Source organism: Podarcis raffonei, chromosome 6 (assembly GCF_027172205.1).
Source record: "Podarcis raffonei isolate rPodRaf1 chromosome 6, rPodRaf1.pri, whole genome shotgun sequence".
Classification (NCBI taxonomy): domain Eukaryota; kingdom Metazoa; phylum Chordata; class Lepidosauria; order Squamata; family Lacertidae; genus Podarcis; species Podarcis raffonei.
The window spans coordinates 59,804,854-59,876,718 of NC_070607.1; the positions used below are offsets into that span (position 1 = coordinate 59,804,854).

At 42.3% G+C, this 71,865-nt stretch overlaps 3 protein-coding genes across 3 annotated transcripts; all 3 read right to left on the reverse strand.

Moving 5' to 3' along the window:
- Positions 1–606: 606 nt before the first annotated feature.
- On the reverse strand, positions 607–16,913 carry RAB7B (RAB7B, member RAS oncogene family). Its single transcript, XM_053393352.1, has 6 exons — positions 16,643–16,913; positions 7,057–7,118; positions 5,481–5,607; positions 4,050–4,265; positions 2,205–2,330; positions 607–1,386 (listed from the first exon to the last, which is right to left on the reverse strand). The coding sequence occupies exons 2-6, from the start codon at positions 7,107–7,109 to the stop codon at positions 1,306–1,308; spliced, it is 603 nt and encodes a 200-aa protein (XP_053249327.1). The 5' UTR covers positions 7,110–7,118; positions 16,643–16,913; the 3' UTR covers positions 607–1,305.
- Positions 16,914–22,367: 5,454 nt separating this feature from the next.
- CTSE (cathepsin E) lies at positions 22,368–34,889 on the reverse strand. The gene is made up of 9 exons (XM_053393351.1): positions 34,808–34,889; positions 34,113–34,269; positions 32,958–33,075; positions 30,061–30,179; positions 29,069–29,268; positions 28,719–28,841; positions 26,933–27,074; positions 24,574–24,672; positions 22,368–23,502 (listed from the first exon to the last, which is right to left on the reverse strand). The coding sequence occupies exons 1-9, from the start codon at positions 34,861–34,863 to the stop codon at positions 23,338–23,340; spliced, it is 1,179 nt and encodes a 392-aa protein (XP_053249326.1). The 5' UTR covers positions 34,864–34,889; the 3' UTR covers positions 22,368–23,337.
- Positions 34,890–49,775: 14,886 nt separating this feature from the next.
- Positions 49,776–53,606, reverse strand: AVPR1B (arginine vasopressin receptor 1B). Its single transcript, XM_053393350.1, has 2 exons — positions 51,954–53,606; positions 49,776–50,509 (listed from the first exon to the last, which is right to left on the reverse strand). Exons 1-2 carry the CDS (start codon positions 52,921–52,923, stop codon positions 50,187–50,189), a joined length of 1,293 nt encoding a protein of 430 aa, XP_053249325.1. The 5' UTR covers positions 52,924–53,606; the 3' UTR covers positions 49,776–50,186.
- Between the last annotated feature and the right edge of the window lie 18,259 nt (positions 53,607–71,865).

Sequence of the window (71,865 nt, forward strand, 5' to 3'; positions counted from 1 at the left end):
TGGGGCTTCTGTGGCTTCCAATTGGCTGCAGGTGCTTCCTGCAGCCAATCAGAAGTGGTGCTTTGGTTTCCGAATGTTTGAAAGTCGAATGGACTTCTGAAAAGGATTCTGTTTGACTTCCAAGGTACGACTATATATCCTTGCGTGCCAACCATGACTGTATTATCTTCCAATTCTCTGCTACATTTCCATGTCCAAACCAATTCTCTCTTATTCTTTCATTAAAAACAACAAAACAAAAACAAACCCACCAGTAATATTCCCTGTTGTCTTACTTTGCAGACTTCTCCTCCAAGGCACGCGTTGTCCCCATTTCACAGGGGAAATGTAAATCCCTGTAACATGGGGAGTCAGTTGTTCAGCTATATTTTTTCTCTTACCATGTATAAAACATCCCATTCCAAATGTGTGTATATCAGGAAAATCTCTACTATTTCTGCTAGCACTTGAAGAAATGTATTGGAAAACCCCAGTGGGGATGCTTCAGCAGCATGGCGAGACTAATTTCCCTAGGGAAAACTGAGGACACTGATAGGTTAAAGTGAATTTGCAAATCCAACCTGACTTTCTGAGGAAGTAAATGGAAAAATGCAAAAAAAAGGGGGGGAACCCAAAGGCTTTTATTATTTGGGAGTATTCTGGCAAATACAAAAAGTCTATGTTCTGAAAATTACATTTTAAAAAAGCTCTGTACCTATAGTAACACCTTCACACAGCTGTTGCTATTGCACATTGGGTGAACAAACATGAATGTTTTGCGTTTCAGGTGTAAATTCAATCTATACATACTAAGAGGGCACTGAGATCTGTGCTTTGGCTCATATTGTGCTATGTTGAGCTCTCGTTCAGGAATGTGCTGTATTTGCAGGTAAGATACCAAAGGCTGAAGATCGAGAGACTGACTGCTGCCTACCTGCCTTAACTAACAGACCACGATAAAACATGGGAGACAGCATTAAATTGAGAACAGACAAATCAAGTTATTTTCTGGAGGTACTTTGAAGAACAAGTCCAAGCACCACAGTGGCATCTTAGAAATTTGTGAATAATGGGATCCAGAACCACAGTTCAATTTTGCTGGGCTAATGTAACCCTCCCTGATGCTTCAGGCTGATTTCCATCTGCATGCTCAGTAATGGTCAGTAATGCCCATCTTTGCTGGAAAATGGGGGGGGGGGGGAGAATCCCTTCAGTTCTTCCTCCAACCCTGATGGGCAAGACTCAAGAGAGACTTCAGCGGTTCTTCCACACATCAAACCTTGGACTTGGACGAAGTAGAAAAGTCATCACTTTCTAAATGACATTTTAGCAACATTTTGTCCTGGGCTGGTCTTCAGGAGTGAGCTTTATAGAATCGGTTAGGTAGTTCTCAATGATCCCGTTGTACTAAAGGAAAAACATAACCCAGTATGAGTTTATGAAAACAAGGCAAAACAAAAGACAACAAAATAGCTGAGCTGCTATATGGTAAGGGTCATCCCTAGTCAGAATGGTACAGTACTTGGGAACCAAAATCTTGGCATAAAAAAAATCCTTTTGTTCTCCTTTCTCTGTGTCTTAACCTGAACAAGTGGCAACACCTTGTGGTCAGAGGCAGCAATCTCATCCCACATGCTTCAAGATTAACGACGCCCAGAGAATTCTTTGATGCACAACTGTCTTATGGGCAGAAATTGGTTTTGATGTAAGGTTTTCAGTTTGTCATAGTTCTGTGGTTGGGAATCTCTACATTTATTGTCATAAAAATCTCATCCCTTTTGCAACATCATATTATATATATGATGAGAGTACTGTACCTATAATCCACAATCACATGCAAGTCCTATTCTCCCCAAAAATCAGATTTTTAAGAGGTATCGTGGCTTCTCTTTTGCAAACTGTAGCATTCTAAAAAGTAAATAAAATGATAAACACATGCCTTTACTTTTATACTATATTGCTCTCACTGCACCTGTTTTGGTTTCAGTGCAGAATCAGACACTCTGGAAAGGGGAAGCTGAACTGAACTGCACTTGGGAAAAAACCTGCAAGCGAAAATATGCGAGCCCAAAACTTTAAAAATCACACATTAGCCAGACCCAAAACTTTGCTCCTCCTTTGATTTTATGGAAATGATCACAAGAGGGTGCTGTTTGCTTCACATGCAACATGTTTGATGTCGATGAAAAACTCAGCTATTTCTTATGGACAAGGCTGCTACTCACCCTCGATAGTGCTTGTCTTGCCAGGGTCTCAAAAGCCTGAACTACATTGATATCATTCTTGGCGCTTACTTCAAAATACGCAATGTCCTTTTCTTTGCACCAGGATAAAGCTGCCTCCTTGGACACCTGCAAGACAAAATTGGAAGGGATTCGATTAGGTGATCTTAGGTTGCTTCCAAACAACCAGTGTCTTGAACATTCATCCTGATTTGTTTACAGGGAGGTTAGATCGTGTTGTGTGTCATGCAATCATTATGCAAGCAATGTGCAGGACATTTCTCAATCACTCCATCTTTCTTATGAAAATTCAACTTTTGCAACTTTTCCACAAGACTGGCACTTGGCTCAGAAGTGTTAGCTTTTCTGTTGCCTTCTCACATTATGATGTGGAACAAGGTGTGGAAACTCCTCTGCCCTCATGTGCTACCCATGTGCTCTGCTACCCATGTGCAACTCGCTGAGCTCTTGATAAGTCTCAATCTCCAAAGGGTTCTTAACTTCTACTAACAAGAATTAGGCTTTAGTGGTGACTCATATTTAGCTGCCCCAATTCATAGCCCTAATCATGTCATCAACATGAATCCTTGTTCCTGGACAGCTGGCAAATGAGTACATAAATACCAGCAGCTTTATAAAAAATAAAAAACACCACTAATATGTATGCTGACACATATTGACAGTGATGATCTGTAAATATATTGAAAATGCATTGATAACGGGGGCTAAAAGAAAATGCTCTGCAGTTTCTAAAGGCTTCTAAAGGCTTGGATGCGCATATATATATATATATATATATATATATATATATATCCATTTAGTTCTGGCAAAAGGTTTGAGTAGTAAGCGCACATACCCCTACTACTTGTTAATTTCTCTCTCCTCCCCATATAATAAAAATATTTATGTAGCTTGCTTTCCTTTTTCTCTGAATTCGAGGAAATGTTACGTTTCTCTATACTTTCATGTAATTGATCACGTCTATATATTTTATATTTAAGGGACGTGGGTGGCGCTGTGGGTAAAAGCCTCAGCGCCTAGGGCTTGCCGATCGAAAGGTCGGCGGTTCGAATCCCCGCGGCGGGGTGCGCTCCCGTTGCTCGATCCCAGCGCCTGCCAACCTAGCAGTTTGAAAGCACCCCCGGGTGCAAGTAGATAAACAGGGACCGCTTACTAGCGGGAAGGTAAACGGCGTTTCCGTGTGCGGCTCTGGCTTGCCAGAGCAGCAATGTCACGCTTGCCACGTGACCCGGAAGTGTCTCCGGACAGCGCTGGCCCCTGGCCTCTTGAGTGAGATGGGCGCACAACCCTAGAGTCTGTCAAGACTGGCCTGTACAGGCAGGGGTACCTTTACCTTTACCTTTATATATTTTAAAAAATATATATTTACATGGCTTTAAAAAAAAATATTTTCAATTTTTAAAAATAAAAAACATGGGAACTTCCCTCATGGCTAGTGTAGCACTGCAGTGCTGTGCAAGAAATATGTTGAGTTTCAGGTGTGCATGTGGAGTACCATTAGGGAAGAAATTCTGTAAGGGTCACTCCCAAGAGATTATGTTCCATGCTATTAGATCCTGCTGTTTCCTAGTCTGCCAACAGGAGTCGCACAGAACAACATGGGGATCACTGAATCATAGAATGAACTTTACAATTAAATTCCACTGGAATCAATGGGACAAGTTACAGAAATCTAAAGCACTGCAAATGCTGGATCAACCTCTCACTGACTGGGCATTCTTTTCACGCCATTCTCTAGCATTCTCCTCTCCAATCTTGATACAAAGAGTTTTAAAATACATTGAGAGCTCTAGCTTAGCCCCGCTCCCTCACAATTCCTTCTCCTACCTGTCGGTCCTTCAGATCAATTTTATTCCCCAGCACAACCATAGGGAAGCCTTGCTCCATTGGAATGACCCTCTGTAGGAAGTCTTCTCTCCAGTCATCCAAGGAATGGAAGGAATCCATGTCCGTGACGTCAAAGGCCAGCATGCAGCCATCGGAGCCTTTGTAGAATGTGGATACCATGGACCGGAATCGTTCCTGCCCTCCAGTATCCCAAATCTGAAAGGAGGATGAACATACAAGCATTAGTGTTAGCAACCTCTGAACCACTACAGATACTTTCATGCACAGTGACAGGTTCCTTCAGCTCAGTGTTTCCCAAGCTTTCCCCCGCTGTGGACCACTGCAATTTTAAAAGACATAAAACTGTTACAAAATGGAACACAGCAATACTAGCATTATCAAGCCCTAAATGGCTTGGGCCCCAAATATCTGACAGAGAGCTCCCTCCTGCATAGATCTGACACTTCCACCACTCTGTAAAGTTCATGGGCTGTCTGTGACAGAGCCATTTCTGTGGTGGCCCCCAGATTATGGAATACTCTGTCCTCCAAAGGGCACCTGGCCTTGTCACTGTATACATTTTGGCATCACACTCTATACATTTTTTCTTTTTTCTTTTTTTGCACAGGCCATTGGGTGTGTAAGATGATATCCCTCCCATTTAAATCCAATGCATTATATGGCTTAATTCTATTACACTGCATAAAATGTCACTCCCACCCCCAGGACACCCGTGACGGATGAATTGTTAAGTATCTACAAAATCAATCCTTGTGAAGTACTCAGAGGTGGTGACCCGAGAGTGCGCTGGTGCCCTGTTTGTGGAATTCCTCCAGCAGAAAGGCCTGCCTTGCACCAGGTGAAGACATTTTTAATTCCCTGGGTTTTTTATGTATTCCTGGATATTTTAATTTGTTCTTTGTATTTTATTTGTGTATAATCTTCTTTGTAAACTACCCTGGAAGCTCTGCTGAAATGCGGTATAGGAATCTTTTAAATCAATCAATCAAAAGGAGCACACAGCACCTGCCATTTCTGAGCACTACTAAAGTAAAGGGTAAAGGGACCCCTGACCATTAGGTCCAGTCATGACCGACTCTGGCCGAGGGAGCTGGCGTACAGCTTCCGGGTCATGTGGCCAGCATGACTAAGCTGCTTCTGGCAAACCAAAGCAGCGCACGGAAACGCCGTTTACCTTCCCGCCGGAGCGGTATCTATTTATCTACTTGCACTTTGACGTGCTTTCGAACTGCTAGGTTGGCAGGAGCAGGGACCGAGCAATGGGAGCTCACCCTGTCAAGGGGATTCGAACTGCCGACCTTCTGATCGGCAAGTCCTAGGCTCTGTGGTTTAACCCACAGTGCCACCCGCGTCCCTAGCACTACTAGATGTGTGTAAAACCAAGCACTTCTACTTCAAGGTATCTCTCACCTGCAATTTCAGCGGGCTGCTGTCCACAACTACCATTTTAGTCAGGATACTAGCTCCCAGAGTTGTTCGATAGTCTTCGTAAAACTTCTTGTGAACATACCGGTGGAGGAGAGAGGTCTTCCCTACACTAGGGTGAAGTAAGAAACACATGCAATGAATTAATTCTGATGACTACTTTCTAATAGTTTCCTGTTTTTTATCCTAAAAGTTTGATTTAACATTTGGTTGAATTGTAGATTGTTCTATGTTTACTACTTGTGTGCTTGAATGCTGGCTGCCTTGAATCTCTCCTGTAAAATACTTGGGATAAAAGTCTTTTTAAAAAACAAAGGATGCAAAGTATTATTTTTTTGGAGTGTGGGCTGCAGGCCAGAACTAGGTGAAGATGGCCATTGATGGTCTGCTTCACCTGAATAGATGAAACTGGAGGGAGTTGCTAATATATCCCCTGTTCAAACCAAAGACTTATGACTACTAGATATAATAAAACACTGTTCAATTAGTCTTTGTGCTCAATGCTGGCATTGTGTCATTGTCTCAGTGCTGCATCTATTGATTTTTGTAGTCTGTTCTGCAGGCTGATCTTAACTCTACAGAGTATAATTTTCTTTAGCCTGCATTTCCCCCCATTCTCTTCTTTTTCTGGACTTAACTATCTAAAAATATGACTGTCTAGGGGAAGACTGTTGGAACCTGTGAGCCTCCAGATGTTGCTGGACTGTAACTCTCATCATCCCTATCACTGGCCTATGGGAGCCCTGATGTTTGATATGGTAAACAGTTAAAAAATTTCATCTGTAAAATTAATAAAATTAGCTTGTCTTGATCTTTGTCCTGTTGACACTCCCTCATACCATATCATCATCAGTACATTTCTAGTGCAATTAGACCAGAACAATAGCAAAGATGGACACTTGTGGTGCTATTTCTCTTAAAACCAGCAAGTAGAAATTCAATTTTCTGCTCTGTGAGGGGCTTTGATCTGATATTTTCTCCAATAGGACAACTACAGTGCATATACCTTTTTCCTAAACTTGATATCCATTGTAATGACTCTTCTGATAAGATTTCTGAGAGGTATTTCTCACAACAATATAACACAGCATGATTGCTGTTATGATATGGTTATGATAGTTATCTCCCAGAACTTAGTGAGCTCCACTGTTGAAAGCCAGCAGATCACTGTCATTGTCAAATTGGTAGAGGTCTCTAATGATAGGGAGTAAAAATGCCATGAAGTGTTGTAACATTTCTAGCTGGGAAAGCCAACATAGGAGTTCCGAATTCAAATCCACGCTTAGTAATGGGTGGCCTGGACCAATTGCCAACTCTCAGCCTAGCCCACCTCCCCGAGTCATTGGGAGGATAAAATGGGAGTGAGAGAACCAAATGCTCTCCTTGGCTTCTTGGAGGGTGTGTGGAAAAATAGAACTAAAATCAACATAACAAAATGAACAGTATTATCATCCACCCAAGGTGTTAAAAAACAACAACACTATTACAGTGCTTATGTGGAGAAGTAGGGCATCTCTTCAAACTGCCTTTTCAAATTCCAAAAGCAAAGAATGATGCTTACCCTAAAGTGCCAATAATTATTAGTTTCAAATCCACTCTCTTAGTTGAATTCATAAATGGAGCCTAAAGGGAAGGAAGAAAAAAAGACATTCGTCAACATCTTGTATCTTGAATCAGCACAATGCTCTATATGCGCCATACTCAGGATAGCAGAAGCCAGCAAAGAACTCCAGGCATCCGACTGGTCAACTGCCTTTTGTGTCACTGTAAATGAAGCATCCTTGCTTCTCCTTGGATGGGAATCTTTGATTAAGACTGTCCCTTGAGACTTGGGTCCACTTTTAAAATGAAATAAAAATATGCCTAACAGGTTTTCTAGATTCACAAACCCCAGTAAATTATCCTAGTGTCCCCACCAAGTGAGGTGTGGAGCTTTTTCCAAGGTGGCATCCCAGCTGTAGAATGCTCTCCCTTGGGAGACTCACCTGGCTCCTACTTGATGCCTATTCTAGTCCCTTCTCATTTTCCCAGGCCTTCTGGCATCTATCATAAAATCTGAATAAAATTTGTGTTAAAAAAAAGTTTTGTTGACTTGCCACTGTTTTAGCTTTTTAGTTTTATGGAGCTTTATATTTTGCAGTTTTAAAAATCTGTATTTTAATTTTTTATATTTGTGTTGTAAGCCACCCATGAGGGGAGCATAAGTACTGTGCATTTGTGTCTTTGTTCCCATCTGCCCTCCTCCTCCCTCCAATAATTCCCACATTTATGCAGTACTTTCTGCAGCAGTGAAAGGAGAAGGGACCGGGAGCATCCTTCACATACAGTTGACAAGGAGACTATTGACACGAAAATGGCTCTGAACAAGCCTATTAGTGTTGGTGCTGCAGGCAAGAGACACCCCACTCAGCATCACTGAGCAAAGCCTTTCTCTCTGGGTGCATCACTGCTGCTGTCAAAAACTGCACAGTCTTCTATCCATGGCATGAACTTCTATTTGTCTGCCTGATGCCCAAGGCTCTATTTTGTGTTTTCTCTGAAACAAGGGAGGAAATTTAAAGCCCTAATAAAGAGGCATTAGAGATAACAAGTGAGTGCAGTATTTTCACTTTGTGGAAGGGTTTGGGAACAACGGCTTGTATATAATGTACAGCTAAGTAACCACCTGATTGCACAGTACTACAGTGGTACCTCGGTTTTTGAACAGATTAGTTCACGAACAACTTGGAACCCGAACGCTGCAAAATCAGAAGTAGGTGTTCCAGTTTTCGAACTTTTTTCCGGAAGCCAAACATGCTCTGTTTTGAGTCCCCCTGTGTTTCCTGTTGCACTGCTAATTTTTGTCCCCCACTATAATTCAAGCCTTCTAGTTCTGATTGCAGTGTTCTGAGGTGATATTTGGAGTTTATATTTGGTGCTTTTGTTTTTGTTATTTATTTTGTGTTTTTTGTTTTGAGGCTTTTTCAGTTAATTTGTTTTTGTGACTGTCTGGATCCCAGTTAAGCTATTGATTGATTGTGTGCCTGAGGAAATGGATAAAAGCCCCCATCCAAACAATGACTATCATCTCTGCAGATAAGAATTTTTTAAAATTTTACTTTTTATCATCTACAATACTGTTTTATTTATTTTATAGTACAGTACATTGTTTATTGCTTTCATTTTATGGATAAATAATATTATCTCACAAGATAGTAAAATTCATATTAAATTGCTGTTTTGGGGTTTGTTTTTAAAAGTCTGGAATGGATTAATCCATTTTGCATTACTTTCTATGGGAAAGTGCACCTTGGTTTTGGAACGCTTTGGTTTCGGAACTGACTTCCGGAACAGATTAAGTTTGAGAACCAAGGTACCACTGTACTACTGCTACTACTACTAATTTATTTATATCTCACCCATCTGGCTGGGTTTCCCCAGCCACTCTGGGCAGCTCCCAACGGAATATTAAAAACACAATAAAACATCAAACTTTAAAAACTTCCCTAAACAGGGCTGCCTTCAGGTGTCTTCTAAAAGTCATATAGTTGTTTATTTCCTTGACATCTGATGGGAGGGCGTCCCACAGGGCGGGTGACCAAGAAGGCCCTCTGCCTGGTTCTTGCCCTCTTCTCCCCCTTCCCCACATGCCCCAGGCCTATACCCTTCCCAAATCTGCTCCAGAGGTTTGGGGAGAAACTCAGAACAAATAGTGTTGATGGAAGAGATTCATAAAGACCAAGCAGGCTTTCTTCCGAGTAGACATTTGTCTGATAATTTGAGGAATATAATTAACATTCTGGAAAAGTTAGAAGTGAATATTAACACTAAAGCAGTTCTAATATTTGTAGACGCGGAGAAAGCCTTTGACAATATTTCTTGGAGTTTTATGAAGAAAAATCTACAGGGGATGGGGTGGGAGAAGGATTTGGAAACGGTATAAGTGCAATTTACTCTGAACAAAAGGCCAAGTTAATTGTTAATAATGAGGTGACGGAGGAATTTAAGATAGAGAAAGGGACACGACAAGGTTGCCCAATTTCCCCATTGCTTTTTATATCAGTCCTGGAGGTTTTGCTGAATATGATTAGAAGAGACCAGTTGGTTAAAGGTATACAAGTCGGAGCTAAACAGTATAAATTGAGAGCATTTGCAGATGATTTAGTACTGACATTACAGGAGCCAGAATCTAGTACTAAAAGAGTTTTGGAACTGATTCAAGATTTTGGTCAGGTTGCTGGATTCAAACTGAACAAACTAAAAACAAAGGTTTGGGGGGGGAAATTTAACAGACAATGAAAGAGAGAGGTTTCAGAATGAGACAGGTTTAACAGTGGTTAAAAAAGTGAAATATTTGGGTATTAACATGACAGCCAAAAATGTGAATTTATAAGATAATTATGAAAAATGTTGGGCGGAAGTGAAAAAAGATTTAGAAATTTGGTCAAACTTGAAGCTTTCACTGCTAGGCCGTATAGCTGCGATAAAGATGAATGTATTGCCAAGAATGTTATTTTTGTTTCAAGTATTGCAAATTGTAGACAAGATGGACTGTTTCAAGAAGTGGCAGAGAGATATTTCTAGATTTGTCTGGCAGGGCAAGAAGCCCAGAATAAAATTTAAAATACTAACTGACGCAAAGGAAAGAGGTGGATTTGCCCTGCCAGACCTTAAACTGTATTATGAATCAGCAGCTTTCTGCTGGTTGAAAGAATGGCTACTCCTTGAGAATACAGACATTTTGGATTTGGAAGGTTTTAACAATGTATTTGGTTGGCATGCATATCTGTGGTATGATAAGGTCAAAGCACATAAAGCATTTAAGAATCATATTGTCAGGAAAGCACTATTTAATGTCTGGATAAGATATAAAGATTTATTTGAAAATAAAACCCCAAGGTGGTTATCACCAATGGAAGCAAAGGCCTTGAAAAAACTCAATATGGAGGCCAAATGGCCAAAATATTGGGAAATTTTGGAACAAGCAGGAGACAAATTGAAATTGCAGAGTTATGAAAAACTAAAGAATAAAGTGCGAGATTGGCTTCATTATTATCAAATAATGGAGGCATATAATCAGGACAAAAAAATTGGATTCCAGGTGGAAAAATCAAAATTGGAAACAGAACTGTTAGAGCCCAAAACTAAGATTTTGTCAAGGATGTATAACTTGCTGTTGAAATGGAATACTCAGGATGAAACGGTGAAATCTGCTATGATTAAGTGGGCACAAGATATTGGACATAATATTATGTTCGCTGACTGGGAACAGTTATGGACCACAGGTATGAAGTTTACGGCATGCAATGCCTTAAGAGAGAATATTATGAAAATGATATACAAGTGGTACATGACCCCAGTCAAGCTGGCAAAAATTTATCACATGCCCGATAATAAATGTTGGAAATGTAAAGAAACAGAAGGTACATTCTTTCACCTTTGGTGGACGTGCCCAAGGATTAAGGTTTTCTGGGAGATGATATATAATGAATTGAAAAAGGTATTTAAATATACCTTCTTGAAGAAACCAGAGGCCTTTCTTCTGGGCATTGTCGGCCAACAGGTGCTAAAGAAGGACAGAACTTTTTTTATGTATGCCACAACAGCAGCAAGAATACTTATCGCAAAGTATTGGAAGACACAAGACCTACCCACCCTGGAAGAATGGCAGATGAAGGTGATGGACTATATGGAATTGGCAGAAATGACCAGCAGAATCCGAGACCAGGGAGAAGAGTCGGTGGAAGAAGATTGGAAGAAATTTAAAGACTATTTACAGAAATATTGCAAAATTAATGATGTTGGATTGAAAGTTATGTGGTTTTTAGCTATAATGCTATAAGGAGTATGAAAAAATGGACTATTAATAAGCAAAAATCTAATGTTACATTATTTTAAGATTAAAGATTAGGATAAGCAAAGAGGGGAAGGATTTGCTGAACTGACAAATTAAACTGGAATACAAAAAGGGAGGTTAGAGGAGGTCCGGAAATTAAGTAAATGAAAGAATGTAATGGAAAGATGGAACTGTTTTGTTTGTTTTTTGTATTTTTCTTTTTCTTTTTTCAGTTTGTAAAACTTTAATAAATATTTTATATAAAAAAAAAAGAAACTCAGAACAAATTTGGAGGCACACAGGGGGAGGAGAGGGAGGAAAAGTCCTGTTGTACAAGTATAAATCCTTGCACAAGCATGACATTGGATACAGGCCCTTTCAAGCATGTAGGAATGGGAGAAATGACCTAAAAGTTTCTGACTTGCCTGCACTAATTCTGAGGTTTTCTTTTTCACAAAAAGACCTTCAGGGCATCCAGCTGCTCTCTCAATGCAGCAACCGCACCCCTCTCTCAGGCACCTTCTCCACCACTAAATCTGTGCAGTAAAAGCCTGCAAAGACAACTGTGGCTGGCGGTGACTCACATCTCCCTTGGAACGTCTGTGTTTTCTTTAAAAACAACAAAAAACAACCAACAACCACCATGTCATATCATGCTCTCCCTGCCCTTCCCACTAATTCATTGGGTTCTGCTTGTAAAGAGTTGGGTGTGATGTCATGTCACTCGTTTCCCTTCCAATTTTACACCGTAGATTGTAGGGGAAATCAAATGCAGGCTGGTAGCAGCATGATTGGAAGGACAGATCGTGAAGCTGAGACTCCAATACTTTGGCCACCTCATAAGAAGAGAAAACTCCCTGGAAAAGACCCTGATGTTGGGAAAGATGGAGGGCACAAGGAGAAGGGGAAAAACAGAGGACGAGATGGTTGGACAGTGTTCTCGAAGCTACAAACATGAGTTTGACCAAACTGTGGGAGGCAGTGGAAGACAGGAGTGCCTGGCGTGCTCTGGTCCATGGGGTCACGAAGAGTCGGACACGACTAAACAACAACAGCAACAGCAGCATGATGGCTCTAGGTTGACATTTAGCTAGGCCCTGAGAGCGCCAGCTAGCAGCAACAATATCACAGTGCTAATGATTTAGTGGGCTGCAAGAAGGAAGCGCTGGAGCAAGCAAGGGCATAGGTAACCCCACGCATCCAGGATTTGCAGTGAATGTCACATGGACTTAAAGTGAAACTTTGTTAGCCATTTACCCTAGTTCAGGAGGGGGAAACCTGTGACCTCCACATATTGCTGCACTACAACTTCCATTCTAGCTGACCGTCGGCCACTTCTGGGGCAGATGGAAGCCCAGTAACGACTGGAGGGACACAGGTTCTCCAGCCCTGCCTTAGACCATAATAAGCACAACACAGGCTTAGGAGTCCACAGACTGAAGAACCAAATTGCCAATCTTATGATGAGTGAGATCTTCCAAGCACAAGCAGCTGACTCACTTTGGATTTCAAAAGGAGGAAGACCCATAATGACAGCAGGGAACTTTGCTGTTATTTCATTATGAAGAAATCTCCATCCTCGTCACCACCTGGCAGGGCTATTTTTCCAAATATAACTGCTACAGCAACCCATGACATTGCTCAAATTTCACCCACACTTCTGCTCCAGACAATGTTTGGCAATGACAACCCAGCCATTTGTTACATGGGTGGATTCAGCCTTCCCACAAGGTCACAATTGTTACCAATGGGTTTTATATAGAACTGGATACAAACTCCTTTTGTCTCTGGCATGCTTCTCCCTTTCATTTAGGCCAGTTCCATGTAGGGATGCTATCTCTCTCCCCCAGCTTTAATAGTAATAATAATAGTTATACAGTTACAATTTGTTGGCAGATCTATTTATAAAACAGACAACCTTGTTTACTAAAAAAAATAAATAAAATGGAAATGAAAAGAAAGAAACTGGCATTTGGTGGGGGGAGTATAATATAACATATATTCATGGCAATATAGTCTCATGGATAGATTAAAAGGAAATATATCATCATTTATTCCAGATATGTTAAACCAAAACCCATTTCTCAATAAGTTTGTTTTCTTGATTATTATGAATTGCATTTTTCATCATTACTATAGTTTGTCAGGTTTTCATTAGCCGGTTATGGTAGAGGGATCTTTATTTTTCCATTTTTGTGCAACACAGTTTTGCTGTCGTTAGCAGTGTAAGTATTAATGCCCTCAGAGCACACTATCAGAAGAAGAGTTGTTTTAGAGTTACTTGGGAGAGCACAACCTGTACTTATTCGTATAATGTTCTGTACTTCCATCCCAAAAGATTTTTTTTTTTGCAAGTTCTGACAATATATATTACACCTGCCATAATTCCATTGCACCTGCAGCTGTGCACGTTTTGACTGAAAAAAGTTACAAATTCTGTGTTTAGTGCAATGATGAGTACCTGTGGCTCTCCAGATGTTGTTAGACTTCAGCCCAGTTACAGAACTTTGCATTCAGTGTGTAATTAGATCCTAGCAACGTCAAAATGAAGTTCTGAAGAGCCCGTGTGGTATAGTGGTTACAGTGTTGGACTAAGACCTGGAGACCAGGTTTTGAATCCCAAGGTCAATCACTGCTTCTCAGCCTAACTTACCTCACAGGGCTGTTGTGGGGATTAAAGGAGGGGGGAAGAGAACCATGTACATCACCTTGAGCTCCTTGGAGAAGAAACAGGATATAAATGCAATTTAAAAACGTGCAGAACTACAATAGGTGAAGGTTTCACCAGTGCTGCATTGCCATGCTAGGAAAAGCTGCACCTGTTATTATCTGTTTCCAGAAGGGAAACAGATGGGGTGGGGGATGAAATACAAAGAATGAAAGAAACGAAAGCCATCTCTGTCTGTTTATGTTGTGCAGGTGTCAGCTGAGAAGGGCCCTATCTGTTAAGATCTTCATACCTACATGAGAGATACCAAAGCTACAGATTTTATCTATAGTCTTTTTTCCTTTGTGTGCTTATACACACATGAATGTGTTTATATGGCCAGCTTTTTGTGTATGCCCAAACACCTGCACAACAGGCAGAAATGAGATGGCTTTTGCTGATATGGCTACACAGTGATCTGATCATGTATCACTATGTGTTGTGTCAGAGGAAGGCTGTAGCTTAGTGGTAGAGCCCTGGCTCTGCATTCAGAAGGTCCCAGGTTGAATCACCGGCGTTTCGAGGTAGGCTTGGGAATGTCCCCTTGGCTGAAATCATGGAGTACTGCTCTCAGGAATACTGCTGAGCAAGATGGACCAATGGTCCGACTCTTTATAAGGCAGCTTCCCGTGTTTCTATTACAGTGGTACCTTGGGTTACATACGCTTCAGGTTACAGACTCCGCTAACCCAGAAATAGTGCTTCAGGTTAAGAACTTTGCTTCAGGATGAGAACAGAAATTGTGCTCCGCCGGCGCGGCAGCAGCAGGAGGCCCCATTAGGTAAAGTGGTGCTTCAGGTTAAGAACAGTTTCAGGTTAAGTATGGACCTCCGGAACGAATTAAGTACTTAACCTGAGGTACCACTGTACAGGCCAACCTTCCCCCTTGGGCTGAGTGACGTATAGAAGTTATTAGTGGGGTGGGAGGCTCTGTAGCAGCAGACAGAATAGGCTTCCACTTTCCAGCAGTGCATTTGTACCTGTGCTTCTCCATTAGGCTTCTCATCCCAAGAAATATCTTGCCATTAGGATGGAAAAGAGGACGGGGCTCTTGCACCTTTAATAACTATAGAGAAGATGGATTTATCAAAGGTGCAGGTGCTCCATGCTCTTTTGCAATCTGGAACCCTGTCTTTCCTTCTTATCTCTCCTGCACTATTTCTGGGTTAGCGGAGTCTTTAACCTGAAGCGTATGTAACCTGAGGTACCACTGTATATGCAGCCAGCACAGCATAATCTCTCCCTAATTTCATAGCTATGGCTTCCCGGACAACAAATTTCCACTAACTTTTTAAAGTTTCCGCATCTGTAAAATGGGGATAAATGCCACTGTTCACGCACAGTGTTTGTTTCAAAGAAAGCAATGAACAATGCTAGTTTCTCTTTCTTTCTTTTTTCCCTTTTGCACTGACTGCCTTTAACATAGCCACATGACACACAGGTATGAATCAGGCAATTGGTTTCCCTGGCACAGAGGTGTGGTTGGAAAAGCTTAACTTGCCTATGGCGCAATCCAAGACATGCCTTGTCAGAAGCACCATGAAATTTAATTAGTCTTGACACCTTAGTTTAATTAGTCTTTTAGCCTCAGTTGTTATGCAGCTTCGGTGAAAGTCGCAGAAACAGCAAAACGAAACCTGGCAACCCAAAATCACTTCTTTTTCTGAAAGCAAATGCCTTAACTATGCCACTGATAAGAATCTTATTTTTCCTTTTTTTAATCATTTCAGTGTGTGTGTGGGGGGGGGTGACAATAATTTTTCCGCACCAGGCACCACCTGACCTTGCTACGCCACTGCCCATGTCCCTTATTACGTAAATGGAACAATGATCACTTGCTCTTGCAGCCCGCACTTTCTCACCATAAGTCCCGGGGCAGATTATGCATGCCACCCTCCTGTAGCTTTATTTGTGACTCCATATGCACCCAGACAGTGCCTGGAAATAGCCTTGGGCCTATTCAGCCCATTGTGCTGCACCCGCTGAGAAGCAGCTCAGCTCCTGCCCAGAACGCCAGATGCGAACGTTGATCGCTAGGCTCAGATCCCTACATTTTTTCCTAGTGTTGTCCCCCCTCCCCGCCTTAAAACTATCCTTTGTTGTTAAGATGCAGCTCGCATGAGCAGCAGGCCCAGCCCTGTTCAATTCCCCTTTATTCGGTGAGTCACAAAGAACGAGATCTTCCAAAAGCAATTGTCCCAGGCACGAAGGAGTGCTTCAGTGGAACCTAATACTTCCCCCTCTGCTCCACGTCTAAATATTTTTCTGCTATGAGCGGTGGAGAAACGGGAGAAGAGGCAGCCGCTCTTTCTTCCACCGATCACCTATTCCACATGCTGGGGTAGATCTCCCCATGCAACCTCCCTAGATCTCCGCCGTCAGCTTCTTAGAGAAGTTCACCCAGCTCTGAGCCGGTTCTCTCTCTGCCTACTCAGGCACGAATCTCGCTCGTTCTTTGTGCTTCAAGTTCGGCGTTGCAAATGCATCGCCTGCGCAGCAACTAGGCACTTAACTTGTGGATCCCAGTGGATCTCCTGCCATCTGCCACACGCTTGCTCCGTTTGCAGGCGAACCGTTTCGAAAGGAGGCTTACATAACTAGAGGACAACAAGAAAGGGGACTTACTGGTCTTCCTCCTCTGGCGTGACCCGGCTTTTTTGCAGAGCTGCGAGGTCTGCTGCCCGTGCAAACTCCTCGCGGCTCCTCCCGAGAGCGCGCAGAAGAAACGCCTTGGGGAGGGGGGGTTGAAGAAAGGACGGAAGGAGTGCCGAGCAGGATCCCTTCCCACCGCAGATCCCTCGAGCGTGGGTCTTCTTTTTCTCTCGTTTCTCTTTCCTCCCACCCCCCACCCCAGTGGGAGGGTTGAGGCAGAGAGAGGCCGTCCAAACATGACAAGAGTTTGCAAGACGGTTGAGAGTTTTAGACGCGCACAAAACAAGTTTGCTCGGAAGTTTTTCCCACTCTCTGGAGCTTTCTTGGTATTAAGTATGGTTAAGGATCCAACTTGGAAATTGCCCAGCGGTGACTGCATAAGCTAGAATGCAGTAAGAAAAGTTAGGTGGGGGGAGATGCCCCAAAAGAACAGTATGCGTTACTTTCTGGTGTAAATGGATTTGAGCGTGGAGTGGTTCAGTCCACACACAGGCTAGGTTCGCTTCTCCTGGGTGTTAGTCCTTTTAATACTTCATATTTTTTTTACAAACAGTAGACCTTGAAGTGAACGATCCTTTATCATTCTTGGGGTGCTTCCAGATTTATTGTAGAATAGCCATCGTTCATTCATTCACATTTATTGGAGCTGAGACAGGGGTGTCCAGATGCCATCACCTTCCTTTTGTAATCCTCCCATGTTTCTTCTGGGTTTTCCCCACTGTATTGTGGAAAAGCTGTCTTTTAAAAATAAAAATGTGATACAAACGCCACAGCTCTTTTGAGCGGTGTGTGTCTGACTCCTGCCCTGACACTCTAGCGTTGCATTTCCTAATTTTCAGAAGAGATCCCGTTTACATTTTCCACCATTGCCAGACCTGCTTTTTTTGTTTTGCTTTAATAAGTAGCTGATAACCCCAATGGCCACAGGACCATAGGATGCTAACTGTTCTGCTTAGTTCATCCTCGCCCACACTGACTGGCAGCCTGGATCTATCCTGTCTGTATGTGACAGGAACTCAACTGGGACTTTATGAATGCAAAGCATGAGCTCTGCCACTGAGCTATGGCTCTTCCCCCCGAAGGTGGCACCAGGAGGCACTGGATCGGCTTGACATTTGGGAAGAGGAGAAATCCCTTTCACTCTGTTTTTGCTGCTGTTACTCCCTTTCTCCCAAAATACTGCTCTCTTGCAGTGTACATTTTGTTCCAGTCCTGTTAATTCTGCATAACTTAAGAAGAACAGGAGCATTCTCAGAGGTCTGATACTGAGGTATTAGCCCATATGAGAACCAATGTGGTTCTTCAGTGATGTAGGAAACTGACTAAGCAACAAGATGGTCACGTTTAGCTCCGTGCCACAAAAAGCTCCATCTGCTGATTTCTGCACATTTTTTGGTTGGTTGGCAGCCATAAACACAGATTCTAACAACAGTAGATAACAAACAAGTTCTGCAGGTATCTACTTCAGTGCTTACTGAAAAAGGGACTGGCTTCATGCCAGAGGCACTTGATTACTAACAGATTCCTTTACACCTGAGAAGTTCCTACCATGTTCCAAAACCCCTCTCCCATAGTTGTGAACCTTTGGGAAACTGTCTTTTATTTACATAAGTATTTTGCCAACTTCCTTTACCTGGAAATTGATTCGAGGACAGAAACATTGAACACATGACCTCTGAGGATTGGGTGATGAATACCTGAAGTGTTGCTATAAAATTGTAGGAAGAAAGATTCTTCCCATTCTTCAATAAGCAATGCAGATAATCTTTTCTACAGATCTTCTACAGATCTTCCAGTTAGCAGGCTGGGGGAATATCTCTGTCACACACAGCTGTAAAAATCAATAAATTTGCTTCTTGTTGAATCGTTCAACTTCCTGATAACATTTGCTTTTATAGCTGTCTTGCTCAATCAGCATGGGCCTGCAGAAGTTTTCCTGATTATGAATGACAATGACACAATCTTTGGGAGACACAGCAAAGTAGATTTGCTTTTTATTGGCTTTCAGCTTGTGGGGAAATAAAGAGTAAAGTAAGCATAGTGCTGGCATGTGACTCTCATACCAAGAAACCCCGGCAGTAAAAATGAGCAAAGCAATTTATGAGTCAGAACTGCAAAATCATAAGATTGGCCTAAAATTCACAAGACTTCTAAAACAAATATTTCTATCTATAAGCTCATCTGGCTTTTTAATGATACTGCTTCTGGGAACCTAATTTGGATTGTATTTGTCCTTAAAATACCTGAGACAAGGCTGAGGTTTGGTTTCCATTTTATTGATGATGAACTCAATATAGGTTGTTAAAAGAGTAGTATACTGAATGTTGATCAGGAACTGATTTCCTATGGCTCTCCAGGTGTTGTGGACTAAAGCTCCCATTCTCCCTGACCATTCACCCTGTTGGCTAGGGCTGATGGGAGTGATGGGATCTTATGATTTTGCAGTTCTGACTCATAAATTGCTTTGCTTTTACTGCCGGGGTTTCTTGCAGGAATTACAACTAAATTTAATTTGTTATTTGAACACGTGGGAACAGGAAGCTCCCTTATATTGAATCAGATAACTGGCATGGCCGGATCATTATTGTCTGCATCAGCTTTCCCTACCCTGGACTCCAACTCCCCTCAGACCATGTCAGCATGGCTAATGAATGGCCAGGGATGATGGGAGTTGTAGTGTGACAACATCTGGAGCAGGTTAGGAAAGACTGGTTTACACTGATTGGCAGCCGCTCTCCAAGATTTCAGAGAGACATGGTGAACAAATCAGTCACTTTCGTTTTCCCCTCAGTTTTCCAGCCTTACGTTCAGCTCACCCCATTTCTATATCTGTTGCATTTTAGTTATATTTTTAAAAGGGAGAGCAGTATAAAAATAATTATATATATACTGCATCTGCATTGATAACTTGCAGGCAGGTAAACATGTAGATTTCTTCCTTTGAAAAGTATTATGCTGAAGGAGATATCAGTGGTATTATGTATATGGGTTATGAGCTGATACAAACATGCAGAAGAAACATGTTACAGACCTTCCTTGACTGTACCACTTCAGAATGTAGGTGGGGGACATTGCTTGTTAAACTTCCTAGTGTATCAGACAGCTGGAATCTGGCCTAGCACCCAAGTTCCCTGTAGAGAGCTTTTGAAATAAAGTGTTGAAACAAAGAAAAAACTGAAACAAAACCCATCACCTCTTTACCATTGTTATCTTGGTGTGTGTTCTTTTAAAAACTTCTGAATTGGCTCTTTGACTATGAAATCACATGTTCTGCTATAGGTTGCTGAAGAGGCAGATTGCAGCTGTGAATCACAGTAGTTATATGTTTTGATGTGAGGATTACTGAAGAGTCATGAAAGCCTTTAATCTCACTTCCTCTTTGAGCTTCTGATTCTCTTAAGGACAGAACCAGAAGTGATTTGCAATAAACTCACTTCTGTTTCCCAGTAACATGCAGCTTCATTTCCCAGTGAAGGCAGTGAATGTCCTGTGTGTCTAGAGGCAGTGGAAGGATGGATGGCGGCTAATGGATTGAGGTCGAATCCTGACAAGATAGAAGTTATTGTTTCTGGGGGACAGAGGACAGGCAGCTGTGGGGGACTCCCTGTTCCCAAATGGTGTAACTGTGCCACTAAAGGACCAGGTGCGCAGCCTGGGAGTCATTTTGGACTCATAGCTGTCCATGGAGGTACAGGTTAATTCTGTGTCCAGGGCGGTTGTCTACCAGCTCCATCTGGTACGCAGGGGGAGACCCTACGGGGCTGCAGACTGTCTCACTAGAGTGGTACATGCCCTGGTTATCTCCTGCTTGGACTACTGCAATGTACTCTGTGTGGGGCTATCTCTGTAATAACTGTTCTTCCTCCCATATGTTGTTAGGGACAGATGACCTGCTCCCACTCCCAGGAGCATGGCTGAGCCAAAGACGCTTTGCTCTCTCAAGTGCTGGCACTGCCTTTACTGGAGAGGTGCACTCCAAAATTCTATGTAGCATAGAAGGGCCCCAGCTGCTCCTCTCTTGTGTATTTAACTGCTCATGTGAGCACACAGTGTACCTGTGCATTGGAGCAGAACTCACAGAAGGTTGCAGTTCAGTTTGCTTAAGGATGATTTTTCAAGTACACCCAGAAACTGAACTGCAGTTTTTAAAGGGGTAGACCATGTGTGAGCAGGTATCTGCACAAAACATTTGGTGAAGATAACAAAGAGAAGATGAGTACAGTGCCTGGCAGAACACTGATGGGGGTGGAAGTGCTATACTGATAGTATTTCAGTTGAAGCCTGGACATGTGGTCCTTGAAAGCATTGAGATCTGAGCCTTATGTTGATCCATTTCTGGAAAGGGAATCCTTTGGGGAAATTAAATATAGCCTCATAATGATGTGCAACAATAAAAGGGTAGCAGTCAGTTAAGTTTTACTCATAGCAGACCTTGAAACTAATGGGCCTAACTTAATCATGTTAATTTCAATAGGTCTGCTCTGAATAAAATTTAGTCAAATGCCACCCAAAATCTCTTTAAATAAGGATTGGTGTTCCAAGCCTGTCATGTCATGAACAGAAGCTTTCTGTATACCTCATTGTCATGGGAGTCGGTGAGGTGGATTTTCAACCTGATAGGGTTATCAGGGGAACAATAAGCCTGCCTTTCCTCTGGTCCCAATTTCAAAGGAAAGGAAATGCCTGTAGTTAAATAGAATCAAAGGCAAAAGTGCAGGCTACACATTCAGCTTCATATCTATCGGGCCTTAGTTCCTTATCTGCTGCCTTCTGTGATATTCCCAAGATGTGTCCTGCTTTTGTGTCATGTACACTTTCTTAACACAAGAGTAATCCTTGACTTTAGCATCAGACCAAACTCTTAGGAGTTGTTGTATAAATCAGGGATGCGCACACTAGTAAATATATTAACTCCCTCAAAGTCCACCTGCTAGAGTCAGATGCAAAATAGTAGATCAGCATTTAGAACTGAGCTAGAAGTCCTCATTCACAAGCTTTCTTCATTTTAAGTGCCTAATATTTTTTTTAAAGCCCATTTGTTGTTCCTATTGTTAAGCAATTAGGTGTCAAAACTCTTACATCTTACATCTTTCCTGCATATCACCCTGCAATATAACAGTAAATTCCCATCTTATCTTTCTTCTGCCTTTGAAATGTGAGAAATAGCATTCTTCAATCCTGGGTGCTAGTTAGCCCCTTGAAGAACATTAGCATTTTTAAACAAATTTTTTTGTAAACCACTTGGAATTTTAATTTAAGATCAAGTGGTGTAGAAATGTTATGAAGTAAATAATCAAGCAAGCAATTCTTTTATATTTAGGCCAACATACCTTGCTGTCATCAGATGTTTTAAAGATGTGCTAAGACGCAAGTTAAATTACAATAAAACTGCTACAAAATTCTTCTTGGCAATTTTATTCATTTATTTGTTAAGTTCATTACCTGCAGAGCAAATACGGTGGCCCCAACCAAATTCAATAATGAAAAAACCACAGTATTTTAACTAAAACATTAAAGTCATTATAATCATAGCAGAATCTGAAGCAGCAACACCAGTAACTGGTCTGGGCCTGACATGTTACTTCCAAATAAGGAGATGGTCTGTATCTGAATGGGTGACTGCCTGTGAACCACATGAATGCCACCTTGGGTCCCATGAGAGAAGATAGGCAGGATATCAATGTATGTATGTATGTATGTATGTATGTATGTATGTAAATAAAATGTTTATAGAAGCCAAAGTATTTCTCAAAAGTCCAAGTTAGAAACACTGATGTTGACCAGTTGTTCCTTGCCATGTAGCAAAATTAAAACCATCTGTTGGTATTCAACTACATTTTTTCCAGCAGTGCAAATATTAGTGCTAGCACAGCAGGACTTTGCCCCATCTTCTTCCCCTTCAGCCCAGAACACACCACCCCCAAATCTGCTTTGGGGGAATTGGGGGAATTCCCAAAATAAATTTAGAAGGTGCAGATTAAGAGGGAGAAGAGGGAGAGAACATTCCACTGCCCAAGAAGAAATCTTTGAACTTATGGAATGTTCTCCTTAGTGCTACAGTGAATGCAACCAATTTAAATTAGGTGTTGAATTGTGATACTTCATCTAGCCCTGTATTATTCTTCCTTTCCAGAAAAACACCTAGATAACATCAGCATTGCAGGAACCAAGTATTATTTCAGGAAGACAGAAAGCACTTTATAAGGGGACTCCGTTGATTAAAGAATTGTTAATAAATCCCCTGTCTTTTGTTTATCTGTATAAATTTAAAAACAGTTGCATATTGTGAAAACTTTACTATAAGGTGCCTTTTGAAATATTGAAAAAAGTGATATGAACAGTTCAAAAACTTACAATGTAATGAACACAATGCTGCCAGTTAAAAATTAACTACCTACCTCCACATTTTCTTTTACAGTAACAAATCCAAAGAACAACAGCAAAGCAAAAAGGCATGCCAATTTAAGTAATTAAGGGCACAGTCTCATTTTCTCTTTGTTGCATGAGAAGGAAGGGAACGGGAATCTCATGCGAACAGGTCAATCAGTGATTGTGACACTAGAATCTGAATCTAGTATTGATCAAAGTGTTTGTTCAAAAATAGAAAAGAAAACCTTCAAGTGACATAATAGAGCCTGGTGCGTTGACTCCCATACTTCCAAAGCGTCTTACAGGACAGCAGGAGCCAACCCCACTCTGTTATTTCCACGGTCAAAGACAGAGTAGTATTGGCCAATGAAAACATCGCCCAGAATCCAGAGCGGTCCAGCTGGGGGTTGCATGTCTAAGCCCTGGAATCCGCTGGTGCAGAGTCCCATCCCATCGCTATTCTCCTAATGGGGAAAGAAACAATTATAGATGTGAGGGCAAACAATATTAATTTATCAGGGAGCAAATCATTCCCAATCCAGGATGCCAACATTCTGTACACAGAATAGGAGTTTCATCCATTGAACTGAAAATGCTTTGCTACAGGCTGTATTTACCATTTTATATTTTTAAAAGGCAAATAAAGTGGAAGCACTGAGAGCACCACAAGGCAAGGACAAATCCTGATGGCCAGTTTGAAACCCTCCTGGTAGTTTCTGGTTCCTATCTGCAACACAACCCACAAGGACTTCACGCTCATGGGTGGGAGTTAGACAGGATAAAGGAAAGTAAGTTGCCTGGAGCTTTCTCTCCTTCAGTTTGGGTTCTACTTGCTTTGCTGTATTTCATTTACCTAAGCTAAAGAGAAGTGAGGCAACTGGACTCGGAGAATGCATGCTGTGTCCTCTGACACCCTTCAAGCCAATCACGCTCTTCCTGGTATCCTTTCACTAGGAAGGGGGTTTCCCTATCACTGATAAAAGGATCCAAAGGGAGCTAGGGTTGCCTTCCAAACTCAATCTTCCTTATGCATCCTTTCAATGGCAAGGGCGCCTTGCCACAAACACACACACTTAATTGTGTGTGCACATGCCCACACCTTGTGAATTATTGTGTATCATCATTTACTTGTACAGATTAAAATTCCCCCTTGACATATAAGCAACAAGCGTGCATGGAAGCTGTGGCCCTTTCGTCCCTTCTTAAACTGTTTTGATTGTAGAGTTCAATTAAAGAGGGTTAATAGGTAACCAATTGTCATTACACAATCCAAGCTATGCAGCCCTAGGAGTTCTGCCACAGTTCTGTTTTGTTTTGACCTCTTTGACGCATGATCCCTGTACAGACTTTTCTGAATCTGAGTTCATGGAAAAGTTTCTTAACGAGGAAACTATTATTCCGAAAGAAGAACTGTTCTCATGCCTCTTTCCTCAATGTGGAGCTAAAGAAAGATCTCACAAAACTAGCCCATACTTCCTCACAAACGTCAGGCATTCTTGTCTTGCAGAAGAGGACCCAAGAGAAAGAGGACTTACCTGGAGGGTGTAGGCCTCTGGGGAAAGAGTGTAAGGGATCCCATTGATTGTGAAAGTAACGGTAGGCATTACGTTCAGGTTGCTGCATTCCATGGCATACTGCAAAACAATGGGGATGCTTGCAATGGTCCAAATACAGATTTTTGAAGTAAAACCAACCAACGAAAGAATCTACCTATGCAATTTTGGGAAGGGAAGTCTACATACAGGAGAAGAAACAATTGGATGCATTCTTTCTTGCACTGGGTCATTTAAAGGTATGTGCATGTAAAGGCATTGCCTCATAAATATGCATTTCAAACTGCATAAGGGGGGAAATGCCTGGAAGTAACAAGTGATAGCAGAAAAAACTGCTGTCAGTGAAAAGGTTACACATCCCCCTTTCTCCCCATCTGTATTTCAGCAGCATGTGGCAGTGGAGGAATGAGGCTCATGAAGTGATCCTCAATATGAAAATTAGGGGGTTACAAGCATATCCCTATTTTCAGCTGTGAAATATTAGACCAAGCTGCATGATTCCCTGGGTTTTGGCCATTTTCAATTTCAAGTATCTGACTGATTTTCATGACAGCTTTCTCCCAAAGAACTTCCTAAATTCATCTGGGCTGTCATTTCAGAGAACTCACCCGCAAAAACCATCTTCTTCCTCCAAAAAAAGACCCTCGCTTGGAAACTGTATTTAGCAGACACTTATGAGTACTTGACGCGGGTGGCGCTGTGGGTTAAACCACAGAGCCTAGGTCTTGCCAATCAGAAGGTCGGCGGTTCGAATCCCCGTGACGGGGTGAGCTCCCGTTGCTCGGTCCCTGCTCCTGCCAACCTAGCAGTTCGAAAGCACGTCAGGTGCAAGTAGATAAATAGGTACTGCTCCGGTAGGAAGGTAAACGGCGTTTCCATGTGCTGCTCTGGTTTGCCAGAAGCGGCTTAGTCATGGCCACATGACCCGCTGTCTGCAGACAAACACCGGCTCCCTCGGCCAATAAAGCGAGATGCGCGCCGCAACCCCAGAGTCGGTCATAACTGGACCTAATGGTCAGGGGCCCCTTATGAGTACTTAAAGTGGCATGTCAAATGCAGTACAAAGTAAACAACAACAAAAAAACACCTAGATGGGTATTAATACGGATGGGCAGATCAGTCAATTTCAGTTTCTCTCAGTTTGCAAACAAACAATAACAAATTAATTAGCCCTCATGAAAAGCCATCAAGATTTTAGTGAGGATTTCCCCCAACATACACATTTTTCTGTGTAATTTGTTTAAGATATATATTTTTGCAAAGCAGTTTTCCCCAATATCATGCATCTTTGCATGTTATTTTCACTAATAGATGCATTTATAAGCACACTTTATACTAGTATGTGCATTTTCATACACATTACAGTGATACCTCCGGTTACGAACTTAATCCATTCCGGAGGTCCGTTTGTAACCTGAAACCACTCGTAATATGAGGCTTGCTTTTGGTAATGGAGCCTCCCGCTGCTGCCATCCTGCCAGCACGTGACTTCCGCTCGCATCCGGGGCAAAGGTTGCAACCGGGAGCATCTACTTCTGGGTTAGCAGAGTTCGTAACCTGCAGCATTCTCAAGGGGGAACGATATATAACACGAGGTCGCAAAACTGCATTGCAAAATTCAGAGAAGTGTGAATTCAAAAAAGGATGCCTGTGTTTCTGATTCATGCTCTTTTGTTTTTTTTTAACTTCTTTTTATTCATTTTCTATAACCAAACCACAAAAAAAGAAAAACAAAAATAAACAACACACACCAAAGAAAAAAGAAAACATCAACCAAAACAAAACACATGAACAAACCAGAAGACAAACATTAATTAACAACAAATAATGGTTGACTTCCCTCCATCTCGGTTTTGGGTTATGTAAATATTAAATCCATTCTGCAGTTTTTCATTTTATATCGTCTACACATCGCAAGGGTTATATTAAACCTACTGTGATTTTTATATCTCTAGAATTTGTTTCCATATATGTTATGAATTTGGTCCAACCGTCAATAAACTTTGTACCTTTTTGCTGTCTGATGTTCTGCGTCATTTTTGCCAAATCCATATATTCAAATAATTTAATTTGCCAATCTTTAATGGTTGGGATATTTGGGGTATTCATGCTCTTTTGGAAGGTGCCAATCAGGTCAATTCACCTTTAAATGTGAACTGGGCCAAATCCCAATCCCCCAATCCCTAATGATGAAGGAGGAAAAGCAAAGGAGGACCAGGAGGCCCTAAAACCGGCAAAAAGTAAAACAGAAGTGCAAAGAGAAAAGTATAGAGCTTGCCCTAGATGTGTGCCACTCCATCTGAGATGCTGTGGTGAGTTTCTTTTCCAAATCAGAACCTACCTCCCCATCCATAGGTACTGCTCCAATTAATGTCTGCATTCGCTTTATATCTTTAGAAGGACCTGTGATGAGAGAAGTCCCTGTGTCCACTATAGCTTGGCATCCTTCTGCACAAAATTCAATTGCTCCACCCACCTGGATACTGAAAAGAAGGACAATGAAATCAGCCCTGAATAAAGGGTGTGGATGGTTGCTGCTCCAGCAGAACTGCATTGCTGCCCTTATTGCCCATCTTATTATATGGTAACCTGACCAGAATACTCTTTTCCTGGATGTGTGACTGCTATATCACATGTCTGTGTTTACTTTCCAGGCTTGGAAAGTGTGAGAACGGAAGCCAGTCTTATCTCTTCCATTTGTACTGTTCTTTTGTACTTCTTTACTCTCTCTCTTTTGGAGAAGAAGTGAAAGGACGCCATGATTGCTTTGTCCTGTATATATTGCTTAATAAATACTTAGAATGCACACACCTACACTCCACGTCGTTTCTGCTATGAGTGTTCCTGCTATGAGCGTTTCTGCCATGAGCGTGCACATATTCTTTTGATATGTGCTGCTGGTGCGCATGTCCCAGGCTGCACTTCATCAGGAAGATGCCTGGAGAGGTCTGTCTCATTCCAGGAGCTGCGTGGGCATGTTCCGACAGACCAGAATACTCTTTTCATTTTTAATGGCTGCCATTTTCCTCTTGGCTTTTCGCTCTTTGCAGCTGTATCCGTCTAGGCCATGGGTAGGCAAACTAAGGCCCAGGGGCCGGATCCGGCCCAATCGCCTTCTCAATCTGGCCCGCGGACGGTCCGGGAATCAGTGTGTTTTTACATGAGTATAATGTGTCCTTTTATTTGAAATGCATCTCTGGGTTATTTGTGAGGCCTGCCTGGTGTTTTGACATGAGTAGAATGTGTGCTTTTATTTAAAATGCATCTCTGGGTTATTTATGGGGCATAGGAATTTGTTCATCCCCCCCCAAAAAAAATAGTCTGCCCCCCCCAACAAGGTCTGAGGGACAGTGGACTGACCCCCTGCTGAAAAGGTTTGCTGACCCCTGATCTAGGCCCTGGGCAGCTGGTAAAGATCAGAAGATCCATAAGAGACAAACAAGATAATGCTTCAAATGCATCTTTGTATTCTGAGGAGTATGGCATGCAGGGGATTTAACCCTTTCTCTTGCTCTGTTTTCCCATTGAGAATCACCTCCTGAAGCTGCCATTTTTGTCTTTATCTGTTTTGGAGACTAATGGCAGCTTTGGATGTTACAGGGGAAAGGACCACATCATGGTCCCAGTCTGGACTGGAGGACCCCCATGGCTGCATATTGGAATTCCAAGACTCTAATAGATATCACCCAAGCAATGAGCTACTAAGCTTCAAAACTACAGGCAGCAGTTGCCTCCTTTACATAACTGGGGAAGGTAGCCTGGAATTTCTGCACCCAAGGCAATGGTCTAATAAACTTTCCATCAGTGCAAGGATATCTGCTTGTACAACAGAACTTCCCCCTCCCCCCCACCTGTTCTGGGGTTTCTCCCAACCCTCCGGAGCAGATTAGGGAAGGGCACAAGGCACCCATAGGGAGAGAAGTGGGGAATTTCCATTGCACAAGCAGATATCCTTGTGTGATGACAGAGCATGCTAGTTGGATGCTGCCTTCAGTTCCCTGGATTTTGGCCTACGTTGATGTCAGGAAAGCATATTACTGATTTTCATTACAGCCTACAAACTTTCCCATCTTTTTCTGTGCTGTCATTTCAGAGAATTCCAACACCAAGAAATAAGAGGCACTTACTTATCCAGTAGAATCTGCCAGTATCCCTGTTTAGTGACTGGAATCCAGTTGAGGCTTCCACTAAAATGGGAAGGATCAAAGCCACCAAAGATCAGTTCCCCTCCTATAGAAGAATCTGGGTTCCTGGAAAAGAATTGGGATTTCCTTTGATGTGGGCCTTTCCATCAGTGTAATTCCACTTTACTCCACTGATATTTCACATGAATTCCCTGCCTCTTTTAAATCTCTGCATGTATAAATAGTCACCATCTGCTTGCCTTTTGGTCTCAGTTTTCATTTATTTTATTTAATGCAGATGCTGGCCTTGAAAGACAAGCCAGTGACTGGTATTGTTGGTCATGTTCTCATACCTGTTCAGGTAAACAGAGAATATTGGCAAGTTCACCAAGTTTTGAGCCATCATATTATCAAAGACGGGGGTGACTCCATCCACCGCCAGGGATGGGTAGGCCAGACCAAGGATCCCATCAAATTCTGAATCCAGAAAGGTGCTGCCAGGCTCATTGACACTCTCTGCAAACTGCTGATTGGCTACAGTGATTCCTTCAACCTGGAGGGCAGAAGTCCTACACATTATTTCTCATCCTATGGTCATGTAAGAAACCAGTTATGGTGAAACCCAGAAGGTAAAGTTCAGAGAGAAGGAAACATTTGGGATATTATTATTATTAAAATGTATTACCTGTCATTCATCTTAATGTTTTAGGGCTAGTTACAACAATTAAAACACATTGTTAATAGCAAAACACAATAATAAAAAAATGTTTAAAGCAAAACTTAAAATTCAGAAATTATGTACAATGAAAGATATAACAAGGAAACATGAAAAAAGACTGGAGTTGATGCCTGACTACACACTCAACCAAGGCCTTGGAATAATAATAATAATAATAATAATAATAAATAAATAAATAAATAAATAAATAAATAAATAAATCATTGTACCCTGCCAATCTGACTGTGTTGCCCCAGCCACTCTGGGCTGGTGCCAGTTTAAAGTATACCATATTGGGATGTAAAGACTAATAGTCTCAATCAATGTGAGGCAGTTTCATATGCTCAAGGTGCAGTAAGTATTACAGGAGAATCTCTTACTCTTATGGTTGTAATTTTCTTTGAACATCCTGATTTACCGTATATGAACTAGGAGTGCTGAGCATCTTCTAAGATCAGGTCCTTTGGAGCTAGGAACAGTTCTGGACTTGAAACCCTGAGAAAAACAAGGATGCCCTCTGCCCCTAAAAGGTGTTCATGTGTGGCCCTGTCTTGTCCAGGTAACACTTTATCATCTCAAAAGAGAATAAGGATAAGCATAAAAGAAAGAAGTGGGTCTTCTACTCACAGTCACTTGATCCATTCCAATTATTCCCGTCAAGCTACCTGTGCCATATTGAATGGAAAAAGCAGTCCCCACTTCGCTGTAGGTGCTGGATTGTGATGGCTGATACCTGGAGTGTGTAGCTGTGGGGGTTTTTTAAGAGGGGAAAAATTGTGAGAACACTGCAGGAGTAAAATATGGCACTCCATAACAGGCATATGAGGAACATATGGAGCTATAGTGGCATGAACTCTCATTGCCCAGCACAGCACATGCTTACTCTCAGAATTGCCATTGTGTTCAATCGGTCTTTCTTTCAAGCAAGAATCTAGTGCAGTGATGCAGATAGATTCCAGTGAAAAGTACTGCATATGTTTTGGGGTGAATCAGGTGGTATTTGTTACTGCCTTTTCAGGATGACAATACACAGTCAGTAATTACATCTTAGAGTAGCACCTGAGTTATTGGGGCCTGTATTAATCAGTGTGGATAGGTGACATTTGATAACCAGAAACCTGAAGAATGCCCTAGAAATACGCATTGTGAGTGCCCAGAAATATTGTATTAATTATTGTGGGTTGCTTTATTGCTTTGTTAAAACTGAGTTTGCTTGAATTTGGCATCATCTATTATTGCTATTTGGGTAAATGTAAAACACCATATTCTGCATTGCCCTATACATATCCAGGCATACCATATACGCACAAGAATTCTGTGGATATGATTGATGAGTTTCCTGAAAACATTTTTTCACTAGCCTAAGTTTTCCAGTTTTGTCAGAAATTAATATTTATTGTACCCAATTTTGTGCCTTAATGGACCTTTTGAGGTTGGGTTTTGCATTCCCTTGCTTAGTGGTTTTGCACAGTATCCACATGACACAGTCCAAATCCAAAGGCAGCCACATATTTTGTTGACTTTTTTTTTGGCACTGCCGATATGCGTTGCCATACATCCCAGATATTTTGCTGATTTCCACCCAGACACTGCTTCTGACAGTATTCCAGGTATGTCCGGGAAAATCCAACAAGTAGCACCCCCCCAAAAAAATCTGTCCATATTAAATTGGGGGGGGGGATATGAGATGCAATTCTGATGTGGATGACATCATGTGGATACTTTTATGCAGCACCATTTCCCCAAAAAATTGCTGTGTGGAAATGACCTTGGTCTCACTGAACACAGCAAGACTTACTCCTGAGTTAACATGCAGAAGACGACAGTCAATTATTTTGCATTCACTATTCGACAATTCTTCCAGCGCCTCGCTTATTTACACAATAATTTTTTACTTAGAAAAATCACCCCAAGCTGCTTTTTCCTATCACCATTCCTCAGGGAATCTGTCTGAAAGTATTCTTTTTTTCATCATTTATCATAGTAAATGCGCCTCCCTGTGGTGAGATCATGATCACACCCTGACAAGCAAGAAGAAGTAAGACTTAACACAAGATTTCCATGGCTAATCATTTCCCTCCGGACTGTTCCTCTTTTTTTCCTTCTTTACAACAGATTCTTCCTGTGCTCATATTCATTTTATAGTAAACACTTTCCAATCACAAGAGAGTAACTTGCAACACAATCAGCAGGGGAGGAAGATAATTTGACTTCCATTTGACAGATGGGATAAAGTACAGCTTACATATCGCAGCCACCAGACAGAGCCCACTTTACTTTGTATCACACAGAAGCCATGATGTGATGTGATCTATATCCAAGTATCAAGTTTGGCGGAAATGACTGGCAGAATCCGAGACCAGGGAGAAGAGTTGGTGAAAGAAGATTGGAAGAAATTCAAAGACTATTTGCAGAAACATTGTAAAATTAATGAATGTTAAAATGATGTTGGATTGAAATTAAGCGGCCTTAGCAACAAGGTTAATAAGAATATGTAAAAATGGATTGATAACGGATGAAAATATAAAGTTATAATATGTTGAGATATAGAGTTAAGATAAATGAAAGAGGGTAAGGATTTGCTGAACTAACCATGTGAACGGGAATACAAAAAAGGGAGGTGTGAGGAGGTCAGGGAAATAAGTAAACGAAATTTAAGATATGAAAAAATTGATTTGTTTTTAATTATTTTCTATCTACTTTTTCTGTATTATGTATCTTTTTTTCTATGTATTTTTGTATTTTTTGTATTTTTTTCTTTTTTTTCTTTTGCTTTCTTTTTATTCTGTAATTTTCTTCTTTTTGTAAAACTTCAATAAATATCTTATAAAAAAAAAGTATCAAGTTACCACAAACAGCCATATGGAAAGATTGGTGGGAGGTGTAGGGGGAATTGCCTGACCCTATGATGAAGGGTCTGAGTGTGTGTGTTTTTAAAATAAGGTTTTATTAAAGCTTTTCATCAAACACAGCTTGCCCTGAGGGCCACATTTCCTCATAAGCAATCTTTCAGGGGCCATATGCCAGTGGCAGGTGGGCAGAGGTGAAGAAGCAGGTGGAGAAACAAGAGAGTCTTATCTCTGTACCGTCAGCTCCATGCAAAGCAGAGGTTTATACAGACATCCCTCCAACCAGGCAAGCAAGAGGCCTGATCACAATTCAGAAAGAAGTTCTGGCTGGGCAAAGCACTCGAGGATGGGTGTGGAGCAGGGGTGTCCCCTGAGGGCAAGATAAGAGAGCTCTGGAAGGCCGGAGGTTCACCACCTCTGAACTGCATGGTAACAGTTTGCACAGAGCACAGTTTAAAGTGGGTTCTTCATGGGTCTCCATGATATGTAAAATCAAGATGTGATTCGTACATCAGGATACAAAGCGCTTTGTAACCAAGGAACCTGACCACTGCCTTCGCCTCAGGGAGTTGACCCTTACATATCACTTTTTTTGCAGCTTATAGTGAATTTACTCTTTAAACACAACCAAAGTCCACCCACAGCCCATTCCTCTCCTCCCATCCCCATCCATACCGCAAGCTTTGCTGACACAGTAAACGGATGGCACCCAGAGGTTGGAGGAGCCTGTGTCAAAGAGCACAGTGAAATTCTGAGGAGGATTCCCGATGGAGATCCGTCCAAAATATTCTACCTAGCAGAAAGGAAAAAAAACAACATTTCTTTTCCAGGTATTGTGATGGGGAAATACTCAGCGCAGCCACAGAAAAGCAGAAACCTTTCCCAACCTTTGCCCATTCAGCGTTTACAATTTGCCCCTTTGCACAGACATGTGGAATTAGGGACTTCGAAAAAGAGACCTGAACTTTAGCTCTGTATCTTGACCTAGAAGTACAGAGCTAATGTGATATATCATCCCAACTTTCTAACTAGAACATCTTATTGGTGGAAAGAATGTGATTCTTTCCCCACGATGCCCCTTCAGATAGCAATAATGCAACAACATTGGGGAAGCATCACAGAATAGCTAATAAAGCAAAACAATGTATAGACAATCCAGTATAAATCCATCACTAATGCACTATTATTGCACCAGGGACATGTTGCAGAATATACTAGAGGAGCGGCGAGATAAACACCAGTCTGGCGGGACTGAAAGAGAGGCAGAGAATTAGATGGTATCCTGGTGGGGTTTGTGATCTGATATGCAGCAGTGGATTTCCTGCTTGTAGCTGTGCTTTGCTTCCTCCTGTGCTGAACTTGTACATTTGTAAATGCCTTAAGTCTCCAGTGATCTCTCCTCCAAAGGAAACCAAAGCTGGGTTAAGTGCTGCCCCTGGAACTTCTCGTTGCTTGGAGGAAGTGAGGAGTACATAAAATTATAATTATGTTCTTCCCAACATAAGGGAAGTAAAATGTAGAAATAATTGGATTCATTACATATATGCATATACTGAATAGAACCCTTTGTCTAAGACCAGAGCTGCTTTTCAAAGTGGCCCATCAAAAAGAAAAGGAATAAGCCAACAGCTTGCAGAGCAGATATATGGCAAGGTGCCATATATTATCTAATTTCTGAATTTGTATAGATTCGGTTGAAGTGGGAGACAGGGAGCTTGTCTAAAGGTCCTTCATGCAAAAACCACACACAACAACAACAATGCAACATCTGTCTCCTTTGTCGTTGCCATATTGCTGCTTCTCATGGTTCCGCTTCAGCTCTTAACTTACATCAAAATAGTTGAGGAGTGGCTCGTTGGCTTCCTGGATAGCCGAGCAGTCCTGGGTATACTGGATCATATCCAACTTGTGGGCCTTCCAGAACTGAGACAGTTGCCCACGTTCCCTCAAAGTCTTCCTCAAAGATTTATGTCTTCTCAGGGGAACTCTGAGGGGAAGCGGAAGAAAATGTAAGTAATGCTGCACTGTAAAAACTAAGAAAAGCATTCTTATGAGGAACAACTATACAGCAGTTGCCACCAACTCTATGGTTTTTATTGCTCATATCTTTAGAACTCTGTCCATGGCGTATTTCTTATGAGTTCACCGCTGGCTTTGTTTTTGTTACCATGAGATAGTTATTGCCTGATATCAATAGAAAGCCAACCTAGATGAAGTGGCAAATACGTTTTCTGCAGTTGGTCATTATTTGCCATGTATTGTTATGCACTCTGTGGATCCCATTAGCAATGCTCCACACAGTGTGAGATTTGATCACCATGCGCCTTTGCTTTGGAGCATCATTCACCACACATTCTTGGGGCAGTTGTGTGCCAGTGTTGGAAGTCTGTGTGCTGTAACAAATTTGGGGCTCTAGTTTTAAGTGTCCTGCCATTTGAAGAATTGAGCCTCACAGCTAAGCCTTGTGACTGGGCAACGTCTACTGCTTGAAAGAAGAAAAAAGAAAGCCAAGGAAATGTGCTTACCTGTGAAATCCACTGGCCAGCCAAATGCAAAACATGAAAAGGATCAACGGCTTCATCCTGGCAGTACAGGTCTTATGCTTTCATTGACTTGTAACAACTGAACAAAGGCTTTGTACTTATACCCACATGCCCAGCCCAGCCCAGCCCCTGTGATAAAGCTGAAGAAAAATATACAGCAAAAAGGCCACACCACTTAATGTCAATATAACACCTTGGAAGAGAAATGAGTCATTATACCTGTGTGCCATTCCAGCGACAAAAGATTAGGTGATTTCTGGACACAATCAGGAAAGGGGAGGAATAATGGCACCCACTGGTTATAGGTGTGTATAGATAAAGGCACCAATGTCCCATCTGTGTGTATAGAGTTTCTGAAATTGAATATATATGAAGTAGCCCTTAGTCTTTACAGTGTCACTGCACTTTTTATTACTTTTGTACATGCATGCAATAGGCAAAATTGTGTGCAAAAATATGCATACTTTTGTACATTGAAATGCTGATGAATTTTCACAATGACTTTTTTAAAGGACATATGTAGAAATGCAGAGAACTGAATTTAAGATTGGAAAAATGAGAAACCGAGAGAAGTCAAAATTGGCAGATTTTCCCACCCATATCTCAACCACAGTTTATCTGTCCTGACAGATACAAATAATGTCTGTGCAAAGTTGAAGTACAAGACCAGCCCTACAGATATTCAAAGCCTCAAATGTCAAAGTGCAGTTGGCCCTATAGTGCGGTTCTCTTTCATATGACTATTTTTGGTATGCTGATGTTTGATATAATGATTCTTTAATGGGTTTGTAGTTGAAGCATAGTTTTTGCTTATAAAATGTGTCTTGAAGACCTACTCTGTGATCTTATTCACAACATCCTTTGCAGTTCATCTCATCTGAAAATAGCCTTCAGCTGGCATCCAAGCTTCATTGGTATCAGGAAACAAAATACCAAAGGAAGTCATGAGGCTACACAGGAAAAAGAACAGTTCTGATAGCAAAGCATCAGATTACGAACACTCTGATGCAATGTGGCCTTCATTGCTGTCACTGTCAAGCAAATATATTGCCTCTTGCATTACAGGATCTTAGAGAGGTAGATGAACTGAAAAATCACCCAATCTAACATCAAGCAATCAAAGAGCATCATCTATTCAATATTCCCTTACAGATGCAGCAGGCTCCTCGCTTGCAAAACACTCTCCTCTCCCTATGCAGGCAAGGAGGAGGCAGGCCCTTTGCTACCCAAACAATGGGCTATCCATTGGATGCCCAACATTCATGGATGGTGAAATGTGTGTCTATGTGCATTTTGCTGAATATGTTCCAGGGAAAGGCTAAAATTGCAACTGTTGCATTTAAAGCAGCTTTATATATTCCTGTGTTGTGCTGTGCTGTTCTTTTAACATTGCTGCTTTCTTGTGGCAAATGGACCCACCTGACCTGCAGCACAACTTCCTCACATGTATGTTTACTGCTACCATCCCAGTGTCTACCCAATATGTTGAGTGGTGGTGGTAGTGGGGGCTCCAAGATTTGTAAGTTTTTACCTGGGAGAGCAATCAACAGCTAAATCTGTCTAGGTAATACCATCCCAGCCCCATCCCAGCCTGTTTTCCCATTGCCTCCCAGGGACCAGAGCACACAGCATGAGCCAGTGATCTACCACACAGGGAGCACCAAGCCCACATTCCAAACTAATATGCTCTATTACGAAAGCTTAAGCATCAGGGAGAATTAGAAAGAGAGCATAAAAAGAAAAGAAAACATTTTATCTTCTAAGTAACCTACACTATGCAGTCTTAAAGAAAGAGAATCCAGAACTGGGGGGGGGGGCGAGGACCACTCATAGCATTCCTGGTTGTCACACAGACAATGAAAATGGTTGACAGACAGAAGACCCACATATTTGCACCCTTGACACCCTGAAGACCCACATATTTGCACCCTTGACACTGTTATCCTAATCTTCCTAACAGGTTGATTTATACATGCTTCTCTCTCTCCGCGCCCCCCGCTGCCTGACTTTTATTCTCCCAACAACCCTGTGAGGTCTGTTAGGCTGAGAAAAGGTAACTGTGAGCTTCATAGCAGAGTGGGGATTTGAACCCAGATCACCCCAGCCCTGGTCTGACACTCAAATCCAGGGGTTGCCAACAAGGCACCCCATGGACCTGCAGAGGCCTTCCTTGGTGCCCAAAGGGTTCGCTCCCTTCCCCTTCTGAAATTAGCATTCTGTTGCAGCTACTAGAACAGCTTGCAGTGTGTGGGTGGGTGGTGCCCACAACAATTTCTCTGGTTGGTAAATGTTTCCATAGGCTCAGAAAGGTTGGCAACCCCTGCTCTCACCGCTACAATCATAGCATAGCATCCAAACCCTGCACCCACTGAAATGCTAAGGTGCTCTGAGAATAGGGAAGAAAAACCGAAGCCTCTTCCTCAAGGCAAGACAACTTCTGAGAACTGGGTGGGCAGATTTCATATCTCCTTATATGACTAGCGGTCCCTTCCCCCCCAATCTCATTTTGTAATCTAACGTTAAGCAGCTATGCAAAGCTGCCTGTGACTGATCTTTGGATAGGGGGTCTTTGTAATTTCCTCTTGCACATTTCCACATTTCTGTGATCATTATCAGCCAGAATAGTAGCTTTCACGCTACAGTAGGAAATGAATCAATTGCAGATGACTGCCACTGCAGAAGGATCCTTGCGGGAAGGAATCACTACAAAATGGAATTATTCATGATACAGCTAGCAGGGAATGGTATTCTAGAGTGAAGATTGCCTAACTCAGTGGGTAAGTAGAATCCGAAGGAGTCTAAAAGGAAAGGAAATGGATTTCTATGTGAATGCTCTCTGCAACAGCTTTGGGTATAATATTTTCCATTTTTATATGAAGTGTAATCAGTTTCATTGCATATCTGTTTATTTATCTATGTACTGATCCATCTCCCCACAACATATGTGGGAAGCTACTTTATATCAAATTGGACCATTGGTCCATCTCGTTCAGTATTGACTGTACCAGGGATGCAGAGCCCATGCCTCTCTAAATGTTGCTGAACTGCAACTCCCATCATCCACTGGCCATGCTGACTGGGGCTGGAGCCCAACGACATGTGGAGGAATGCTGGTTCCTCATCCCCTGCCTATACTGGCTGGCAGGACCTCTCAATGGTTTCAAACAGAGGTGTTTCCTATCTCTAATGAACCTGGGAAGTTTTGTATTACCCCAAATAATCCTCCACATCAGATTTCTTCATCACAAAGATGTAATGCGTAACGAATTACAAAATGCAGCTGAAATCCAGGAGATAACACAAGTTGAAAACAAACCTCCTATTGGAAGTGGCTTATGCAGAAATGGTGTTTGGTTGATTGTGCTTTGCACTTTCAGTGCAGTGAAATTTGTGGGCGAAAGGCAACATTTGCTATTGATTCCAGTTAGATGTGGTGCTCCAGATGTGGTTTGAATAGTACAGAATAAAGAAGTAGTTTTCATTTTGCTTTCGAAACCCTGATGCAGTTGAACAGGAAGTGAGGCTTTTGAGAAACAAAATTCTGGATAATAATTACAATTATTAGCCCTGTTCAGGGAAGTTTTTAATATGTAACGCTGTACTGTTTTTAACACTGATTGGGAGCCGCCCAGAGTGGCTGGGGAAACTCAGCCAGATGGGCGGGGTATAAATAATAAATTATTATTATTATTATTATTAGCACTAAAGCATTTGAGGAGCCAAGATGGAAAATGTACACTGAGATGAGGATCCCCTAAAATTCTAATTTAAGGCAAGAACTAATGGCAAGAGCACCACAGTGGAGCTGCATGGTGCTCACCAGTTAAACTCCCAGAGAAAAATGTAATTGTTGGGAAAGTTGCAATGAGCATTGCATACAAAATGTTGAAACTGAATCAAATAAAACAAAACCTCCCTTTCCATCGGCAGCAAGATTCTTTCAGTGTGATAAATGGAAGACTCTCTGTTCTGTAGAGATCTTGAGATAGTCACTGATAAATGGAAGCAAATGCCATGGTAAAATTACATTATAATTAATAGCAGCATATAAATTGTGATGAGCCATCACACATTAAAGAAGCTCTTCGTTTTCTTCGAGATACAAATTTTTTTTGCTGTCATGACAAATATTAAGAAAAAGAAATTATGCGTCCATTCCCCCATCTTCATCTTCATCCAGAGCTGCCTAAGATCCTTTATCATCCTCACTAGGGGACAACATCAGAACCCAAGAGCAGTCAAAGCTGAATTTTTGGTTCAGAAGTCAAAGGCCAAACTCAAGAAAGAACCAGTTATGCATAGCAGTGGGCACTATTCACAAAAAAATTCTCTCTCATTAGCTTCAAAGCCCAGTATACTTCCGCAGAAAGCAGTAACATGCATAAGGCCAATGGATGGTCACAATCAGGTTCCTGATGGCTGAAAGTGTCAGTTGAGAGTAGCACCTCATCTACAAGATGCTTTCTGCTAAACCTGGCTGAACTGGGATGTAACATTCCCAAGCAAGAACAAATGAACCTTAAGATCTTCAGGGAAGACCTTACTGACTATGCCATCACTGGTAGATTATTGTTTAATCCTTTCTTAGTAGCAGGGCACTGACCCTCATAAATATTCTCCCACTTGCAGGCACTAACTGTGATGAACTTCAAATTGCATACACATCTGTTCAGAAAGGCTTTCTCTGGCTCTTAAAGTGTGCTTCTATGTTTTTGCTTTTTAAAAATTTTATTACAGGGGATTGTATTTTAGATGACATATATTTATGGTCCTGTTGTTTACTTTATATTCTCTTTGGTTTAGCTTTTGTAAAACTCCTAGAGAATATTTTGGTATTAAGTGGTTAATAAATATGTTTATTAAAACAGTTACATTAAAATTAGAGATTGGGAGTACAAATACCACAATAAGTTAGATAACTAACCTTTTCCTTTCCTTTCATGGAACGCAAATCCAACTGCCTCACATGGTCCAATATTACTGCTGTTCACACATATAATTTCATCCTGAACAAGCCAAATTGTTGGTGCACAGTCTCCGTGCTTTGGGTTTGGAAAGAAGAGTAGTAATAATAATAATAATAATTTTATTATTTATACCCCGCCCATCTGGCTGGGTTTCCCCAGCCACTCTGTTTGATGTCCTGATTCACTAATTCTAACATTTAGGATTTGTAAGTCAACACATCAAACAGCAACCCTTCTTTCACATATCATTTTTAATTGTTTTTATTTATTAAAAGTATCATATTGGTCTCATGGTACAATAATTCCATCTAAAACACAATTTTAACAAAAAAGATAAAATCCTTAGGTAACATCAGCAATCTTAAAATTACCAAACTATGTTGAACAATTAAAAATCCCTAATGACTGTCAAAGCAACCAGGTCTTAATCTGGAATCAAAAGAAAATCAGGGTTGGTGCCAGTAATATCTCAGAAGTGAGGGTATTCTGCAGTGGAGAAAGCCCTCTAATATTACAGGGTGACTATGAACAGATGGATTGGCTCAATCAGGGTGAAAACATAGGAAGGCCCAGTCCAATAAACACTGAATTTAGACAGGTTGAAAAATTCCACGTTCTATGTGTGTCAGCCTTTTCTATAAACGAAGCATGAATGAAGATTCATTAGCTAGCCACTGTATCCATCACTATAGCTTGAAAAAGGAAGCAAATTTTCTGTTAACTGAGGATCACTTAAAATAATTTAAGTTCAAATTGATTTCCCTCGTGATTCTCTCAGAAGTTTCAAAATGTTATCTCAGTACATGAATATTCAGTTTTGATGAATGTGTTTGGCAATTATTATATGCTCCTTAAAATGCAATTATCTATTTTGTCTTCTCAAAGGCTGGGAGCCAACAAAGCAGAATGGGAGAATGTAAAGGAACGTTTAGTGCTAATTTCCACCAGTGCTATCTCATGCATGTAATGCCTGAGTGTTCACAGAGTTACAACACCCTTAACAAACCACAGTTCCCATATTCTTGGGGTTTTTAATTTATGGTGTGTGTGTCAATGGCAAGAAGATGGGGGCCATCAAAATCTTAATTACCATATTTTTCTGGGTATAAGATGCCCCCATGTATAAGACAGCCCCTATTTTGGGGGACTCCAGATTAAGAAAACAGCCCTCAGCACTACCCCTATAAAACGGCCCCAATTTTAAGCCTTTATTTATTTTTTGGTAAAAAACCCTAGTCTTATACACAGAAAAATACGGTACTCTCAAAGTGGTCTCTGCTAGGCCATGAGCATTCCTTAGCTTGTGTATCTAGACATGGCCAGGCTGGGGGAGTGAGAAAAGTCACCTCTCCACTTAGACATGATGGAGGCCCAGTGGATATTCTTAAAGGCACAAACAAGGGCAGGGCACATCGGTGGGACAATGTGTAACAGTTTGAATTAGTTCAATCAATTTCAGAGCTAACTACAAGCACGTATGTTGTTTTGATGCATCTTCTTTTTCTTTCTAGGACTCTGAGCAACTCAGCAGTTGCAGGAGGAGCTGTGGGCTTGTCCAGACACTTTGCCAAAAGAATGAGTGAGGAGTAAGTTAGTTTGTGTCAAGGAGTTATTGCACAGATCGTCACAGAAATCCTCTTGGATAACTCTTGCTATTTGGTAGAATTCAGTGTGGCACTGCTATGATCGTTCTGTCAGCACAGACATCACCACACATTATGATCTCCGCTCTTCTCCCCCCTATGTGCTTCTCCTAAGCCCCAAGAACCAATTTGGGTGGGTGGGTGGAATCCCCATTGTGCTAGTGCAGGGCAGTTCAACTTTTCATACCAAGTGGGCCAGAGAGTTTGACACAGAGCCCACAGGCCACACACTGCCTTGTCATGCAGGGGGGAGCAAAGCCCAAATGTGACTCCCCACCCCCCATTCCTTGTGTTGCCTTCCCAAAGTTGGGTAAATGTTCTTGTTTTAATCATGTTTTTTGTGCTTTGTCATGTATTTTTACGTTGTGTTTTGCTCATCAAAAGAGTTAAAAAGCTGGGGTAACCTCCATTAACCAAACCTGGCTATCTCTTTGTCTGCCTCCTGTACCACCATTAACTTGAAAGCATCCATTCAGGAGTTTGAATAGACTTTGCTAGCGACTTGATTGGCATGTGTTGACTTTTACAAGGTGTGAAGTATTTCCTAAGAGGAGGCTGGTATCAGGCTTGTACCAAGGTCAAGCAAGGTTCAAGATGGAGAATCCCATGTCGTGTTTAAGTTATGTCAGTCTTATGCTTACACCATGATCAACAGTGATAAACCATTTCATAAGTTCAGATTTAAACAAGCCTTTAAAACAGAGTTTGATTTACAGCACCTTTTGGGCCAGGGGGAAATCCTCCAGGTTGCCAGGTCACATGGCTGAGCTGAAAGAGGTTTGCAGTAGGTGTAAGCTGTGGAGGCTGGCCAACTGGGGTTAATGGGGTACTGCCCCACCAACCTCAACCCACCCTTAGCCAGCCCCCACCTGCCCTGACTTTTTACTTACAACCAGTCCAGGGGTTGGCACTGTATATCATCTTCCTCCTCCTTAATCTCAGTGTTGCCCTGCCTGTCACTGACTCTGGCGCTACCTACTTTCAACCTCCTTGCTTTCTACCCTACCAGTCCCAATGAATATGCCACACTCCTGGAACGCTCCCTTTTGCGGACTTTTGCTCGTGTAAATTCTGCCAGCTCATGTTCCATTGGCTGAGTCCCAGCTGAGCCATCATAGCTCCAGTTCTGCTGGATTGTGTAGTCAATACCAGTGTATCCCCAGAACAGCTCAAGATCTGCCTAGTTTGAACTTGTTTATCCCAGCGGATCTTGGGTTTGGAATGCACTGTAAGTCTAATATAAGTCTAATATATACTTGTATAGATGTGAATATTATTCCAAAGTAGTTCAAAACAATCCTTTTTTTTGTCATTAGAATGATAATGTATGGCACCTTCCTCACTGTTTCTCTGAAACAGGAGAGGGGAACCGGTAGCCCTCCAGATGGTGTTGGACTCCAATTCCCATCAGCCCCAGCCAGGATGGCCAGTTTTAGGATGATAGGAGTTGTAGTTCAGTAGCATCTGGAGGACCACAGCTTCCCCACTCTTACTGTAAAACTTAGTGGGGCCAGCATTGCACTGTATAGAAAGACAGCTTTTCTCAAAGACAGGGATCTTGCTTCTAAAAATGTGGATAATTGTTAAATTATAGGATCTTCATAGAGAAATATGGTGCAGGGCTTCTGTCTAATACATGGAGATGCCAGTTCATGGAACTCTATGCCTGGTGTGCATTGGAACTTTGGATCAGGCACAAAAAACAATGTTCTTGCTGCAATTATGTATCAACCACCCTGCCTTGTGAGCCTTAACAATATCAATCTGTTCTTCTTCTTAGATGTACCAAGCTGTGGGAAAGCATTGTCATATCTACCGTAACCTCCATAGTCTGTGTTGCTGTGGTTGTACTATTCTATGCCAAACTCTGCAGGAAAATAGGTAACACTGTCCTGTACAAGTTTTAATTTATATGAGCTCATCCTTGGTCTGTTCTATTCCATTCCTGAGCTTTTTACTTTTGATGCAGCTGTCCTGCTTAGCATAATGACAACCCTTCACTAGTTTTCTGTAATTCATCCATTTGCAACTTTACTGCACCCTATGTAGCAGTTCTCTTGGGTCATCATTATCCCATTCATATATGGAAGATTTGTACCATGAATGAACAGAGGAAACCTGATGATCCTACATTAAGGGTGGGGCACCTGAAGCCCATGGGACATATGTGGTCCTGGACACAACCCACAACAGGCCCAGTTGCCCTCAACTGCTTTTTCTGGGCTGGAAGGTCTCCTTGAACTGTGATAACATCTCTTGCTCACCTCAACGAAGAGTTGTGTGGATGTCAAACTCTTTTAAATTATTTTTACACTTTTTTGTTTTTTTACACATGGAGACCTATGGGTGATGGAAGCAGGTAAGGAATCTTAAGAATGGGAGGATGGATGAATAGAAAACTCTGATTTGTGTGGAATGTAGTCTACTGTGCAGAGGAAACAGTCCCCATCCACTTCTGCCTCTGTCCCAACCCACCACTGGCATCCTGCCCTTGATATCTCTTTTAGAAGTCCTTGCACAGGTTCACCCATGAGGCAGATGGTTATCAGGGAGAGGGTCCCACTTAGGAATGCTTTCCCCAGAGAGGCTTGCCTGGCACCCACACTATGATATTTTAGGCACCAGGTGAAGACCACCTCATTCTCCCACGCCTTTCTGTTGCAGCCCACCAGGTGCTTTAGTCTTTGCACCAAATTCTCCCTGGCACGATTTTATGCTTGTCTGAACTTGTTTAAATTGTTGTAGCTGCTTTGTTTTATGCTGATGACCTTGTGCTGATCCCATATGCACAATAGACTAGAGTTGGTTTGGGGCTATAAGGCCTTATACGTTGGATCCAGATTCGAGTTCTGTTCAGAGTAGCTCCACTGAAAGCAATGGGACTTGGGTGAGATGCCCTTAGTGAGGTTTCATTCAATAGTTCTCACTACTAGCACTGCTTCCCATTGTCCTGATCTGGTCTAGCCGAGGAGACCATATCTCCCCCATTGCTTGTAAGTGCAAGAAGGGGCCCGGGGGCAAACTCATGAGATCAGTGGTGGGTCTGATGCTGACCCTGACCATGTGTGTGCCATGGTGATATGGGAGCAGAAGCCTCTGAGGAGTGTAGAGCACTGATGAGGGGGACTCCTAGTTTCTTACTGGAGTATTATCCTAACTAGGACTGCACTCTCTGTTTCAGAGCAACATGCCTATAAACACCATGGAAGAAGACAGCCTGGGTTCAGAGCAAAGAAGCCCAACAATGCCTTAGCTGGGAATGCCTTAGCTGGGAATATGCCATCCTCTCAGCTGGAGTTGCCCTCTCCGTGGCCGAGAAACCCAAGCCAAGCCCAGCAGGGACAAGGACCACATTTTCAAATAGACAGTTTCATGGCAGGCAAGTCCTCAGCTTGGAAAAGAATCTTCCAGTGTCACAATCAACAGTTGTCCCCTTGTCTGAAATGGCAAAAACACACTGACCAAAAAGCATTTCCTTCTCTAACATGTTATTTTTTCAGCCAAAGCTTGCTCTGCCAGACCCATCCCTTTCCAAGAACTCACAGATACCACCAACATACGTTGGCAGGTGTGCCAGGTGCTAAAATACAAAATCAATTAATATCGCTAGCCACAGTCAGATGCTGGTAGCTGTAGATAGTTCCTATGGTCCTTCAGATGAAAGCTGAATTGCTTAATAAACTTTGGGATGGGATCCAAAGGTTATAAGTTCTCTTGGGGCCAGGGTGATCTGATTTGCTAGGAACCACAAAAACCCTTTCTCTGGTCAGAAGGTATTAGAAGTAGGGATCTCTGAAACTGTACCTTAGACAAAGCTTGGCAAGCAGCCTAGAATCTTATAGATCCTAAGGACATTCATCAGGAAGTATATTGCATTTATTTAAAATCTCTAAAACCACCCTTCATTCACCTGTGGACGGAAGGAGTTGGTTGTTCTTCATTTGCCCCACATCTATGCATGAAATTCACTCTCATCTTATTTCACAGTATGCAAGTCAAACACCTCCCCTATAAATGTTGAATCCCACCCATAACATAGCTGTTTCTGTCTCTGCTTTCAAATCCAATCTCCCTTCTGCCTATCTCAAATACTTAAACTGTTATGGCAATAATGTTTTTTTTCTTTGTCATAGGTAGCAGCTCAGAAAACTCACTGTGCTCTCTTGCCAGAAAGGTAATGGCGTTTCCTTCAGCTGCATCTCACCTGAATTGCAACAATTGCTATGCTGATGCTAATCTTAAGTTAGTCTATCATGACTTAGAGGCTTTTTGTGCAAATTGCAAGGATATTTCGCAATGAATCATTCCTTTATTCTTAAAAATAATGGTTAAGATTTTATTTATCTTTCAGAGATGTAGTAAAACGAAACAATATATAGTATTAGAGGACATCCCAAAATATTCATATAAACAAGGCTATTGATTATATCAGATGGTACAGGCTCTGATGAATATACAATCAGGAGATCGAGGTAGTCAAAGTGCAGATAATAGAAATGTTATTGTGTACCTCAAAGGGAGTCACTTCACTAGCTGGCGGAACAAATAGCGAAGTTGTCTGAAAAGATCTAAAGAGAGAGTCATTGTGGGCCTATGTCTCTCTCAGTCCTAGAAGCTAGATTCATCCAAGGAAGCTGCATGTTAGATGATTCAGAAGAGACAAAAGACAGTACTTCTTTGCCATGATGGCTTGTGCTACTAACATCTTACATTCTTAATCCTTACAGTTCTCTAATAGTCTAGTCATCACTATGCTATACCAGCTCTTGCATAATACAGGGGATTGGCATAATCACACAGTGGTACAGAGTGACTGTATGTTGGTATTCTTGACCCGCAATTGACTATTACCCTGTATGTTTGAATTTCAGCATGCTTTACCTGTACTTCAGCATTCCGGGTCAGATGAAATCAATTATACAACCATTGTGTTCCAAGATCCCATGAATGGCACCAGCTCGGGAAGAAGCAATGAAGAGCTAAGCGATCACAGACACTATGAGAATGTGTCTCCCTAGGAAAGAAAAGCTGGTTTCTGATCATGCTCTTACCCCCTTGCTTCTCATTCGGACCTATGTAGGACCAGCTGTTCATGCATTGCCTTCTTCAGTACAGATGAAGGCATAAGCTTTTGTGAACTCAAGCCCATTTCATCCATAGCTGTCAACTTACAGATTTGAAAATAAGGGACCAGCAGCCTTGAAAATAAGGGACCAGCAGTCAAAATAAGGGACCTGCTGCCTCACCTGTTCCAGGCACTCCAGCCTTCCTGTCCTCCTGCAGTCTGGTCAAACTCATGCTGGTAGCTTCAAGAACACTGTCCAACCAACTTTGTAACCAGAGGTTCAACTGAATAGAATCTGAATCACATGCACCACAAGGCCTATGCAGCCTCAACTTAAGATGGCTCCCCAGCCTGGCTTTGCACTGCAAAGTTTGCAGCAGCACATGCAACAAAATGGCATCCAGCATTCAAAAACCCCCTCAGCTTGCATTAACTAGCCACACACAAGGCAAGCAAGCTCCACCCCCCCAGTCGTTCTTAGACTTCTTATTGGGTGAGCAACACAGCCAAGCAACACAGTTGGAGCCTCCCTCCTCCCTGGCTGGCAGGGAGGGAGGGAGAGGAGCTGCTTCCTTTGAAATTTAAGGGACATCATTTAAGGGACATTTAAGGGACATCCATCAATAAGGGACAGCAGCGGGACATGGCGCTGGAATAAGGGACTGTCCCTTCAAATAAGGGACACTTGACAGCTATGCATTTCATCAGATGCACGAAGTGAAATCTTTTCTGGCAGATATATAAAAGAGAAAATTGCAAAGTAGACATCAAATAAAAAGTGACATTTCTATTTATTTAAAATGAGTAAAAATAATGACCAAAACTCCCTATTTTTATATCTTTAATTCTGTCTGTAAAAAACACAGAGGATCTGTGTGTATTGTAGTATTGTAGTTTCATATTTTAGTTTGGGAAATCGAAAGCTTGACCCTTTGCTATTTGTGTTGTATTCCTACAGGGAGTCTTGCTCTCTGTAAAAAGGAAATTCCACCTTCATTTTCATTTGGTGCTTAAGCTGTTCCCAAATACAAGCCAGGCCTTCCCAAATAATTTTGGCTGTGTACACACCATACACCATACACACTTCCCCAAAGAATCTCGGTAAATGTAATTTTCCCTTCACAGGGTTACGATTTTGAGGAAAGTCATGTGCTTTAAATGTATGTTGTTCATGCTTTTTGCAATGTCAATGGGGAAGTCCACTCCAAAATACAATATTATGTTTGAAACCGAATGGGTCAGCACTATCCTTCAGACCTCTTGCTTCTCCGTCTTTTACTTTGGGAGTGATACCCATGGCAGGGCAAAGGAATTGTCTGTGATGGCTAGCCTAAAAATAATGCTAAAAAATCTCATTCCAGCCTTTTGAAGCTGGCTTCATAGTCAGAAACCTTAGCCTTCATTTAAACATGTCATGTATGCTATCTGGCAAAAAGGATACCATTAAGTTTCTTGCTTGGAGAGGCACAGTATAAATGACTATTTAGATGGCATCTGCCACCCATGAAGCTTAGTGAGATGTTTTCAGAAACATATTGCAAATATTGGAAGTGAAATATCCTTTTGCAAATCTGCTCCATATGCTTCGTGGCAGGGCTGATGGATAGCTTATACTTATTGGATGCTACATTGTTATAACTGTGTTAGGAAAAGTGAAACTTGAATTGGATTTAAATCCACGATTAATTTTATTTAATCTTTTTAATCTGATTTAATTGAATAGATTCCAAACAGCTGCAATTTATTAATAATGAATTTAATAATCTCTGAAAAGACAGTCCAGGGCAGATAGTGTAAAAACCTGCAGCTTACATTCATTTCCTCAATCCTAAAATGTAGCCAAGATTGAAACGCTAGTCAATGCAATGTACCTCTGCAATTGCCCCCCCCCCAAATAAAAATGCATTGCCAAAAAAATGGCCTTTCTTCATAAACTATTATAACATGACATATAAAGCTTGATAGAAATATATTGTCATAAAGTAAAAAGCTTTGGTCTCTCTTGCATTGTACCCCCCTCCCCTTTTTCTGAAAAAAATAAAATAAAATAAACCATGTATGCTAGGGTAAAGTAGTATTTCATTACACGTGGGACAGCAAAGGCTGGGGAAGGGGTATGGACTTACCGGTAGGTGTTTTGTATAGTATTTAAAGTCAATCCTTATAGTATTGCTTTGTGCTTGAGGCAGTGGAGCCATTGACACAAATTGACTGAGAAGCTGTAATAGCTGGAATGTCCATAAACACTTCTAATTGTTCTGTGAGAAAATACTGTTAGAATGTGTTAAGTTCTTATTTATTTAATATAAGTCAAGTTTACTCACTTTGTAAGCCCAGAACAAGAGGTTGTTTATTGATGAACAGGTCAACACAACAACAACATAGGAAAATGAAAGTAACCACAATAGCAAGCTACAGGATGGAGTCTTAGCTCCAACCCAAAATAACTGGATGCAATATTTAATTCCATAATTATGAATTATTACATTAAGGCTTAGTTTGAATTCTTTTAGGGGAGCTCAAAACCTTAGAACCCCGCTTAGAAAGAACATGAATTTTTACACCACATGATTCTGACTGATGGTGAGGCTGATGTGGCGTTCAAAGTATGGCTGTCACTTTCACCTCACTTTTCCGTCTTCCAATTATATAGGGGTGGTGGAGGAAAGGGAGACCAGAGAAGGGAACTAGGGCATAAGCAAACCCTCCTGCACTTGGTAATGACTTGCCTCCTGCTATCATGGTGCATGAAGTCAGGGGCAAGGAATCTTCTTTAGCTTGAGGGTTGCATTCTCTCCTAGGCATCCTTCTGCCAATGGTGGCTGGGACCAAAGGCAAAAGTGGGCAAGACAAGATGACAGGTGTGGGTGTGGCCAGAGGGGAATGTGGGCGGAGCAGCAGTTCAAGAACAATGCCACCTCTCTAGTGGTCAAGCATTTTAATTTTTATTTCTGCCTACTCTTTTCTCCTGCTGTTGTGGAGTGCAATAAGAGTCATGCTTGCTGTTACTAGGGAGGTGGGGGAGAAAGCAGCAGTGAGGGAGTGAGGGAGGGGCTGGGACTGGGAGGTGTTACAACTGGATTTGTGTCCTGTACAAAACCATTTGTTCCGCCGGTGGGTACTTTGCACACATCTAGGCTGAGCAACTTCAGCCTAAAGCACATTCGAAACTTATTTTCTTCCTCACAGAATTCTGGCCACTGTAGGATTGCTTGGGATTGTAACTTTGTGAAGGGTCAACTACAGCGCCCAGAATTCTTTGGGGGGGAATGTGTTTCAAATGTGCCATACTGTGTATGCAGCCATAGCTGGAGCACAGAAAGGTATCAGCTTACCACTGAGCAGCTTGTTTGCAACCAGCATTCTTGAGAAAGAAATGGCTCAGGTCTGATAGAAAAGCCAAAGTGACAGGTAAGAACATAAGGAGATCCTTGCTGGATCTGACCAGAGATCTACCTGGCTCAGAACTGTGTTCTCACAGGGACTACATAGAAGTCCACAATATATTACATGTAAGTATAAATGGGATGCTGGTATTCTTTGTGAAGTTTCTGCAGAACAAAGCTCTTGCGGAAAGATAGACTTAAGTCCCATACATGATAAGACCATCAAGTTTCCCTGCTCTCCATTACCATTCAGAGCTCCTGGCACAGAGTAACTACCATATGGTGGCCCAAGCTTATACTCTAGAGTTCCCTTGATTCAGTCACTGTGTCCTCCTCATAGGGCTGGTAGAAATCTTTTAAGCTCTCCAGTTGCATCTGAACACCGGCACCAGCCGCAATCAGGGTGCTCTGTGGGCTGTGAGTCAAGATAGTGGTTTTCCGACTGCAGAGGCTGCCATTGGAGAATTGCCTCTTGAGGTTGGAGTGAAGGTTCCCACAGCAGGAGAAAAAGTGCATGATATCATGAACAAGATGTCCGCTGAAGAACATGTAAATCCAGGGGTTGCAGCAGCTGCTGAGGCTGGCGAGTAACATGGTGATGGTGTAAGTTGCATTGCTGGACTCTGAAATGGAGAGGGAAACAATGGCAGTTAATTTACCCCCCACCAACTCCATGCAAATAAAAAATGTGTGGTATGTCTCTGGCAGATGTAGACATGTAAAATACAATTGCGTGTAATAAGGGTGTCCTTAAATGTGAAAGATGCCTCTTACATGTCTGCGTAGAGGATAGAGAGGGGTCTGCAAGTGTGGCTTGAAACTGAGTAAGATACAGGGCTCTGTTAAGTCCTATTCAGAAATCACTGTGCCTGCATAGGGAAGGATTATACTGAAGGCGTGGATGTGACATTTGTCATACTGCTAGTATTCTACAGGTACATGCGGCAGGTAGTTGGAACTGGCTTTGATTCTCAACACAGTTATACATAGGAGCCAACATGCAATGTGTAAAATAGGATAGTCTGTGCCTGAAGGAGGATTAGAACTCAGGTCTTTGAGAGTCTAAACCCGGCACTCTAATGACTCCACTAGCTACCAACCCTCAGCTATTCATTAGTTGACCACACTGTTTGGGTTTCATTTTAAATCCTCCAGGCAAGGGATGATGCTCTCGTGCTCAGTTCTTTTAATGATTCTCTCTCTTGCTTGCTTTAAAAAAAAAGTATTATTTGAACATCTATATAATCTTTATCTAGGTAACAAATCCAAGCATAATTTGATTCCATGTTCTGTAAAGAACTCAAAATAGGGAAATTAAACACCATGACGGTATATCCTACAATCATGATGGCTTATAAGTTCACACATCTGCATTTCTGTTTTAGCAACCAATTTTTCAACAGCGTGTGATGTTATTATTTTACTTCAAAACCATAATTGTAGGTGTATCTTGTAACCGTAGTGAAAATAATAATGTACAGGCAAAACCACCCCCTCTCTCCCACCACACACAAATCTTTTAGAAAACAGTCGTTTCCGTGTTGCCTTAATGAAAGCTAGATGGAGATGCAGAGCAATGCAGTTGCTACTAGAATACAGTACAAGTTGTAAATGTCTGTTTGTTACAGAGATCAGCCTAGACATTGCATCTTACTATGCTGGTGGGTGAGATGTAGGTAGGTGTGTGTCGGGGAAAACATTTCTTGCCTGATGTGAGTGAGTGAGTGAGTGAGTGAATGAATGATAGATTTCCTTCTCCCAAGTTGCATGTGCAAATCAGGAGCTGGTGTGCATTTGCTGCGAGAGACAGGGAGTTACTGAAGTGTGTGCGTACTGTATACCTATTTGTGAGTGTTGCATTAAATCTGTTTTCTTCTGGGTGGTTTTACTCATCTAATCAGAAGGGCACTTCCCCACCCTCCGTGGGATGGATATGAAAGAAAAAGCTATACTTGGTCGCCACATGGAGGCCTGACTATGGTCCAGAGCTTGCACTGACTGTGATGGAGGAAGCAGGGTGAGTCTTTGAATCCTGACCCTCTCTCTCTCCTCTTCAAAGACACTCACCGTCATTCGGGGCATTCCTGTCCCACACCGACCACATCTGCATGCTGAAGAAGGGAGCCCAGCAAGCGACGTAGGCCAGCACTATGACAAAGGTCATCTTCACAGTGCGGATCTTTGCCCTCGAGATGGTGCGCACGCTGCTGACCCGGGAGCCAGACTGGCACTCTGCTCCCTTCGGAACTGTGGCTGTATAAGAAATAGCAGCAGCAGTCGTAGGGGCAGGACAGGGACCGCAGCTCTGCGTCTTCCCTCGAAGGTTCTTGCAGATCTTGTGGCAAATGAGGCTGTAGCAGACGGTGAGGGTGGCCACGGGCAGCACGAAGACGCACAAGGTCATCCATGTAATGTAGGCTTTAGCCCCCCAGGGATACTTGAATTCCGCCCAGCAGTCCAGCACACCAGAGCCTTGCTGCACCTCTCTGAGAGAGAAGATGAAGATCTGAGGCAAGCTGAGCAGGCAGCTGAGCAGCCAAGTGACCCCGATCATCTGGTAAGCCTGGCAGCTGGGCTGCTGCAGGGTGCGCAGCGGGTGGCACACCGCCATATAGCGGTCCAGCGTCATAGCAATGAGCATGTAGGTGGAGGCAAACATGCTGAGCACCTGCAGGTACTTGACAGCCTTGCAAAGAGGATCCGGCCCCTGGAAGCGATAGGTCACCTCCCAGATCATTTGCGGGAGGACCTGGAAGAGCGCCACCCCGAGGTCGGTCAGGCCCAGGTGCAGGATGAAAAGGTGCATGCGGCTCATCTTCTTCCTTAGCCGGTACATGGCCAGAAGGACGCCCAGGTTCCCCACCAGGGTCACCACCAGGATGGCTGCCAGGACCCCAATCTCAGCCTTGGCGAGTTCTTCGTCTCGGGTGTGGAGGATAGTCTGGTTGCCGTCTCCATCCTTTGGCTCAAAGAGTCTGGTGCTCTCCAGAAAAGATCTGTTCACAAAGCTGCTACGGTCAGTGCTATTCTTCCCCATTGACTAGGATTCAAAGAAGTACGGTGATTTCCCAAAAGTAAGTTCTGCAATATGAGACTCTCTGAGAGATCAGGTAGTTAGATTAATAGCACCCTCCTCATGACTGTAGATCTGTAGAAGCCAGATTAATTTTCCATCTTTCTTTTAACTGTTCCCTCTCCCCTTAATATTTGGCCCGGCTATTTATCATCACGAGGTGAGTCAGATTCAGCTAACAATATAATTTGTCTTAAATCCCCTTTTCTAATTTGCCTGGAAAGCTGCAAATCTTTTTTATGAATATGAATTGTTTACAATATATCTTGTTCAGTTTTCATTTCCCTCTTCTGCGCCCATCAACACCCCTGCTTTGCTTTGGGATCCGATAGCTCGTTGAATTTTATGGTCTCTTTTCTCCCACTCCCCTCACTTCTTTCCTAGTTCCTTACTCTCTCGGGATCCATTAGATCTTTTCCCCCTTTCCTCTCTGCACTGACCGGCTCAGACAGCACTACTATTAATTTTCAGAGTCTTTTATAGAAGTCTCAGGAAAAAACAACAACAATTAAAATAACTAAAATCCCACCATCAGGCACAGATTTTTTGCCTACGCAGTAAATTGAATGAAGATAAGCATTTGCAAATCAATCAAAATGCCAAGGTCCTGGATCTCTTTTTGAGTGCCGGTGGTAGATGCTAAATCTGAACGCAGCTGATTCCCCAGGCTGTGTGAACTGCCTGCTGCTTCGATCTGGGTTTTATAGACAGGGAGCTGCCCTCTCTGGTTGGTCCTTGCCATCTGGCTCTATTGTCTCCTCTGTTGCTGAGCTAGAATCTGAAGAGAGTCTCCTGCTTAATACAACATGCATACAGACACACACACATATACAGAGGTGAGTGTCTTTTCTTTCTTGAGTGAAGAAATAGATCAAATATTTCTTTTTTAAAAAAACAACCACCATTTTGCTTCTGTAGCTCCCAAGTGAAGATCTTCTGGGCGTCCAGATGGTACGGGGTGTTTTTCTGGGGGAAACTTCATTAGTTTCACGGTGAGTGCTAATATATTCTGCAGAAGTGTGCCAATTTGCAATATTCCTCCCTTTCCTCCTATCCGTTAATGACTCCATATCCAGAAAAGTCTCTCCCTCAGAATTCTCTCTTTATTCACAAGGTGGTCAAAGTTTGTGATTATAATCGAACAGTATAGAATGGAAAGTCAATGAAAATATGTCTTGTTTACGATCTACCTTTTTGCTTCAGTGAATCCTTATCATCAGCTGTTTTTTCTTCACATTCTCCAGAGGCTGGCTAGCAAATATCCACAAGACTGCAATCATGGACAATTTTGGAATCCTTAGGAACAGAGTCAAATTTGGCACTAGAGGTTGTGATAAACTGTTTCTGTGGTTGTTCAGAAAGAGCTTCTTATGGATTTTTTTTTATTTTTTTAGTTCAGTGCTCTTTCTAAGTAATGCTGTTAAACTCAAATTTAGCAAAATTGTTACTTTCCAGAGACTTCAGAAAGATTTGAGAATTGTTGATAGAACTATCTATGTGAAATCATGAACAAAGCTATATTACAGAGAGTTTCATCTTTGAATAATACAGAGAAAATCTGCTATTTCATAGAATCATAGAATCATAGAGTTGGAAGAGACCACAAGGGCCATCGAGTCCAACCCCCTGCCAAGCAGGAAACACCATCAGAGCACTCCTGACATATGGTTGTCAAGCCTCTGCTTAAAGACCTCCAAAGAAGGAGACTCCACCACACTCCTTGGCAGCAAATTCCACTGTCGAACAGCTCTTACTGTCAGTAATGTTTAGGTGGAATCTTCTTTCTTGTAGTTTGGATCCATTGCTCCGTGACCGCTTCTCTGGAGCAGCAGAAAACAACCTTTCTCCCTCCTCTATGTGACATCCTTTTATATATTTGAACATGGCTATCATATCACCCCTTAGCCTCCTCTTCTCCAGGCTAAACATGCCCAGCTCCCTTAGCCGTTCCTCATAAGGCATCGTTTCCAGGCCTTTGACCATTTTGGTTGCCCTCCTCTGGACACGTTCCAGTTTGTCAGTGTCCTTCTTGAACTGTGGTGCCCAGAACTGGACACAGTACTCCAGGTGAGGTCTGACCAGAGCAGAATACAGTGGCACTATTACTTCCCTTGATCTAGATGCTATATTCCTATTGATGCAGCCCAGAATTGCATTGGCTTTTTTAGCTGCCGCGTCACACTGTTGGCTCATGTCAAGTTTGTGGTCAACCAAGACTCCTAGATCCTTTTCACATGTACTGCTCTCAAGCCAGGTGTCACCCATCTTGTATTTGTGTCTTGATGGTTCAAGAGAAAAACACTACATGTATTTATGTTTGCCTTAGCTGCTCAAAGGATTAAGGATCCAACAGAATTTTATTATAAGCTTGGGGTCCCATGTGCTGGAGAAGTATATGTACTTCTATACTGTTTGTATTTTGTGATGGCCCAAGGTTTCTAACAAATAAATTTGACTGGCTGGCCCACTGGCTATAGCCAAACCTGATGAAAGCAGCAACTGTGAATAATTTTCAGGGATCCTTAGCACTTCCTAAGAACACAGTGGTATAGAATACACCATTACAGTGATGCATTGCCCCAATAGAATATCTTTATCTCAGGTGTATTTTGGCTATGGAGTTGGTAATAGAAAAGTATCCTTTGTTTCCAAGGAGTGATCATTTTGGATTTTTAAACATTAACATCACGTATTGCCACCGAAAGCTAACTTGGCTGCTACTCCTTGGAGGATAACGAAAAGCAGCTTCCCAAATATTATGGGTTTTCTTTCAACAGGATTAGTTTTCTTCAGAAGGCAAACTGCTACAGCCTGGGGTATTTGCAGTGTCTGAGCTGTGTGTGTTTGCTTTTCTTCTCTTAGTAGGGACTGACAGTCAATTCGCCATGCAAACCACATGAAAAAGATTGTATAGGTCAACCAGAAATTAGCACAAATGATCTTGTGAATATATGGCTGCACCATCCTGTAGAAATGACTGAAGTCATCATGGACTTGTTGTGGGGAAAGAGAAGCATTGCACGGAATAATATTCTTCTTTACCACAGTCAGACTGTCTGATTTCCTGGCAGGTTACTAAAATGTGAAATAAAATTAAAAGCAGAAATGAAATCCAATTGAATGCAGAAGTGGAATGGAAATCAGATTCCTGGTAGTACATCTTTCTGGGCAGGTAGATTATACATTATTTTGATATAATAGCAATATCCTATACTCTGTAAAAAGATTCTGATAAGGGAGGGAGATTGAAAGGGTTTCTTCCTGTAGCAGGCTATCGCCATGGATTCAGTAGTTGATGCAAAAACTACCTATTTCATAACAGCCTATTCTGCAATAAAGTGCAGTTACTTTAATAAGACTGCTAAACCATCCCCACTCCTGGAAGGAGGAAGAAGTATGGGAGGGTTTGCTTTGGATGAGACAGCAGCTAAGATTTAACTTTCAAAATAATTGCCTTATTTACAAATATAGGCAAACAGCAGACAATCCTAGCAGGCCACAGACCCACTATCCCATATCAGTAGTCCCTCCACCCTTCAGCCAACTTACCATGCTCTTTCATTGTGGCCTGGGTCTTACTTCAAAAACTACCAATCTGCTATTTCACAACTGCCCCCCAAACACCCTGTGCCATCTAGACGCCCAAATATCTTCACTTTGGAGTCACAGAAGCAAATGGGTTTTTAAATAAATAAATAAATAAATAAATAAATAAATAAATAATCTCTTTCTTTGGTCAAGAAAGAAAAGACACCCACCTGTGTGTGTGTTTGTTGTGCATGTTGTATTCAGCAGGAGACTCTCTTCAAATTCTAGCACAGCAACAGAGGAAACAATAGAGCCAGATGGCAAGAACCAATCAGAGAGGGCAGCTCCCTGGAGGATAAGGTTATCAATGACCTTAAGTGTTAAGTTGTGGGTGAACATATCAGACGACACAGCAATTCTCCAAACAGCTCTTGTTTATTCACAGGCCAGAACAGAACTGAACTGAAGGGTTCAGCCAGCCTGCTTATATAGAGCTCCAGTACAACGTAACTGTAACAACTTTCTGTAACTATCCAATCACTGAACGTCACTTTCAATCCCTTATTTGCATATGTGGACCTGAACTATCTACAGTATCCCCCTGCTGGCCCAGGGTGAGAACTTCAGTACATAACACTTATGTTCCGCAGTGGCGTAGCGTGGGGGGTGCAGGGGGGGCCGGCCGCACCGGGCGCAACATCTGGGGGTTAGGGTGCGCAAATCCACAGGTTAGGGGGCGCAAATCCATGGGTTAGGGGGGCAAATTACTTGCCTTGCCCCGGGTGCTGACAACCCACGCTACGCCACTGATGTTCCGTCAGAGGCAGTATGCCGTGGAATGCCAGTGGCTGGGAATCACAAGTGGCTTTTGCCACTGGTTAGCTGCTGTGAGAACAGGATGCTCGGCTAAAAAGGCCAAGGGCCTTCTCAGATCTGGAGCTGCCCTTGTACAAGGGACACTACAATATCACAAGCTGCATCGCATTCCCACACCACTGGGCTCTGAAACAGAGTACTAAATTATGTGCTTGAAGCCGCTCCTTGCTCACACAATCATTATCAGCAGTATGACTAAGGATTTGTTCTCACTGGAGTAATAAATCTGTGTCAAGGCAGGATCACTTGAAGCTGTAGGTGGGCTAGCATCATTGCCTGATCTTCTATACAAAAAAATCCCCCATATAGAAAACTTGATGTCAAGGAGAAGAGTGGTCTACTATTGTTCTATAGAAGAGAAAGAAAAGCCCTTTCCTGCACTTTGTCTTATTAGAATCAACAGCAAAAATGACAACTGGTTATGCCTGATGCACAATTATGCTCCTTTAAAGCCATGTCACTGCCTGTTCCTAGAGTTTGACTGCCATTATTTGTTTCTACTTACAATATTTTTCGCGCCATAAGACGCACCTGACCATAAGACGCACCTAGTTTTTAGAAGAGGAGAACAAGAAAAAAAATATTCTGAAAGAAACAGTGGATGTATGGTTTTTGTGGTTCATGCTGTGGCCACAGACATGATATGTGATTTGACGGTGAGTTTGGGGTAGCCCAATGCAAAAATCCTGAGGATCCATGTGGATCAGTGCTTTGTAACCACGTTTTTGCGCCACTGCGGCCCCATGAAACAGTGGATGTGTGTGCCTTTTGGTGCAGGCTGTAGCCATGGACATGCTATGTGATCTGATGGAGAATTTGGGTTGACCTAATGCAAAAATCCTGAGGATCCATGTGCTTTTACCTCCCCACTCCCAGGCAGCCTCCTTTGTCACTAGAGTCCCTTATCTCCCCTCCTGATCGCTTGCTGATAAGCTGCTCAGCGGCTTTGTTTCAACACCCCCTTCCCTCTTTCAAAAAAAGAGAGCACAATCTGCTTTTTGCCTATGGGCAATTCGACTCCAGGGACAAAGCATTTCCTCCATAAGACGCAAAGACATTTTCCCTTACTTTTTAGGAGGAAAAAAGTGCGTCTTATGGAGCGAAAAAAATACGGTAATTAGAGCTCTCACATTATTGTTTTCCATTTAATTAAGCTATCAAATTATTGGGTGCTTTAAACCATGAGCCTGATTCTCAGATTCAAGCTGGCCAGCAATCAACCTTTACTGCTTTCTCTCTCTCAAGCCTACCCAGGCCTGGCACCCGGCCAGCAAGATACAATGGCAGGCTCCATTGGGAAGGATGTGCTAGTTTGGACCTAATGTCTGGGACTGTATGTGGAATATCCACTGTTTAGGGAGTTACCCTGAAAGATAATGTCCTTGGAGCAGCTTTGACCAACCTGGTGCCCTCCACAAGTTTGAGACTATAACTCCCATCAACTCCAGTTAGCGCAACTGTGTTGCCTGGGGCTGATGGGTGTTGTAGTCCAAAATAATGGAGGGCTGTCTTAGACCATGTCAGACCTTGTGGTGGTCTTTTGCAAACTAGGCCCCAGCCTCACAACTGGTTATGTACCCCCACCACCAACAGCATTTTATACTACATCTTTGGGAGTACCAGTTGTGAATTTAGGGATGTTCCCTTTGCAAATGGTTATTGCTCAGGGTTTAGAATCTGAGTTTAGAATCTTGGTTTTTATCATCGGCTTTTAAACAAGGTGCATTTTTCAAAAGGCGTTAGGCAATTACCCTCCCTAACTCAGACCCCGCAAGTAGGTATCTGAAAAAGTAAAGTATATAAAACTGTGTCAAGGGGGTTGGGGGACTATTTATTGGCATGTGCTAATGAAATAATTCCAATGGCTAAGCGAACAATGCTGATTTGTATCCTACCGCTCATCTCCCAGAGGCAGTATTGACCTGCTGCAATGATTCACTACCCTATTAAGAAGCTATTATTCTGCAGATACAACCATGTCTGTTTGCATGGCGGGCAATTTGTTTCCTGATTTTCTTTCCATCTCCACTCACAAGTGCTTCTTTTTTGTTTGTTTGAAAGAAAATATAATGAAATCAGCTGAAGCCCCAAGAGTGCATTCAGACTGATCTATTTATTTATCAGCCAGCTGCACAGTATCTGTTGTCACTCCAGGAAGACGCCTAACTGAATGATGCTAGCTCAGCTACAGCTCTTGTTTCTTCATCTCCCTACAGGCTTGGACTGTCCTTAGTATGGGGCCTAATTAAATCAAGGACCTAATTAGGTGGAAAATGGCCATTTGCCAGCTTACTGTTGATTTTGCGAAGGTGTATGCTGTTGTGTGAACTCGTTTGTTCAGGGAGCAAGGAACACAAAGCTTGAATGTGGGGCCTACATCTGGGGCTGGAATTTTCACTGTTCAGGGCCAAACTAGATGCAGTATGAGACATCTGAGAATAAGACTTCCTGGAACTTTTGTTTTCCTGCCATACCCCTTCCTACTTCGCTTTGGTATAGTATGCTCTGGATTTGTTCGCATCAGTTTCTCACATGAAGTAACATGCAAGCCAGTGTATACATCTACGCACATAACATATTGCAGAACTGTGTTTGTAATGTTTTGTGTCTCCAGGTTGCCATCACAGGCCAATGCAGCAATCCTATCAATACAAGTAGATGCATATAGGGTTTTTCTGCAAGTCTCCATTTATGCTCTTAATCTGGGGGGTACGCATACCCCTAAACATTTTGTGAATCTAAGTTTGGCCTCATTGAGGGGCAGTATTTCAATATGAGTAGGAAAATGAGAGTACCCCTAAACATTTATTTAGAAAAAAAGCACTGTTCTTAATGCTTGGCTTGCATTCTGCTTCCTTTCCACTGTAATTCTGAACTTCCAGGTGCTACTCAAGTATGAAACATTAGGGTCCTCTTGTTGAAAGGAGGTTCAGAGTGCTAGAATGTAAGTTTTCCATCCTCGGTGGCAGCCCCCCCCCTTGCTAAAATATTATCTCAGACCTTTTAAGCCACTTCAGATAGCAATATTATCTGTACAGTATATGCTCCAATTTAGGTACTCTTTGCAACAGAAGAAACATGCTTAATTTGTGTAGGTTATTCTGGTCTTCGTAAAAGCTCTTGGGAAGTTTTTACTTTTTTTCTTAATGGATCAGAGATTTCAAGTCCCAGAATTTGTCTAACTTTTGAAAGCGCAAAAATCTCTTACACCATGAAGGCCTTATGACTTGACTCCCTCTTCCATTATGGGCCTCGACACTGAGGACAATAGCAAGGCACAAGAAAGCATAAAGCAAGATGCAATCTTCTGGCAATTACCACCCAGTGGAGAATTTTCCTTTTATCAGTCATACATATTGAAGAGCAACACATTTCCTGGACAAGCTGCAGTAGGTGGGTCCACTGATAACAAGTGGCCTTGCAAAGTTTTTTAGTTCAGGTTGGGCAGGCATTAGAGCAGCGCATTTCAAAAATGTGAGTCCAGGGGGCAAAGAGATGGGATCCATGGAGCTGCGCCAGCTAAGAACTGGGTGGGTTGGCAAATAGTATGCCCTGGCATATGGCAGCTTCCTATATTACTGCCCACTCACCTGCTGCAGCCTGGTTTGGGAAGACAGGCTTTTCAAAGGTGTTTCCTTATGTATGTTGTTTATATACATATTCAGTTTTTCAGTTCTTGTATAATGACTCCATGCTCTTAACCCAGCCACTGATTGGCAATAGGTGCATGCAGTTAGTGGGTCTGGCAATACCAGCAGGTTTTGATGAACTGGGGAAAGTGCACAGACTCAATGCAACCTGGCATTCACAGTCTTCGAAAAGTACATCAGGGGGTCACCAAGATCATAATGCTAATGAAGCTGTTTATTGGACTAATTCCTAATGGCTATTCTGTCACAGAATTTGACAGGCTGTTCAGGAAAGTCAAAGACAATGTATGGGAGGGGAGTTTTTAGAGAGATGTCTGAGGATGTCTCCTCTGTACTCTTGTTTATTGCTCTAGCCACTGTCTGCAAACCCTTGCTTTTAGTCATTAGTTCAACACCCAGCCGCCATCACTGGTGCAGAAGCATTTGCTGCCCAGACAGACAGAGTCATGGCTGCAGACAGGTCCACCCACTTTCTTTTTACTTTTTGATGGAGCTGGTGACTTACAGGAAGTGATGGGGAGGTCGTACAGATTTCGTGGCATAGGAAAACTTAATGTTTTTGTTTGCTAATCTGAAGGAGATCTAGATTTTCATGAACATTCCTCCTTGTTCCTAACATATTAGGTTGCAGACCAGTAATGATTCTCCCTTGTTTGATCTCTGATTATCTATGTACGGAGAGTATCATTCAATATCTAGGTGGCATAGGAGCCAACTTTGAGAGGGCCAGGACCCTGCAAAGTTAATGAGCATTCTCTTTTAAATGATGTGTGCGCACTGCATAATGTGATCAATTATGCGGGGCAGGGCTTACCTGTGCCCCCACAATATTTTATTCAAGTTGGCACCCCTGCTAGGTGGCACTAGACTTAGTTGTATCTGGATGGAGTCAGGAACTACCTGTTGCAGCTGAGAGAAAATAAAATTATTGTCCAGCTTCCTGACTGGTGTGTTCTCTAAGACTTTGATAGCAATCTATAATAGGATATGTATTTATTATTTTGTCTCTGTGTTGTATGCATGTGTGTATCCTATTAAATATACATTCTAATATGTAGAAAAGATAGACTTGATTGCAATTATGGCTTTGAATTAAAAAGGGCACATTTCCAAACCTATTGCCATCAGAATTCCAAAGAATTTAACACAATGGCCTTTTTCTCCCCCCCCCACCACTTTCCCAAGATAATAGAAGGGTAAAGGTAATAGAAAGGGAAAGCTAATGGAAAGGGAAAGGGAAAAGAAAGGTAAAGGTCCAGTCGTGACCGACTCTGGGGTTGCGGCGCTCATCTCGCTTTATTGGCTGAGGGAGCCAGCGTACAGCTTCTTGGTCATGTGGCCAGCATGACTAAGCCACTTCTGGCGAACCAGAGCAGCACAAGGATACACCGTTTACCTTCCTGCCAGAGCGGTACCTATTTATCTACTTGCACTTTGACGTACTTTCGAACCTCTACGTTGGCAGGAGCAGGGACCGAGCAACGGGAGCTCACCTCGTCACGGGGATTCGAACCACCGACCTTCTGACTGGCAAGTCCTAGGCTCTGTGGTTTAACCCACAGCGCCACCTGTGTCCCTTGCGCCACCCGCGTCCCAAGCTAATAAAGGTAAAGGTAAAGGGACCCCTGACCATTAGGTCCAGTCGTGACCGACTCTGGGTTTGCGGCGCTCATCTCGCTTTATTGGCTGAGGGAGCCGGCGTACAGCTTCCGGGTCATGTGGTCAGCATGACTAAGCTGTTTCTGGTGAACCAGAGCAGCGCACGGAAACACCGTTTACCTTCCCGCTGGAGCAGTACCTATTTATCTACTTGCACTTTGACGTGCTTTCGAACTGCTAGGTTGAAAGGAGCAGGGACCGAGCAACGGGAACTAATAGGCATAAGCTAAAGGGGTCTGATCCTGCAGCTCTCAGTCAAAGATGAGATGCTGACCAACATAATACCATTGAAGCCTGAGATAGAGCAGGCCAAGGACTACACAGGTCAATTATAATGTTAAAATGTGTTATAAACAACCTAGACCCAATAAAATGGCAGTATAAAACACTTATGAGCCAATAAAACAGAAATCTAGAAGACTCAAAAACCAAAATTTTATGGATCAGGAAAACCTTGAGCAAGAATACAGCCTTCACAAGATGTCTGAAAGAATTAGTTTTGGTTTTGCATAGTAGCTTCAGAGTACAAGAACTTTTTGGGGTGATGCCGCATTTTGGGACACACACCTTGTTCAGCCATTCTGATCTGCCCACGCTGACTATCAGATTCCCTTGCCAGAACATCTCATGACCTGCCACAAGGAGGTGAGGCACCAATGGGGAGATTTACAGCTACCTGCTAGGTGAGACAGATATACAAGCAAGCACTACTAAAGCCTCTGTTCACCTTTAGTCCAACAAAGCAAGAAGAACAGAGCCTACCTGTTATGTCACTCTGTGCCCTCAGATATTCTTTTTTCATTAGCTCTGTTGATGCAATTCACTTCTATTTTCGGGTAATTAAAGATGCATTTAATCCTGCAATACAAATTTAGGAACATATGGCTTTGATGAACCATGAGCAGAACTGCATTTGTCAAGCTAAGTACCAGCTTATTTTTCTTCTGTGTAATTTGGAAAAATCAAATAAAATAGCATTGCTTGCTAGCAACAGTGCCCACAGCTGAAAAGTACCTACTAGAATGTGCAAGAATGAGAGGTACAAGAGGAACAGAGATTTTACTGAAAGGTGGTGAAGAGGAGGTAGATTTGAGATGCCCAAGCTTGCAGATCAGCAGATGAGTTGGTGTGAAAACAATATCCTGCCTCTCGTTGCAAAATTAATGAACAGCACCAAGTTAATTAACAGGATTGCAGACTTACGTTTATCTCTCAGCAAGTCTCTGGATTCAACAAATTATGCACATCCTTAAGAACTATTATGCAGAGAGGCAGAATTGATATGGTGAACTAACTATGAAATGATACACAGGAGAAAGGAGAGGCTCTGTGTTTCAAGGAAACACAGGCTGCTGTAACACCAGGGAAAGCCCAATGATTGTTTTGATGTGTTGCTTCAAATTTTACATACAAAGTGAGGTAGAACCAAGAAGAGGGGGGCAGACTATATTTTAAATTCATGGCCTTTCCAATGTTTCCCCTCTCTTTAGAAGGCCTTGTCTATTTTAAAGTGCTTTAACATTTAATGTTGATATTTATCAGAGTGGATGTACACAGCCCTTGGTGTCACTGTAACCCTGGAATCCTGTATCTTTCCCAAGAATCCCTAGACAAGGCAGTACCTATCTACCAAGACTCACAGCTGAAATCCCTAGCAAAAAGATCCTCATTTGTTCTTCCAAGAAAATTGCACAACACAGGGCTGTTTTCTGTATTCCATGACTCCTAACCAATTCAGTCCAGGAGAAGGACTTGCAGAACCCACCTCTATGAGGAATGCCCTGACTGTAAAGCAGCCATCATACTTAGTGATGACGGGTGACCATTGGGAATGATAGGCAGAAGCCGGGGGTCGAAGGGAGCACAATGATATTTTTTTATTTGCATATTTATAATCCACACTTTCATTGGAAAAAATACATCAAGGTGGTATACAACATATAAAAATGAAATCAGACAAAGGCATCTACAAAAACATCATTTAAAGCCTCTAGAAAGCATCAGCATTTATGGATTGGTTGGAAAGAGAGAATTCATATCACAAAGGCCTGTCCAAGCTGTATAGATCTCAGAAAATGTTTGAAATAAGGGAGGGATGGTTGCTGCCAAACCTGTACTGGCAAGGAGTTCCACAGGGCAGGGACTGCTTGGTCCCATAGTAAAGGCCAATTGAACCTCAGGGGCATGGGGAACCACCAGAAGTCAGGTGCTCCACCTGAGGAATTCGGTGATCAAGGTAAAGGATAAACGATCAGAAGGTCCCAGTAGGTGGAGTCAGAGCCCATGTCAGGCAGAGCTACCCCTGGCTAGTTGTGAATAAGAAGGGGGGGATGGCTGGCACTGACTGAGGTTGGTGTGGCAGTGCCCTCTTTGTCCAAATGGACCAGCCCAGGGGCGGGGGAAGGGGGTGCAGTGGGTGCTGTCTGCTCTGGGTGTCACCACTGAGGGGGGGGTGTGTGACAAAATGCTGGGCAGCACTCAACGTGGGGCCTACAGCACGCCCAAGCCACATGTCTCTCCTGGGAGAGAAGCAGTGGCTTGGGCGCCCTCAGGCTCTGCGCTGCCCCAAATGGTCCACCTGCTGCCTCCCCCCAGCTGTAGGGCGGCTGAGTGGGAGCAGGCAGGCAGACTCTGGAGGCCCCGTGCTGCTCCCTGCCCCTATTGGCAGCTTGCCCTGTCCCTGGGTGTGCCGCCCCAGGTGCCCGAACGGCTTCCTCCACCGCTGGACCAGCCTCTACTGTCTGTATGGCTTTGGGCCAATGGCAAGCTTTTTGTCTCTGTGCCCCATCTGAACACTAGGAGTGGAATGATATTTCAAAGCAATCTGTTTGCACGGTAGCAGCAAAATCCGAAGCCTTCTTGCACCACTAAGCAAATGCTTAGAATGGGACTTTTCCATTGCTGGGCTGATACATTGTCAAAAGCAATCCTATTTCAATTGCAAACAGTTGCAGCAGACTGCAACTGTTAAGACTCGGAGAAGAAATGGTGTAGAACTGACTACAGGGACATGCAGCATAAATTAAAATGTTAACTACAGTGGTACCTCAGGTTACAAACACCTCGGGTTACAAACTCCGCTAACCCTCAGGTTAAGAACTTTACCTCAGGATGAGAACAGAAATCGCATGCTGGCGGCGCGGCGGCAGCGGAAGGCCCCATTAGCTAAAGTGGTACCTCAGGTTAAGAACAGTTTCAGGTTAAAAACGGACCTCCGGAACAAATTGAGTTCGTAACCAGAGGTACCACTGTATGGTTATATGAACATGAATGTCTCTTAAAAATAAAAATAAAAAAACACTTGCTTGAAAAACAACATAGAGTAAGCCCAACCCAGAAAGGCCGAAAACTTCCTTTGAAGCTTGAAAGCTTTTGAAAGCCAGAATGCCCGTCCCTGTCAGAGGCAGTGATATTAATTTACTCTGATGACTGCAACAGAGAAAACTAGGGGACTAATGAGACTTCAGTCAGAGGAGCGGCCAACGGGCCCACAATTTCTACTATACCACAGCAGTGTTTTCTCTGACCCAAGAGATTGGAAGAGGTGAGGTCACTGAGGTCACACCATTAGGATGCTTCCTCCCTGCTCAGAAGCACTCTGCGTCATTTAACAAGGACGCAAATTATTCAGCGTTAATCACGCTAAACTGGAGCAATGCCTAAACCAGAATAAGCATTGACTCTTCAGTCCTTTCAGTACCAAGGTCCAGCAAGTTGTGACTAAGGCTCTCTACATCATGAGCCATTTCAGTGCTCATCAGCCAAGATGATCACTGTCACAAATTCTGCTTCGGAGTATGAGGAATGGGAGAAGCAAACAAGGAGGGTGCTGGAGGGAAGAAGAGTTTTAAAGAGATTAGATTCAGGAGTAGCCAGCACAGAGGGAACTGCTGCCAATCTGGTCCTCCAGGCACGCCATGTTTCTTTCAGCTTACCAGGATAGTGCAGGGGATGGGAATGATGGAGGTCAGGGCTATGTAGGTGCACCAACGTTCTGATTCATGTGTTAGTTGGAGAGGTAAAAATTAGGTATTGTTGTTTAGTCGTTTAGTCGTGTCCGACTCTTCGGGACCCCATGGACCAGAGCACTTCTGTCTTCCACTGCCTCCCGCAGTTTAGTCAAACTCATGCTGGTAGCTTCAAGAACACTATCCAACCATCTCGTCCTCTGCCGTCCCCTTCTCCTTGTGCCCTCTATCTTTCCCAACATCAGGGTCTTTTCCAGGGAGTCTTCTCTTCTCATGAGGTGGCCAAAGTATTGGAGCCTCAGCTTCACGATCTGTCCTTCCAGTGAGCACTCAGGGCTGGTTTCCTTAAGAATGGATAGGTTTGATCTTCTTGCAGTCCATGGGACTCTCAAGAGTCTCCTCCAGCACCATAATTCAAAAGCATCAATTCTTCGGCAATCAGCCTTTATGGTCCAGCTCTCACTTCCATACATCACTACTGGGAAAACCATAGCTTTTACTATATGGACCTTTGTTGGCAAAGTGATGTCTCTGCTTTTTAGGATGCTGTCTAGGTTTGTCATTGCTTTTCTCCCAAGAAGCAGGCGTCTATTAATTTCGTGGCTGCTGTCATTAGGTAAGCTTGCTTTATACTGCAGACTAAACAAAATTCTCCTCCATCATTACCTAGGGGGACTAACTTCTGAATAAAGACATGTAGGATTGTAGAAGAAGCAACACCACCATCTGGTGTCTGCAGTTAAGATGTACCAGACTTGAATCTTAACTTCTACTAAAGGGCACAGTTTATGCTTTTACTATCATAAATAGCAAAAGGGTCTATAAAAGTCTTCTAGTCCAACCCCCTGCAATGCAGGAAACTTTTTGTGCAACCTGGGACTTGAACCCACGACCTTGAGATTAAGAGTCTCATGCTCTACCATCTGAGCTATCCTAGGGATTGATAAACTGGAAAACCCTCCCTTAGCAAATCAATAGTTATTTGGTTTCCAGTAAAAAAAGGTCAAGAGTTGCAGTTAACTCAGTCAATTGGGCCACACATTCTTCTTGATCAAGCAGGACTTTCTAATTATTATTTTTAATTTTTATGAAAGTTTTTTTGTAAAAAAAATATGCCTATCGATGATAGAAGAAAAAGTTAAGAATGCATATTAACAAAAGAAATTAAATTCAAATAGGCAAAGAAAATTAATATTGGATTGGACTAAATTGAACCTTTTGTGGTTTTTCTGCATAGCCTCTGTTAAAATTACATGAATTCCTTGATTTTTCCATTTGTTGCAGCTATTGCTACTATACGTTGTAGGACAACCATTAAGAAAGTGGCAGAAAAAAATTCTCAAGTTTATTAAGGCATAAAAACTCCAACAGGCCAATGTAAAATAGAGGGATAATGGAATACAGCAATACTGGCTAATGCTGAATTGCATTATGTGGCAGCACAGTTAAGATTCATATTCTAATAGCTGCAAACAAAAATCAAGCTTGAGGGCTTGTCCACACTTTCTCTTGTCCTGTGCCTAGAAAGCATGGGTCTGAGTGGTTTTGCCCCACTGCTTTCCCCCAGAAAAAAAACTGCTCTTTAGTGCTGAATTGGAACAAATGGCAATCTGCAGAAAATCTGATTGCCAGGGTTTTCCCGAGAGAAAGCACTGGGGCAAACAGAGGTGTGGGTGACCTCTAAGTTACAACCCTATTCCCATTTATTTAGGAATATGCCTATTGAACTCAATGAGTAGACTGTGCTGCTAGTGGCTTGAATTCAGTGGACTTACATATGAATAAACTTGTACAGAATAGTGCAGCTAGTGGTCTGAGATGGAAAAACAAACAGACTGTACAGTAATAGGGAATTGTTCCATATTATGTATTTATGGGGGGGAGAGAACAAAGCTGGTGTTTGCATCTTTGCATTGATTTGGCAACTGCGGTGAGAGGAAAATTTTATACCTCCCCCAACAATTATGAGGAAAATCCACCCCCACCGACATGCTATTAAACTTAGAACGAAGCTTGATAACAGCATGGGGCCAATCATTATGAAAATCACAGGGGATACATTTAAAGTGCTTTCGCACACATTTAAAGCACATGACTTCCTCCAAAGAATCCCATAACTGAACTAGAATGAACTATAGGCAGGGAAGGTAATGGCTGTTTGGTTTCATATTCTTTTAAAATGTAAACAGCTTTTTTTTAATGGTAAAAAACACTCACCCCCACATTCACCCATACACCCATATACACATACGCCCATCCCCAAATCTTGTGCTGCAAGAGAACTATAGCTGAGATTTGAAGTTGGTTCCTCACATCTCCGAGCAGCATCAAAGCTAGTGGATTGTTTGCATTTTATTTGCAGAGTGGCAGTGAGATTAAACCAAACCCTGCATTTCAACGCTCTCCAGACTCAGAGCTGAATTTAAAGCACAGTCCTCATCAACACGTTTCTATAAACTAGCTTTATCCCTTGGCAATTGTGTTGTCGCTCTCTACTGGGTATGTGCGACGGAGGGAGAGAGAGAGAGAGAGAGAGAGAGAGAGAGACAGAGACAGAGAGAGAGAGAGAATATGTGCCTCTCTGTGTGTGCTTCAGCCCCACTTGCTGTGAGCTTTAGTCCCAACCACAGTTTAGCTTTGTGTGTAGATGTTCCCAGTGTTGTCACTGATCTGTGCCCAAATTCTCTTCATCCAACTGTTTGAGCTAAACAGGCTTCTATTTCTGTTTTTGCTGCAAGGATAGGGTTGAGGGTTTGTTTGTTTGTTTTAGGAAACCACCGAAATTCCACCTTTGAAATGTATGCAAGGAACAACCATTAAATTCAGTCAGGTTTGAGTGAGGAATTGGATATTTTAAAATTGGCCTTATAGAACTGAATGAGTCTGTTCCACCCTCCCCCATCGCTCAACATCTGACAAAACAGAGTTTTTCAGTCTCTTGTAATGGGAGGAAACTGCTACATTTGCTATATCTGCTGTCTGGTTTTTTTTTAAGAGCAAGAAAAAATGGTTGCTATGGCAATCCTTATGTAGGGATCCATATATTCTGCAATTCAGTGCAAGAATGGGATTTGATATTGGGCCCAGAATAAACCATCCAGAGGATCTCCTATTTATTTTTATAAATTAAATCTTATTACCCACATGGCTGCAGAGACAGGCTTGAAAGAGTGTGGAGAATAGTAAAATCTAGGAACCAGAAGGACAGGAGTTAGGTAGGAATTTTAGTTCCAGTGAGTGAGGCTTTATAGTCCCTCTAGTCCATACCTGACTAGCTGAACCCATATATGTTATGGTTCTCAGGCTGTTGTGATTAAAATGCATTTTTACACATGGTTTTAGTAAGCTGGCAACCCTGTTAAACAGAAGCACTAGGGCCAAGTTGTGTATTTGGCAATCTAGGAAGCTAAGTTTATTAGAGACATTTATCCTTAAGGTATGTTCACATAAAATGCTTTAAAAACATGTATCATACCTCTGTGTTCTATTATATCCTTTTACAAAATAAGTAAATTTGCATTGAACTCATTTGGATTTAAAACTTGTGAGTTTTGTAGATCAGAATGTATCAACTTTTATTACCCTTAGTGACTGCATAGCAACAAGAAGAGAACAGTTAGGTGGGTGGGGCTGTTTGTCTACAGGGGGCCAAGAAACAAAGACGCTGGCGATATTTGTGGTGTCATCCACCTGGACTTTGCTGCAAACTTTGAACCTAGGATGTGCCCATGCATGTGGAGATAACTATATCGAGAAAATTCAAACCTGGATCTCAGCAGAGAGGAATGGATGCTGTTTTCATAAGTCAATTAGCATTACGGATACTTTGGGAAAGAGCTTTGATTCAGTGGGACATGTGACTATAAAAACAGTTCCCTCACAATATCAACTCAGATAAGGCAATAAGGAGCGGAGAACACACAGCAGAACCACCAAGACCAACTCCGAGAATGTGGATTGGCAGAAGCCAATTGGGAAATGTATGGGAATTCAAAGAAGACTTAAAAAACGGAAATCTAAAGAGGCAACACACTTCTGCAGGCCTCACCTTTTTCCTATTTTTGCTTGTTACAGAATCCGTAGCCCATGTCTTTGGCATGTGTGTGCGTGAGAGTGTGTTTCACCCTCTGTAGATATGAATTTAGGGTTAGTGTGCTAGGCAGGGAAATTCCTTCACTCCAATCTCTATTCCCCTCTTCCATGACTTTTTCTTTACAAGGGAGAAAAAGGTCCTAAGCTGTGTAAATATGGTTAACAAAGAAAGCTTTGAACCTTCATTTATGGTCTGGTTATATGTCCTTATATTCTCTTGCAAAGGGAGACCCCAGGTTGTGTTCATCCTGGTATCTTTGCATTCCCCATGTAAAAATTAAAAAGATTCCAAACTGTCTGTGTCCTGGGTCTGATCACCTTGGCACATACACAGCAACACTGCTGTTTAAAGTTCGCTATCTAGATCTGCCCCAAAACTGGATTGTGGTAAGGCCATTATGTGCTCTGGAAAGTGGTGTTCAGCCAACTTACTGGTGTCCAGTGTGTCATGTTGGTAATGTTTAGAAAGATACGATTTTGTGTGTGTGTGGGGGGGGGTAATATTACAAAAGTTCAGTCCAAATCAGCACAAAGGTGGTCTGCTGTTGTACCTTGCTATTAATATATTATCTAGACAGTTCCTTATGGTAAAATATTGCCCTCTAGTGGATGGAGCTCGCTGAAGGAAATAATATTTAACGAACTTGGAGGCTCCAAACTAACTTTAACCGCTGTATGTAGACCCCAGCAATGCACAGAATTTTTAGTTAATGCTCTGATCTGCTTTGAGAGACTTATTGTTTTTATCTGAAAAGTGGGACAACAATATTAAGAAGGCAAGTGAACAGATAGGACACACCACTTTTGTATGTGTGATCGAGGTTCTGAGAGCACATGAGCCTAAGAAGCTGCCAGATACTGAGTAAGCCATTGATCCCAGTATTGTCAACTCTGAGAAGTAGCAGCTCTTCAGGATCTGAAGCAAAGAGACCTTCAGGTGCTGCTATCTGAGATTATACACTTGCTTTGCATAAGCAAGCCTCCAGGTTTTGTTCTTCCAGTTAACGTTTAACTGGAGGAAAGCAACTAGAAGCTTGTTTATATTATACAGCAAGTACTCCTACCTTGACCTTGTCATCACATTGCAATTACTAGAAATGAAGTGTGAGTGTATTCCAAAAGGTGGACAGGGC

Bases quoted from the DNA above. Each gene is read 5' to 3' on its own strand.
- AVPR1B (XM_053393350.1), bottom strand. From the start codon at position 52,923: ATGGGGAAGAATAGCACTGACCGTAGCAGCTTTGTGAACAGATCTTTT. The intron at 50,510-51,953 runs GTGAGTGTCTTT...TCTCCATTTCAG, and splicing joins CAGGAATGCCCCGAATGACG to AGTCCAGCAATGCAACTTAC.
- RAB7B (XM_053393352.1), bottom strand. From the start codon at position 7,109: ATGAATTCAACTAAGAGAGTGGATTTGAAACTAATAATTATTGGCACT. The intron at 4,266-5,480 runs GTGAGAGATACC...TCCTCCTTTCAG, and splicing joins GCAGCCCGCTGAAATTGCAG to ATTTGGGATACTGGAGGGCA. The intron at 1,387-2,204 runs GTGAGTAGCAGC...TTTTTCCTTTAG, and splicing joins CAAGACAAGCACTATCGAGG to TACAACGGGATCATTGAGAA.
- CTSE (XM_053393351.1), bottom strand. From the start codon at position 34,863: ATGAAGCCGTTGATCCTTTTCATGTTTTGCATTTGGCTGGCCAGTGGA. The intron at 27,075-28,718 runs GTAAGTGCCTCT...CCTTCTTTTCAG, and splicing joins TGGCAGATTCTACTGGATAA to TATCCAGGTGGGTGGAGCAA. The intron at 23,503-24,573 runs GTAAGTCCTCTT...TTTCCCCATTAG, and splicing joins CAGAGGCCTACACCCTCCAG to GAGAATAGCGATGGGATGGG.